Genomic DNA, 60948 nt, shown 5'->3' on the forward strand with positions numbered 1-60948 from the left:
CCCAAGGAAGTGATGACATTTCCTTCCCTGGAAATAGTGGAGGACAGTAGAAGTCTCTACGTTTCTCAAAGCCAGCTTTTGTTATTTGCTTATGTGATGCCATCCGGGGTCTGTCATTGCGTTTGGAATTAGGTATTTGGACTTAATGTGTAATTCCCCTCCTCTGTCCACCTCTGGACATGTCCTTCTCAAACCTGCATACCAGCGATCCCCTGATGAGCTGCGCTCTTTCTTGTCTCCAAGTTTTGCTGTGTTTCTTTTTTTGCTGTGTTTTGCCTAGATTATGGTTTCCTCTCCTTCCAAGTCTCTGCCTGTACCATATGCTTTGTTTATTGTCTTCATCCTCTAGGTCTCAGATTAAAAGTCGCTTTCTCTGGGAAGCCCTTACCCACGCGCATTCCCTACATGTCACTTTCCACACTGTCCTGTTTTGCTTGACTTATTGTCCATCCTGGCTAAATAGACCATGAGCTCTGAGGAGGCAGGAACTCTGTACCTGCTTTCCTGTCTGTATCCCTCCTACCTAATGCCTGGCACTTAGAAGGTGTCTGTGAGCCCAGAGGAAGGGAAGGAGCATGTTTACCCCAGGGGACTTTGGCACCCAGCTCACGATGAATCATTGGGGTTTTCCACTACACTGAAGGCTGAATGTTCCATTCTCCACTATGGGGACAGCGTGCGCCTCTGAGATCCAGCTTTCCTGAAGCCCGGTACACTTCTAATGATTATCAAGTTTTACTGGAGGTGCTGAGTTTACCCTCCAGCCGGCAGGACCCTCTGTGAACTGTGAAACAATTGATTCTTCTCCAATGCACTAAGTGCATCTAAATGTCTATAATTACAGTTGCATATTCTGGAAGGACACTAATTATCTTTAATTCATGGCTTATTCTGATTGCCTGGGAGCAAGAAACTAAAAAGCATATTGTACTGGTGGGGAGATATTCTGCTTCTTTGCTTCGAAGTGGGTCTTGTGGGAGTTCTTTCCATTTGCCCTGCATGATCCAGCTCCTATCCTGCTCTGCTTTGGCAGGTCACTGGCCCTGCTCTTGAGGGTCTGGAGGGGGAGAGGAAAACAGGAGACTATTCCAGGTTAGTCTCTGAGACTCTCAGTGTCTTGACTTAGTGTCTACTTTTGTAGGTTCAGAAACTTCATTTGTCACTGCATGCATGGTTAGACGTGCCACTGAGTCACGCTAATCAGACTCATAAGAGACTGAATCATAACCAGAAAGCAAACTCTTCTCACTTGGTGGGAGGAAGATGGATTGCTGGAACTTGGGATGTGGTGGTGGTAAGGCATTCCTGTCCTCATCTATCCCAGAAGGTCAAAGAATACGAGATATTCTTGAGGTATGTTTTATTCTAGCCATACCTCTTTCAAACAGAGAGAGCATGGATTATTATTCCTACTTTTCAAAGGGACTGAGGTTCAGAGGGATTTCACCCAAACATCAGGATTTGCTGAGTCTTTGATGTCATTAATTACAAGTTCAAGAGGTTGGAGGAGATCAGGATCGTGAACTGTGATCCTGGTCACCAGAAATCTATATGGGTGTATCACATGAGAATTTTTAAAAATTGAACACAGCAGTAACTTTAGTCAGCACAGCCCTAACTTGCTAATGGTGGTGGGGATGGTTTAGTCCACTAAGTCATGTCTGACTCTTTGTGATCCCATGGACTGTAGCCCACCAGTCTCCTCTGTCCATGGGATTTCCCAGGCAAGAATACTGGAGTGGGTTGCCATTTCCTTCTCCAGGGGGATCTTCGCAACCCAGGGATGGGACCCATGTCTCCTACGTCTCCTGCATTGGCAAGTGGATTCTTTACTGACTGAGCCACCAGGAAAACCCAGCTTGCTAACAGATGGGGCTCAAATTTAAACCAAGCACGTCTAGAGATTTCGGTCTCAAACATTTCCCTTTGGTGCTGTCTTAATTCAAGCAGAACCCCCCTCTCCCCACCTCACCCTCACCCTCAGGAGGCAAGAGGAGCCACCTTTGGAATCCTTGTATTGGCCGTTCACTGGCTGTGGCCACCCCGGGCTGCGGGAGGGGGTAGGGGCGGGTAATTTCCCAGATGAGGTGCCTCCAGTCAGCTAAGAGCGAGTCCCCTAGGAAGGGGCAGCTGAGCCCATAACAGCTGACACCGCAGTAGCAGGATTAGGGGTGCTGTCCTGCAGAAGAGGATCTGGGTACCCCAAGACAGCATCTGCCCCAGTCTCTAATCCTGTGTCTTGTCCCTTTCACCTCCAGGCATTTCATCCTGGAGGCTCTTTCATCAGAGGCTTCTCTCTGTCCAGAACTTGTTTCTCTCCTTTTTGCTCAAATAAATCTGACTTCTCCTTTAAGCCTTATGGTAGGTATCACTTCCTCCGGGAAGCCTTTGCCAACTCTTCAACATTAGTCCAGACTCTGCTGTGTTTTCCCACTTACATCACATTATGCTTCAAAGCTGACCTACTGCTTGGCCATGCCTACCTCAACTGTAAGTTCAGGAGGCCAGGGAACATCTCTGTCTTATGTTCTTCTCTATCCAGTATTATTCCTGGCACTCAATAAATGCCTTCATTGCATGGAATTAATAATGCTCTTCTAGAGGATTTAAACTCGAAAGTCACTAGCTGAGCTAGATGTACCATAGTAGAGACAGGTAGTGGGGAGTGATACTTACACCATCCCCCTGTTGTCATGACCTGCAGGAGAGTTTTCACAGCCTGAAAAAGTTGCACTTATGCTAAACAACTGCTGGTCTATTTTGAATTTATAAACACAGTGAACCTTGTAATGGATATTTCCCCTCTTTGCTTTGGGTGCCAGGAAGCTCAGAGCACAAAGAGTGAATTTCCTAACTCTAAATACAAGGCAGCAAATTCCCTTTTAAGGAGAACATCTTGAAAACTAGAGGGAAGTGAAGCTCCCGGGGGGTGGGGTGGAGGGAATCTGGACTTGAAAAAGCAAGCAAAGGAAGAGATGGGTCAGGTGTTTGGGAAGGGAGGCAAGAAGCCAATGAGGAGAGGGCTGGAGACTGGAAAGGGAGGGGAGACAGAAGGACGGCATGATGAGGAGACCACAGGAGAAAGTGAGTCCCTGAGAAACCCTCCTAAGTTTATAAGCACGCATACTGAGGGGCTTCCCCGGTGGTCCAGTGGTTAAGGCGCCTCACTTCCAACACGGGGGCACAGGTTCAATCCTGGACAAAGAACTAGGATCCCATGTGCCCCTCCCCCCCACCAAAAAAAGCAAAGATGCCAAATATCTTAAGTTGCTGCAGTCCCAGGGCATGAACCACTTCCATTGTCTTGAAGCTTCCCCTACTCACATATTTTAGGGCCAGTGGGATTTCAGAGAAGGAGAGGATCAAAAAGATTCTGACCAAGGGTTGTGTGATACAGAAAAGGATCAGAATATTCTTGAAGTGAGATGACTCACAAACTGCTACTCAATGCCAACAGGAGCTCAGATCCAGGGATCACCAGGGGAAATATAGGACCCTGCCCCTCCAAATTCCCTGATATATTAGAGGAAGCATGGGTTGTGTAAAGGACAGAGGTTTGAGCCAGTTTCACTTAAAAGGGACTAACTCAGGGGACACCTATATTAAAATTCCATTTTAGCAACTATTGTTCTTTAATTCAGAAGCCAACTCTTTGCCCTCATGGCCACCTGATTCAACCTCTCGTCTCACAACAGAGACAGAGGCACGGAAAAGGGAAGTTTCTTGTCCCCTATCGCTGTCTCAGTTTCTTCACCTATAAAATAGGAGGTTTTGACTTTTAATTTTGTAAAGTTTAACTCACAAGTAAGATCATAAATTCTGCAAGGGCAAGGGTCCCATCTGATAATTGGGATTTCCATGGTATTTAATGAATAGAGGAAGATGGGAAAAGGGGATAGAAACTGACCGTTGAGAAGAAAGGGAGTGATAAACTAACAGCTTACCCTCCTCCTCTAGAAGCATCTTCCCCCTCTTGTTGAACATGGAGTGCTTGAACTGCTCTTAAGGAGAACACCAGTCAATTGGGTGGTAGGTTGAGGATAAGTGAGTTGTTCCTGCTATTACTGATCTTTCTGAAGAGCAATCTAACTAGTGTTTATGATTCTTTAACTCCTTTTCTGTTTTAATGTTCAAGAGCTTTTTTCTGGGATGAGAGAGACAGTAACCTACCAGCAAAGAACTAGTCCTCAACACAGGTTGGAACAAAAGCAATATTAACTCATAATTATATGGGAAGATTTGATATTCAACCCCAACCCTTCCCCAATTCTTCAGATGCTATTAAAATAAAAATTAAAGTTTTTAGTATCATGATTTGGCCAGGAAGGAAGACTTCTTCATTTTTAAATATTAAAAAGCTGGGTTTACAAAAAGCACAAAAACTTCTTTATCCTTCTTTGAATAAATAGGAAATAGAAGGTGATGGTGAGTTTACCTTATAATCTAATATTTAACATTTCTTATGCTAATCTGGCCAAGAGCCTCTGAGTGGTTTATTAAAATTTGCATTTTGTGTATAGACTTAAAAGGGAAAATTTTAATGTATGTATCTATAAAAATAATTATACATATTTTTGTTAAAGAAAATAGGCTGAATTCATCTTCCTGTTTCTCTAGCAATCTCATAAGTGGAGTGTACAAAAGGCAATACTGGGGAGAAGCTTCTTGTTTGGAAGGTTTGACTCAATTTAAATTCCTTGCTGTATAAATGGGCCTTTACTAGAATGGTCTCCAACAAGAGCCAAGTGCGCCCTCTGCTGGCGATCAGAGGACGAAGGAAAGCATTTCCAACTCCAGCGATTCAGGGCAGAAGTTTTGCCTACAAGAAGAGAGAAAGGAGAACTCAGAAATGTTACATCACTGCGTCCACTAGAAAACAGGAACACAGCATAGTGGGGTTTTTCTTTGTAGTAATCTTCCTTAAAAACCTTATCCATAGCTTAAAACACTTGAGCACTGCTGATCTATAAATGGACAGGTATAGCTCTAAGAAAAGATGGTTTGTCTCAAGTTGGTGGGCTCTATCAGAAAGGACAGAGCTCCTGACTGGAGGACCTGAAAATCAGAAAATCAAGAGCTTATTCTAAGGTTCCTTACAAATGCATTCCTTTCTGGTCTCCTTAGGGATATAAGTTCCCCGAGGCTAGGGGCTGTGTCACCTTCAGCATAGCATCCCCAGCCTACCTAAGCCTCATGCCTGGCCCAGAACAGGGGCATAAAAAAATATCTGCCAAATGACTGAATAGCTGTGAAGAAGACTCTGGATTCAAGGTGCTTGTGCTGCTGACTTAGATATTGAGCACATGCAAGACTGGTTTCCCTAGACGTGGCTGGAACCTCCCCATGACATGGTTGAGAGCTTTTGAAGAGCTCTTTTTAAAAATTAATTAGTTTTGGCTGCACTGGGTCTTCATTGCTGTGCAAGGACTTTCTCTAGTTGTGGCAATTGGAGACTCATCTTCCTTGTGGAGCTCCGGCTTCCCATTTCTTGTAAAGCATGGACTCAGTAATTGAGGCATACGGGTTTAGTTGCTTCAAGGAACGTGGGATCCTCCTGGACCAGGGCTTGAACCTGTGTCCTACATTGGCAGGCAGATTCTTAACCACTGGACCACCAGGGAAGTCCCTGAAGAGCTCTTTAAAGAGCTTCCAAAGGCCACACAGCACCATGTGGATCAGCAGCTGCCCTAGAAGGTGTTAATAATACCCAAGTCATCTAAAAGCTGTGAATCACTACACAGGTTACACTACCCCTTCACAAGAATCTTATTTGATATCAATAGTCCTTCAAAATGGTCATCCCCCCTCTTTTATGGAAGGAGCCCTGAGCCTGACAAAGGTGGACTGGTAGTTTCATGGTTTCAATTAAGTCACAGGATGGAAGTTCACACGTGGCCTCTGTCCCCTAACCCAGAGCTTTCCCCACCTCCTCCTAGTCTCTGTAATATTTAATGATCCCCTCACGTTCTACGAGTTGGCTGAGGCCAAAATTAGAGGAGGCAGTCCCAACTTTTAAACATCAGCCATATCATGGACATCTCCTCTTATTACTGGTGACAGCCAGGTGATGGGAATGACGAAGGCTGGCGGGCCGGGCCACTGGCACCAACTGGGTGAACAGCCTTGTAAGTGGCTTCCTCTTCCCTAGTCATCACCCAGGACGTTACATGCCAGCTGGCATCATCCTGCGTCATCCAGGTTTACTCATGGCAAGACTGTGGAACACCTCCCCAAAAAGTAGACGGGAAAACACCTGTGCTGGGTCAGCGGTCAAAGAGATTTGTATAACGAGGGACGAGAGTGACCCCCAGCCAGTGTTTGCTAGTGACTCAGTTGGTCTGTTTGATTTCAGGGAAAGCAAACATACGGCCAAGCAGGCAAATGTTTGCTTAGATCCCAGCTTCACTAGGAGAACAAACCCCAGAGGGGTGTGAGAGCAGGAGGGCTTGCTTCACACATTTATACAAGATGTTCCTCATGTCCAGCAGACACACCCCTACGCAGCCGGCAAGACCCAAAGCCAATGCCAGCTTTCAAAGCACAGGCTCACTCATCTCAGAGCCTTTATCATTCTGAAGTTTAACTGTTTACTGTCAACTCCCCCTAGTGACTCAATTCTTTAAGAGCAGAGGCCATGGGAGACCTCCCTGGTGGTCCAGGGCTAAGAATCCATGCTCCCAATGAGGGGCCTGGGTTTGACCCCTGGTCAGGGAAATAGATTCTGCATGCTGCAACTGAAAACCCTGCATGCTGCAGATGAAGAACAAAGATCCCACATGCCACAACTGCGGCCTGGTGCAGCCAAATAAATAAATAGGTTAATTAACTAATTAATCAATCTAAAAGAACGGACGCCATGACCTTCATCTCTGTATGAAAGAAAAATGTTGTCTCTCAAAGATGAGTTAGAACACAACCCAGAGGCTTTCAAAGTTTTTGATGACAACCTACAGAAATAAATACATTTTACATCGTGATCCAGGAGGAAATATATGTGTGTGTGTGTGTGTGTGTGTGTGAGTTTATATATATATATAAACAGTTCCACAATGGCTCAGCGGTAAATAATCCACCTGCAACGAAGGCATCAAAGGAGATGCAGGTTTGATTTCTGGGTGGGGAAAATTCCCTGGAGGAGGGCATGGCAACCCACTCCAGTATTCTTGCCTGGAGAATCCCATGAACAGATGAACCTGGTGAACTTTGGTCCATGGGGCCGCAAAGAGTCAAACGCAAATGAAGCTACTTAGCACGCATGTGCCATATATATAAACATGAATTTCTGTATCTATTGATATACATGTAGCTTTTAAAAAACTAACACAGAAAAGATCAGGGTGGTATGGCCGTAGACTAAAAAACTAAAACAAACCTTCACAAAATAAGACTATACAAAGTGATGCTACCTGGAGTTTTGTTTTCTAGTTTATTCTGTATTGTTTTTCCAAATGTTTGTTGTGATGCACTAAGTTGATTTTATGATACACGAATGAAAATTGGAATACATTATTTTGAGACAAAGAGAATTGCAGTAAGAGGGACCTATAAGAAACATAAAATTCCCACAAAAGTAGGTCTTGAGACTTATTGATGGCTGGGATGTAGTGACTGATGGAAGACAAAAACTTCCTAAAGAAAAACTTAAAAAGCTGGATTAAATAAGAAAAAAAAGATATCTGTAAAACGATATCAGAGACCTGCAGAATTCTCTTGAACTAATTAGAATTAATGGCCTTCCCTGGTGGCCCAGACAGTAAAGAATCAGCCTGGGTTCGATCCAGTATTCCGTCCACTACCCAGTATTCTTCCCTGGACAATTCAATGGACAGAGGAGCCTGGGGGACTCCAGTCCATGGGGTCGCAAAGAGTCGGACACGACTGACTAACACAGTGGATGCTGACTTGCAGTTTGAGAACTGGAAGTGTAGTTTGATTTCATCTGCCCTGCCTGCCACCCTCCCCCCCTCCATTTTCTGTCTTCTGTATGGAATGCGCCCCCCAGGGGAGAAGGAAGGAATTCTGACTGCGGGATGTATCAAGGAGAGGCAGAGCACGGATAGTGCAAGAAGGAAACAGTGTTGCGCGTATTTCCCTTCCAGCCCCTTGGACTGGGTTTGAGCTCCTATATGCAGAATGGAGTATACAAAATTAACTAGAGAAACCTTATAAAACTTTGAGCACAAGCTAGGCTGCTTCAGGGTTTAGATGAGGAATCTGTACACTACAACCTTTGGGCCAAATCCACCTGTCCACCTGCTTTTGTAAATAAAGTGTTTTTTTGGTTTTTTGACTGCCTCGGGTCTTAGTTGCTCCACCGCATGTGGGATCTTAATTCTCTCACCACTGAGGGAAACTCTCCTCCCATGAATTGCAAGGGGAATTCTTAACTGGACCGCCAGGGAAGTCTCTGTGAATAGAGTTTTATTGGAACACAGCCACATACATTAATTTGCTTATTGTCTCAGGCTGCTTTCTCTATAATTGTAGACTCAGAGTAGTTGTGATCAAGATTCTATGACCTATAAAGTCAAAAGTATCTACTATCTGGCCCTTTGCAGGGGACGTTTGCTGACCCTTGGCATAGATGAGAGAGTTTTCTACCTCTCCTGGAGGAAGCCCGTATGTCTCTGAGGCATCCAGGGCAGAACCCTGGACATGGGCAGGGTTATCTTGCTCAGGACAGCCATGTCATTCCTCCCCCAGGGTTTGCCGGCTACAGACATGGATCAGCAGCAGCACAATCTGAGCAGGAGAGGCTGATCCAGGCGGACTCTGGGTGGGGACCGCTGCTGCAGGCTGCAGTGTGGCCTTCAGAATGTACCTGGAAGCACTGGGGGTCTCACTATGACTACAAAGATGAGAACATGTGAGCCAATTGATGTTGGGTTGCATTTGCATTCTCAGTGCCTGGAGTAGGGGGGATACTAGGAGGGTGCTAAACAAATGTTGGCTGGATATTTTCTTTTTTCGGTTGCCCTGGGTCTTCATTGTGGTGCACAGGCTTCTCTTGTTGCAAATCACAGGCTCTAGAGCTCGGGCTCAGGAGTTGTGGTTCACGGGCTTAGTTAGTTACCTGTGATGTAGAGTCTTCCCAGATCAAGGATCAAATCTGCACTCCCTGCATTGGAAGGCAGATTCTTAACCACTGAACAGCCAGGGAAGTCCATTGAATATTTCTTGAATGAGAAAGGAATTAGTGGCATGCAGTGTAGAGACTGAGTTTTACCACAACGCCTCTGGAAGGCAATGCCAGTAAAGAGCCTGGATGCCAGCATCCCAGAACTGCCATCAATTCTCCTACTTAGAGCTGAAGACATCTTTTCTCAGATACCTTGGCAACTGATATCAAAGATAATAATGATTATAACTAACAATAAATAAATATTGTGTGCTTATCAAGTGCCAAGCATTTATTCCATGTCTTTTATATGTACCAGCTCACTTTTATTCTTTTGATAAGAAATTCTATTTTAATCTCATTTTACAGATAAAGAAACAGACACGGAGAGATTATGTAATTTGTTCAAGGAGAAACAGCTAATAGGTAGCAGAGCCAGAATTTGAAAATGGGATGATCTTTGTAGAAAAAGAAAAGAAAAAATTGGATGCTGAGAGTATCAGAGATGCTAGCTCATTCACTGAACCAGTGAGCTTTCTTCTTTCTTTTCTGCTGTCACCTAAGAATTATTCTCTCATTTAACAAGTCTTTAGGAGTGTGCTCTCTGTCTTCTCTGTTTTCTGTCATTGGTCTAGAGGTGGGCATGTTAGTCTGGTCAGTAAGATGTGGGAAGCCTGCTGGGGTTTCTGAAACAGATTCCCTCCCATGGAAACCCCACTCATAGGCACAGGCAAAGGAGAAAGAGATGTGATGGGATGCTTGACCATGCTGTAAAGCCACCGCTTTCTCTTGCAGGTACCTACCTCTGAGTTTCTTATTTGTGAGATTAATAACCCCTTGTTGTTGAAGCCATTTTTAGCCAGATGTTGTCACGGAGACAGTCTCCATTCCATTATCCTGTTGCAGGGCCTTCATAGCCCTTATCATTATCAGACAGTATCTCATTCGTTGATTAGTTTCCTTATCTTCCTGTCCCACAACTTCCTCTTCCAGAACACAAACTCCCAGAACAGAGTTCTTCCCTCTGCTGTTCACCACTCTGTACCTAGAGCCTAGATCATGTCTGGCCAAACAGCAAGGGAATCCACACATAAACCAAGAAAGAGGCTCACAGTTCAGTGGAAGAAACAGACAAGCATTACAATAAATGTCATCTTAGGGGTAGAGTCACAGAAGACCCATCTGTTCAGGGACTGGGCCTCACAGAGCCTTGGTGGCCAGGCAAGTCTCAGCGTTTCTTCCCCTGGACTTGCATAGATCAAAATAGAAAACCTGTCATTTCAAAACTCAAATTTCTAGGGACTTCCCTGGTGGTCCAGCAATAAGACTCCGTGCTCCCAGTGCAGGGGGCCTGGGTTCGATCAGGGAACAAAGGTCCCACATTCCACAATCAAGCCCACACCCTGCAATGAAGACCTGGTGCAGCCAAAATAAATGATAAAAGAAAGAAAGTGCTATTTTTAAAAAGAGATTGACACTAGGAAATCCTAGTTTCAATCAATTTAAATTTAAGTTAATTTAAATTTCAATCAATTTAAAGGTAGGCTTATGTTTTTGTTTGCAGTTATGCAGATTGAAGCAAGGGCCATCACTTTGCTTGGGGTAGAAGATAACCAGATGCAAATGTTTCAGGAGAAGGCTTGATGTCTATTCTGAGTGGAGGCAGATGGGACGCGTTTGGGAGAGCCCAGTATCCACAGATTTGGTCGTTTGTTTGGGGCCCGGGGTGACTGGTGCTGACTCCTGGGAGCTAAGCGTGTTGCCTTCTGGAAGTAGTTATGTGCAGAAAGGATGCGCAGGCCTGATCTCCCTTCATGCTTATAGGAACAGAGTTGGACTTGGCTTTCTAGATGCAGCCTGGACTGGCCTTCAGGAGGGAATCTCTGGAAGTCATAATCAGGTTAGAATGTGAATGTCCTATGCGATTGAACAATGGGAAATGTCCTGAAAGTGGACCCATTATTTACAACCAAGTAAATAAAAATGTTTTCTTGGACTTCCCTGGTGATTCAGACAGTAATGAATCTGCCTGCAGTGCAGGAGAGCTGGGTTCAATCCCTGGGTCAGGATGATCCCCTGGAGAAGGGCATGGCAACCCACTCCAGTTTTCTTGCCTAGAGAATCCCATGGACAGAGGAGCCTGGCGGGCTACAGTCCACGGGGTCGCAAAGAGTTGACATGACTGAGCAACTAACACACAAATGAAAATGTACGGGTGTTGGACTCCTGTGCCCTGATGTGATTGTCAGAGCACATGGGGCAGGGGGAAGAACTCTCCTTTGTGGGAAGCAGAAGTGTCCTCTGTCAGCAAGCCTAGCAACAGGGAAATCTTAGGGTGAGAAATGAAGATGAGAGAAAGGGGCCTCAGATTGGGGGAGGAAGAAACTCCTTCTCTCTCTCCCTTGGGTAGGAGAAGGCAAACTTTTTCTACAAAGATCCAAATAATAGATATTTTAGGCTTTGCAGACTATATCTGCAGCAGGTATATCCCAGCAGGAAAACAACCATAGACAGTATGTAAATGATGGCCATGGCTGTGTTCCAATAAATTTTACAAAATGGGCAGCAGGCTGGAATTGGCTCCTGCGCCATAATATGTCAACTCTGTTTTAAAGCCTCGGGGTGATGGCCATAGGACCTAGAGAGGATGAGCATGCCATAGGGAGATATGCTAACTCCAAATAGATGCTTGGCAAAAAGCTATGCCAACAGGCTACCTCTCAGGACCCTCTAACCACGTGGCTCTAAGACACTTGTTTCTAATTGTGGCTCTATGATAGTGCCTGTTATTTCTCTCTCTGATTCCTAAACTTCTCTTCAGGTAAAAGTTACAGTGTTGGCTTAGGGTTAATTAAGGGAATTAATGAAGGGTCTACCCCATTCTTGGGACCAAGAGGTGAAAGCGGCAGCTGTTCTCTGACCCTGGGTGGTGCTGACTCCAGTGGACCCTAGAGAAGGACAGGGTCCCCAGAGAAGGCAAGAACTGAAGAACAGAAGTCTATTCCCAGGAAAGAAGAAGGCATCAGGGAATGAAGAGTGAGTAACCGCAGACATTTCTCTGTAAGCAGGTGTGGACTTAAGCCATGATAACTGGGAAGATGAAGGAAAATGAGGTCTTCTTTTGTAACCACAGCAATGAAGCCTGGGCATGCCCATTGGCCAGGCTGGGTCCCCTTAACACCAACACACATGAGGAGCGCAGAGCAGGTGGTCAGCCAACGGTTGCCAGGGAGACTGACCTCTCCAGTCCTATCCGAGGTGAACCATTGGGCCTAAGCCATTAGCCTCTATGCAGCACAATGACTGTGGCAAAGACTGAAGTCAACTGGGCACATCAGAGGAATCGCTTTAACAGTGGTCACAAGGTATCATATCGATGTGCTCAGCTTCTGCCCCACCAAGAAGAAAAGCCCTTCGTTGTCAGCCATGGCAGAAGAGTAACTCTGGGAGATCACCTCAAAGTGTTGGATGGTGTAGCCGGCCTCCCTGACGGCAGTCGCCACTGCCTCCGGGCCCAGACAGAGGCTGGAGAACCCCTGCTCCCCGATCATACAGTAGCTGCTTCTCAGGATATCCACAAGCATCAGGAAGCCCCCCGGCTTCAGCAGGCTGCCGCGGTTCTTAAGGGCCGTGCGGTAGGCAGGGAGGTCTCAGCGTGCTGAGCAGGCAGTTGGCCGGGGGCAGGGGATGGTCCCCAGCGGCCAGCTCTGAGTCACGTCACACTTCAGGACCTGCTTGACTGTCCGCCTCAACTTCTCCTCCTTCTCTGGCCCCTTGACTCTGAAACACACAAACCAACATACATGGGTGACCACCCCACTTGTGGGGACTCCAGATCTCTCAAGTCAGGTACGAAAATGGCGATGCTATCCCAAATGTTATATCCTTAGGAGCACCCCTGTTGTAAAAACAGAGGAAGAAGACATTCTGGTGTCTGAATGTGACCATACTACCTTGTGGTGGGTTAGATCTTTTTAGGAAGTAAATAAGAATATAGAAATAATAATCAAAATACTTAGCTGCTTGCTTCTACAATGAATGAACTGTCCCCATGAAGTGGAAATTCTTCTTCCACTGCTTAGAATAATGCCTGGATCATTTTATCATCATCATCATCATCATTATTGCGTTTGTCCCCTCTGCCAAACTGTAAGGAGTGGCTGTTTGACCCGCACATATCAGATTGTTGTCATTTTTCAGTCACTCAGCCATGTCGGACTCTTTGAAACCCCATGGACTGCAGCACACCAGGCTTCCCTGTCCTTCACCATCTCTCGGAGCTTGCTCAAACTCACATCCATTGAGCCGGTGATGCCATCCAACCATCTCATCCTCTGTCATCCCCTTCTCTTCCCACCTTCAGTATTTCCCAGCATCAGGGTCTTTTCTAATGAGTCAGCTCTTTGCATCAGGTGGCCAAATTATAGGAGCTTCAGTTTCAGCACCAGTCCTTCCAATGAATATTCAGAACTGATTCCTTCAGGATTGACTGGTTTGACTTTCTTGCAGTTCAAGGGACTCTCAGGAGTCTTCTCTGACACCACAGTTTAAAAGCATCAATTCTCAGCCTTCTTTGTGATCCAACTCTCATCCATACATGACTACTGGAAAAACCATAGCTTTACCTATACACACCTTTGTTGACAAGTAATTGCTCTGCTTTTTAATATGCTGTGTAGGTTTCTCATAGCTTTTCTTCCAAGGAGCAAGTGTCTTTTAATTTCACAGCCGCAGTCAACACTTGCAGTGATTTTGGAGCCCAAGAAAATACGGTTTGTCACTGTTTCCATTATTTCCCCATCTATTTGCCATCAAGTGATGGGACTGGATGCCATGATCGTAGTCTTTTGAATGTTGAGTTTTAAGCCAGCTTTTTCACTCTCTTCTTTCACCTTCACCAAGAGGTTCTTTAGTTCTTCTTCACTTTCTGCCATAAGGGTGGTGTCATCTGCATATCTGAGGTTATTGATATTTCTCCTTGTAGTCATGATTTCAGCTTATGCTTCATCCAGCCTGGCATTTTGCATGATATACTCTGCATATTAATTAAACAAGCAGAATGACAAATATACAGCCTTGATGTACTCCTTTCCCAATTTTTAACCAGCCCATTGTCCATGTCCGGTTTTAACTGTTGCTTTTTGACCTGCCTACAGGTTTCACAGGAGGCAGGCAAAGTGGTCTGATATTCCCATCTCTTTAAGAATTTTCCACAATTTGTTGTGATCCACACAGTCAAAGGGTTTAGTATAGTCAATAAAGCAGAAGTAGATGTTTTTCTAGAATTTTCTTGCTTTTTCTATGATCCAATAGATGTTGGCAATTTGATCTCTGGTTCCTCTATCTTTTCTAAATCCAGTTTGAACACCCGGAAGTTCTCAGTTCACATACTGTTGAAGCCTAACTTGGAGAATATTGAGCATGACTTTGCTAGCGTGTGAGATGAGTACAATTGAGTGGTAGTTTAAACATTCTTTGGCATTGGCTTTCTTTGGGACTGGAGTGAAAGCTGACCTTTTCCAGTCCTGTGGCCACTGCTGAGTTTTCCAAATTTGTTGGCATATTGAGTGCAGCACTTTCACAGCATCATCTTTGAGGATTTGAAATAGCTCAACTGGAATTCCATCACCTCCACTAGCTTTGATCATAGTGGTGCTTCCTAAGGCCCACTTGACTTCACACTCCAAGATGTCTGGCTCTGGGTGAGTGATCACACCATCATGGTTATCTAGGTCATGAAGATCTTTTTTGTATAGTTCTTCTGTGTATTCTTGCCACCTCTTCTTAATATCTTCTGCTTCTGTGGGTCCATACCATTTCTGTCCTTTATTGTGCTCATCTTTGCATGAAATGTTCCCTTGGTATCTCTAATTTTCTTGAAGCAATCTCTAGTCTTTCCCATTCTATTGTCTTCCTCTATTTCTTTGCATTGTTCACTTAGGAAGGCTTTCTTTTCTCTCCTTGCTATTCTTTGGAACTCTGCATTCAGATGGGTATATCTTTCCTTTTCGCCTTTGTCTTTTACTTTTCTTCTTTCTTCAGCTATTTGTAAGGCCTTCTCAGACAGCCATTTTGCTTTTTTGTACTTCTTTTCTTGGGATGGTCTTGATCACTGCCTCCTGTACAGTGAACATTATGAACTTCCATCCATAGTTCTTCAGGCGTTCTGTCAACCAGATCTAATCCTTTGACTCTATTTGTCACTTCCACTGTATAATCGTAAGGGATTTGATTTAGGTCGTACCTGAATGGCCTAATGTTTTTCCCTACTTTCTTCAATTTAAGTCTGAATTTTGCAATAATGAATTCATGGTCTGAGCCAGTCAGCTGCCTGTCTCATTTTTGCTGACTGTATAGAGCTTCTCCATCTTTGGCTGCAAAGAATATAATCAATCTGATTTCGGTATTGACCATCTAGTGACGTCCACATGTAGAGTCTTCTCTTATGTTGTTGGAAGAGGGTGTTTGCTCTGACCAGTGCGTTCTCTTGGGAAAACTCTGTTAGCTTTTGCCCTGCTCCATTTTGTACTGCAAGGCCAACCTTGCCTGTTACTCCAGGTATCTCTTGACTTCCTACTTTTGCATTCCAGGAAATATTGGATTTAAATGCTGAAACAGTATCTTTGTAGTAGCTGCTGATCCACATGGGAGTCATCCATAACTATTTGTAGAAACTGTTGATCATACCACACAACTGTGACTGGGGCCCTTTTAGAGAGATGAGAATGCCTGGTTTCCATTCTCAGGCTCCAAAAAGTGCTGCAGATAGGGAGTATGTTTCCTGATGAAGATAGTTTTCTTAGCCTTGTGAGGAATCCTTCCTTTTCTGCCAAGTCAATGGGGTTTCTTGAGAGGAAATTCATTAATGAAAGGTGAGAATCAAGGGTAGGAGGTAGAATTGGTGCCTCAGATCCCTTTGGAATTTATTAGTGGAGGAATGAAGGAACAAACTAACCAATGAACAACATTAAATAACACAGATTGCACAAGAGAAACTCGAGAAAGGAAACCAACAAAGGAGGAAGAAGTAGCAGAAAATTAGAGGTAAGAGAAAGGAAAGAAACACTGAGGATGTCAAGTGCCCAGAAGGCCACTGAGCCTAAACAGTAGGAGTGATGACCAGGAATCCATCCCTCCGAGGAAGGTAATCAAGAAAGCACTGGGTGCAAATCCAGGCTTACAGGCAAAGAACACATGGCCACTGGCTCCAGGAGAAGCTGGCCACTGGGGCAACAAGACTTGATGGAGAGAACAGAGGATGGCCCAAGATAAGAGTAAGCGAGACAGAGATTTACAATGGGATCATTTTTCATGCGGAAAAGTTGATTGTTTAAATAAAACTTGGAGATTTACCTCCAGTGAGAATGATTTCAGATAATAGCAATTAGTTATGGACATTGTAGTTAAATATTTAGTTAAGATCCTAATCCCAGCATGTATAATCAGTTATTTACAAGCATCCTTTAATTGTGTTATAATTTTCCATTTAAGAAGATTAAATTTTCTTAAATTTTCCATTTAAGAAGATTAATAACAAGCATATGAAAAGATGCTCAATATTGTTGACATCAGAGAAACAAAAATCAAACCATTAGCTATCACTTCACACCCACTAGGATAGCTATAATAAGAAAGATCAATAATAACCAAGTGTTGGCAAGGTTATGGGGAAACTGAAATCTACGTACACTGCTGGTGAGATGGTAAAATGGTTCATTTTATATGTGACTGTTTTTACTTTGGAAAACAGTGGAATTTCCAAAATAATTGTCTTAACATAAAGATTTAACATGGCCCAGGAATTCTACTCATAGAATCATCCCCAAGAAAATGAAAACATGTGTCCACACAAAACCTTGTCCATTAGCAGCATTATTCATAATAGTCAAAGATGGAAACAACCCAGATGCCCATCAACTTACGAATAGATAAATAAAATGTGGTCTGTCTACACAATGCAGTATTATTTAGTGTGCTCAGCTATGTTCGACTCTTTGCAACCCCATACTGACTGTAGCCTGCCAGGCTTCTCTGTCCATGAGATTTCCAAGAATGCTTGCCATTTTGTCCTCCAGGGGATCTTCCTGACCCAGGAATCAAACCTGTGCTTCTTATGTCTCCTGAATTGGTAGGTGAATTCTTTACCCCTAGGGCCATCAGAGAAGCCATATATATACACACACACACACACACACACACACACACACACACACACTTACAATGGAATATTATTCAGTAATAAAAAGGAATGAACAGCTGACACAGGCTACAACATGGAAGAATGTTGAAAACATAATGCTCAGTGACAAAAGTCAGACACAAAAGGCCACCTGTCATACGATTCTTTTTATATGAAACATCTAGAAAAAGGGACTCTGTAGAGACTGAAAGCAGGCCAGGGGTTGCTAGGCACTGAGTGGACTCAAGGAAAAAGGGGAGTGATTGCTGATATGTAAAGGGTTTCTTTGGGGAGTTATGAAATGTTCCAAAATTTTGCTGAGGACTGTGCAATTCTGTGAACATACAAAGAACTATTGAATTGCACACTTTGCAAAAGTGAATTATATCTTATGTGAATTTCACCTCAATAAAGCTGTTCTATTAAAAGAGAGAGTGGAGAGGACTTCCCTGGTGGTCCAATGGTTGAGAATCTGCCTTCCAATGCAAGAGGTACTGATTCGATCCCTGGTCTGGGAACTGAGATTCCACATGCCGTGGGGCAACTAAGCCCACGTGCTATAACTACTGAGCCCACGTACCGTAGAGCCCAAGAGCCTCAACTAGAGAGAAGCCCATGAGCCTTTAGGAAGAGCTTGTGAGCTGCAGAAAAGATCCGACATGCCACCACTAAGACCCAGTACAACCAAATAAATAAATATTTTTAGAAAGAGAGAAGCTTAGCAAGATATTACTTTCAGGGAATTCCTACCAACCAACTAACTGAGATACACAAGGAATGATAAATACCTGTGATTGGGTCTACCAATGGGTAGAAATGATAGTAGGGTGACCAATTTGCCCCAACCAGTCTAGACTTATCTGTTTTTTTTTAACTGAAAATCCCACGTCCTGGGAACCTGTCTCAGTCCTGGGCAAACCAGGAAAGGTTTATCATTCTAAAACTAAGGAAACCAGTTACAAAGCTGTCACCCCACCTGATAAAATGTGGATGATTTGACAGAGCATTTTAAGAATAAAAAAAAAAATTCCAAAAGTATGGACATCTGTGTGAAACATGGCTTTGAAGAGGTAGATTAATCTAGAATATGAAAAATTCAAATAACCTACCTGCACCTACGGATAACTTAAGTGTATGCAAAAAGAAGTGACAACACAGTGTTCTTTTGAATGGGTCTAAAGATGATGCTGTCTATTAGAAATGATTTGGTAATTTGTATTTAAGTGATTATATCAGAGGCGGGTTGGACCTCTGGGCCCAGTTGTGTATGAAGCTATTTTAAAAACAAAAGTTGCCACAGAACTAGTACTTGCCAGTCAGATGATGATGGAAATTGTTCCCAAACTGTGAGACACACTGTGAAGTCTGGAAAACTCACAGAGAAGGTGCCAATTTGAGAGGGAAATTTGTTAGGAACACCCACTGTCGTGGATACCTGCTTGTCCTCGGATGTACTGCAAACACTGCTGAACTCAGTTGCCAAGGCAGTCAAGTAAAGATTACACCTCAGGGCTCCTCCGGGCCCGCGATCCACCTGCAGTGAAATGGACTCGCCTGGAGACGCAGGCAATTACCACTCAGCCTCATATTTAGCTCAAGGGGCAGGGAATAAACATACACCAGGAAAACGTGAGGCAGTTTTACAGAAAGCTAACAGCCATGTGACCATTTTTCTAGTTCTAAAGATCTAGTCTTTCAAAGGAATCAATATGCAAAGGAAAAAAAAAAAGCACCAATTTCCTCTGTAAGTATGCTGCCTATAAAAGCCTGAAGGAGTTGGGGAGGAAGCAGGGAGGAAAGGATAAATCGGGGACTCCTGGGAAGAACACTTTGCAAGAATGTCTTTCTAGACCCCAGGTAGTTATCCTGAGATTTAGAGCAGGTTCCTCCTGCCCTGACTCTGCAAGGCAAGAGGTGAATCAGAATGCCCTGGACAAACTGTTTTCGATTCCATTTACCTCTCCAAGCCCCATCCCCAGAGATTCCAGCAGGCCCTCCTAAGGGGAAGTCATCAAGGCGCATAAAGGAAATAAAAAGCTAAATCAGCTTAGATGTCAATGTGAGAATTTAAGAGCAGGGACTAAACCCTGGGAACCCTTCAGTACAGGCCATAGCTGCATGCGGCAGGAGGAAACCTCCAGAAAGCAAAATACATGCAGTCACTTCATTTATCAATATGTTTTGACCTCCTATTGTGTGCCAGGAAGAGCGCTGGGCAGAGGGGACCCAGGGTGGAATGAATGAGAAACAAATCCTATCCTCAGGAAGATTAGTCTGGAGGAAGAAGCATCCAGTGATCTTCCACAAAACTGAGAGTATCTGTGATAAGTGCTAGGGAGGAGGGACCCAAGGCAGTAAGAGAAGAAGGCTGGGGGCTTGACTCCATCTGGAGCATCAGGGAGAGCTCTGCCTGGAAGGAATCAGGTGAGCAGAGAAACAGAGGATAAATAAGTAAGAATGAAAGGGGCAAACGAGATGAGGATGGAGGAGGATATTCCAGGGAGGAAATAGCACATGTAAAGGCCCTGGGGTGGGAGGAGACACAGAAATGAAACCACCAGGTCCGGCTGAACCTCAGGTAACGAAGCAGAGCAGAGCAGACTGGGAGGCCAGACAGTGAGCTCCCAGGTGATACGGGAGCTGCTAGTCTGGGAATCACAAGGCACGCGCCCGACTTGACAAGGCCTCACGGACCATGTTAGCAATTTTGCTTTTTATCCTGAAAGCCATGGGGAGATGTTAAGGTGTGCTAAGGAGGGGAGAGATATGATCAGATTTACATTTTGAGGCAATCAATTTGAGACAAGAGTAGAGGTGGGTGTTCAGTTAGGAAGTAGAGAATGGTAGCACAGACCAAGAAAACAGCCTGTGCATTGCAAAATATTGGGGGTGGGGGAGGAAATGTACTGGTCTGAGAGGAACTCAGGCAGTGAAGTGGACAGAGCTTGGTGCTGGCCATGAAACATGACTGATGGGGAAAGGACAGGATTGGCCTCCAGGCTTCCGGCTTCTCCAATTAATTATATGATGGGGCCATTCATAGAGCTAATACGAGAGATGAAACAGATTTGGGGACAATCACAGCTCTATTCAGGCAGGCTGAGTTTGAGATATTTTGACATACATGAGTAGAAATAGTTTACCTTTGAAGGAAATGGCCAGTTGAAGGTTTTTCAACCTGTCCTGTTAATTTCCCCCAAGAGAGAATGCAGTGAGAGTCCTCATTTAAGACAAAGACATACCTATAAAAGGCAGAAGCTTGCCCTAGATATCCCTGAGACAATTGTCATGACCATCAAGACCTTGATTTTGAGAAGAATGTCAGTCTTTTATGAGATATTAAAATACAGAGATGCTTTGGGATAGAGGCAGTTTGGGTTTCCCCTGTGGCTCAGATGGTAAAGAATCTGCCTGTAGTGTGGGAGACCTGGGTTTGATCGCTGGGTTTGGGAAGATCCTCTAGAGAAGGAAATCGCAACCCACTCCAATATTCTTGCCTGGAGAACCCCATGGACAGAGGAGCCTGGTGAGCTACTGTCCATAGGGTTGCAAAGAGTTCACACAACTGAGTGACTTGCACACGCACACAGAGGCTGTTGACTAGTTCACAGAACAAATTTGGCACAGCTGTGTCTATTTGGGGCAACAGACAAACATCTTTTTCAATAGATATGAAAATCTTTGTATGCAGAGCATTTATTTCAGAGAACCACCGCCTCTACAGTTGCTCAAGCTTTCTCCCGTCCGGTACAAGGAGGTGAGTGAAGGAGCTGCTCCCTGCGGAGGCACCTAGCCAGGGCTCCAGCCTGCAGACCACTCCCAGCTGCCCCAAATGCTGAGGAGGGCTGAGGGCTGGTTTCCAGAGCGTTCCTAGAAATCATCACCACCCACCAGCATGTCCTGACATACCTGCTGGGAAGTTCTGTTCTAGACATCAGTGCTTCTCAGGCTGTAAGATGCATGCAGTCCCCCTACAGATCTTGTTGAAATACAGATTCTAATTCTGTAGGTAAGCCTGAGAATCTGCATTCCTAGTAAGTTCCCAAATGATATGGAAGCTACTAGTCTGGGGACCACAAAGCCACATGTTCCAAGCGCCAGGAACCAGAGGTTAATTAATGGTTGTTTCTAGGTCTTCTTAAGGTAAAAGCTCATTTTCCTTGGTTCATGCTTGAGTAGTTAGTATTTGACTTTCTGACTTGATAAATGAATAGTGTGAGGCAAGAATTTGATACCAATGTCTTACAAGTTTTAGGATAATTGTAAAAATGAGTGGCATCTAAGTGTCTCAGTCACACTGTAAAGGCAGAGAAACAGGAGACAGCTCAAATTGTCTTCAGCATCAGTCAGCACAAGAAATAGCTTCAGATAAAGGAGAAATAATCTCGGGGGAAATAGGCTGTGGGTTGATAGAGGGACTTGGAGATGCAAGAAAGACGTAAGTCGAATGGGATCACTATCATTCTCAAAATGGTTGAAGCCTAGGATCTAGCAAAAGGATAAGGGTGCGAATGCGGAATTTTACTGCCAAAAATACAGTTCCTTAGTCTAACAGAGTAATTGGGAAGGGACTATGTCTCAGGAGCAATTGTTACAAGCTGATGATTCTGGTCTGAGATAAGTAATGCTTTTAGTAACCTGCTAGATGTTAAGGATCCACTTCTGAATAAGATGGAAAGCCTTGTGATAACTAGGGAAATTGAGAACAAAGTTCTAAAAGCCTTCTTGACGCATGATTTGGACTTCGGAAAGGTGCACAGTCTGACAATGAATAAAAACTTTTTGATAAACTTTCCCTGAGATTCTATAAGTCCTGGGAAATTCCATATTTATTAATAATTTTGAATATCATTTAAGTCCTCATAGCTACAGTTTTCTTCTAGTTAATGTCCATTTCATTCTGTGAAATCACAGTGTCAATTTAAAAAATTTGAAATTACTTTTATTTTGAAGAACATATCTTTAGTTCAAGGGCTCTAGCCAGTATAAGTAATGCTTTTAGTATTTAATTCTAAGAAAAGGGTTTACAGGTTTAGATGGCACACGAAAATAGTTTCTCTTGATTTCTTATATAATGCCAAGAGAAAAACATGGAGCAATATTTAAGTATTGTTAAATAATTTTACAATGTTGCTCATGAGTATGGACAACAGAAGTACCTTCCCAATATTCCTGGGCTTAGAAAATGTATCACTTTTTACTACAACATCAGTGAACCTTGAAAACATTACGGCATTGAAAGAAGTCAGACACAAAAGGCCAGATAGTGAATGATTCCATTTCCAGAATAGGCAAATTCAAAGAGATAGAAAGTAGATTAGGGATTGTCTAGGGTTGAGAAGGGGGTTTAGGATTTCTTTCAGGGGTGTTGAAAATGTTCTAAGATTGTGGTAATGGCTGCACAGCTCTTTAAATATACTAAACCCCACCAAACTATACACTTTTAAATGAGTGAACTGTGTGATATATACATTCATTACGTCTCAATAAAACTGTTATATACATGAAAAAAAAGGTAACATGTCACTTTTCTGTTCTTGAAAAAGGTCCAAAGACCTGTTCAGTTGACTGAGAGATGAATCAGAATTTTAAAAGTCAACAACTAAAAAAATCATATATAATGAGCATAAAATACATCCACATAATTGCGAATATGATTCCAAGCTGAGAGCATATGATCTTGAAAGAAAATATAAAAATAATACTTTCAATGACAACATTTGGATTTAAAATCTCAAGAGTTTCACAATAAACACCAAGAAGGAAGATGCCAGAAGGACTTGGGGGCGTCAAAAAGTGTTGAATTCCGCATAATATGAGAAAGGAAAGAATTGCTTATTCTTACCTGATGTTGATAAGCTGAGCAAAGTTATCTCCAACAGAAATGCTATAAAAAACACTAAAGGAAATTCTCCAGGTGAAGGGAGATGATGGCAGATAGAAGCCTAGATCTTCAGAAGTAAGTGAAGGATGCTAGACAGGACAGATCTGTGGATAAACATAGGAGACTTTATATTTGTTGAAATTACTGCTGACTGATGTGAATATACTTAAAACTACTAACCTGTACATTTAAAAAGTTAAGGTGATAAATTTTATGATATGTGTTTTTTAACCACAATTAAAAATAAAGCAATAAAAACAAACAAAAGCACTGCTGATGGCTTAAAGCAAAAGTAGTAACAATATGTGTGCGTGCATGTGTGCTCAGTCATATCCGACTCCTTGCCACCCCGTGGACTGTAGCACGCCAAGCTCCTCTGTTCATGGAATTTCCCAGGCAGGATCACTGGAGTAGGTTGCCATTTCCTTTTCCAAGGGATCTTCCTGACCCAGGGATTGAACCCAAGTCTCTTGCATTGGCAGGCGGAATCTTTACCCCTGCACCACCTGGGAAGCCCCAGTAACAATATATTATAGTGTTATAGTATATATAGAATAAACTTACAACAATTGTATAAGGGGCAGGAGAGCGGGTTAAAGGAATTAAACTGTTGTAATATCTTACATTGCTCATGAGACATTACAAATATATAATTTCTAGAAAAATCACACATGTGTAAACATACACATAAAACACAAGTCAATAGAGGAGATAAAAGTCAATGGAGGAGATAAAAAAGAACACTAAAAATATGTATTATTATACTAGATGGAAAAACAAATATTATTTCATTCACCAACAAGAAGCAGAAAGAAAGGCACAAATGAACACCAAACAGATGGGACGAATAGAAAATATATATCAAGATGGTATATTTAGACTCAACCGTACATTATCAGTAACTACATTAAGTGTAAATTGACTAAACAATTCAGTTAAAAGGCAGAAATTGTTAGGTTGGATTGAAAAGCAAGATTTACAACATGCTATTTGAATAAAAAAAAGTTACTTTAAATACAAAAACACAGGTTGAAAACATAAGGGTAGAAGAAGATTTATCTTGTATATTATTTATCTATTGCTACATGATAAATTACCTCCAAACATAGCAATCTAAAATGATAAACATTTATCTCACAGTTTCTATAGGTCAGATAGCTGGGTACAGATTAGCTGAATGTCTCTGATGAAAGGTCCCTCATGAGATTGCAGTGCTGGCCACTCTCAGAATTGTCTAGTCTCATCTGAAGGCCCACCTGGGGGTAAATTTGGTTCCAAGCTGACTCCTCAGGACAAGCGAGTGAATGTAAGAGAGAGTGCCCAATAGTCTCTTTGCAAACTAATCCCAGAATTGATGTCCCGTCACTCCACTGCACTGCATTTCTTAGACTCCAGTCACTGAATCTAGTGGACACTCAGTTCAGTTCAATTCAGTCACTCATCGTGTCCGACTCTTGAGACCCCGTGAATCACAGCATGCCTACCCATCACCAACCCCCGGAGTCCACCCAAACCCAAGTCCATTGAGTCAATGATGCCATCCAGGCATCTCATCCTCTGTTGTCCCCTTCTCCTCCTGCCCTCAATCTTTACAAGCATCAGGGTCTTTTCAAATGAGTCAGCTCTTCACATCAGGTGGCCAAAGTATTTGAGTTTCAGCTTCAACATCAGTCCTTCCAATGAACACCCAGGACTGATCTCCTTTAGGATGGACTGGTTGGATCTCTTCGCAGTCCAAGGGACTCTCAAGAGTCTTCTCCAACACCACAGTTCAAAGGCATCAATTCTTTGGCACTCAGCTTTCTTTATAGTCCAATTCTCACTGGGAAACTGGAAAAACCATAGCCTTGACTAGACAGATCTTTGTTGACAAAGTAATGTCTCTGCTTTTTAATATGCTGTTTAGGTTGTCTAGGTTACTTTCCTTTCAAGGAGTAAGCGTCTTTTAATTTCATGGCTGCAATCACATCTGCAGTGATTTTGGAGCCCCGAAAAATAAAGTCAGCCACTGTTTCACTGTTTCCCCATCTATTTGCCATGAAGTGATGGGACCGAATGCCATGATCTTAGTTTTCTGAATGTTGAGCTTTAAGCCAACTTTTTCACTCTCCTCTTTCACTTTCATCAAGAGGCTCTTTAGTTCTCCACTTTCTGCCATAAGGGTGGTGTCATCTGCATATCTGAGGTTATTGATATTTCTCCCGGCAATCTTGATTTCAGCTTGTGCTTCCTCCAGCCCAGCGTTTCTCATGATGTACTCTGCATATAAGTTAAATAAGCAGGGTGACAATATACAGCCTTGACGTACTCCTTTTCCTATTTGGAACCAGTCTGTTGTTCCATGTCCACTTCTAACTGTTGCTTCCTGACCTGCATATAGGTTTCTCAAGAGGCAGTAGTTTCAGCATTCTTTGGCATTGCCTTTCTTTGGGATTGAAATGAAAACTGACCTTTTCCAGTTCTGTGGCCACTGCTGAGTTTTCCAAATTTGCTGGCATATTGCACACAGCACTTTCACGGCATCATCTTTTAAGATTTGAAATAGCTCAACTGGAATTCCATCACCTCCACTAGCTTTGTTCATGGTGATGCTTCCTAAGGCCCACTTGACATTCCAGGATGTCTGGCTCTAGGTGAGTGATCACACCATCATGATTATCTGGGTCGTGAAGATCTTTTTTGTATGGTTCTTCTGTGTATTCTTGCCACCACTTCTTAATATCTTCTGCTTCTGTTAGGTCCCTACCATTTCTGTCCTTTACTGGGCCCATCTTTGCATGAAATGTTCCCTTGGTATCTCTAATTTTCTTGAAGAGATCTCTAGTCTTTCTCATTCTACTGTTTTCCTCTATTTCTTTGCATTGATCGCAGAGGAAGGCTTTCTGATCTCTCCTTGCTATTCTTTGGAACTCTGCATTCCGATGGGAGTATCTTTCCTTTTCTCCTTTGCTTTTTACTTCCCTTCTTTTCACAGCTATATGTAAGGCCTCCTCAGGCAGCCATTTTGCCTTTTTGCATTTCTTTTTCTTGGGGATGTTCTTGAATCCTGTCTCCTGTACAATGTCATGAACCTCCGCCCATAGTTCATCAGGCACTCTGTCTATCAGATCTAGTCCCTTAAATCTATTTCTCACTTCCACTGTATAATCGTTAGGGATTTGATTTAGTTTATACCTAAATGGTCTAGTCGTTTTCTCCACTTTCTTCAATTTCAGTCTGAATGTGGCAATAAGGAGTTCATGATCTGAGCCATAGTCAGCTCCCAGTCTTGTTTTTGCTGACTGTATAGAGCTTCTCCATCTTTGGCTGCAAAGAATATAATTAATCTGATTTCAGTGTCAACCATCTGGTGATGTCCATGTGTAGAGTCTTCTCTTGTGTGGGGAGAGAATTAAGCAGCAGCATGAATACTTGAAGTGAGGATTAGTGGAGACCATCTTAGTGGTCCCTACCACCTTATGCCAACTTCAAGAATAAGAAGGCTGGTGTGGTCATGTTAATATCAAAGACTTCAAGACAAGTGTATTACTGGAGGTAAAGGGAGATATTTCTTAATGATAAAATGGTCAATTCATCAAAAAGACATGTATGCCACTAGTAACAAAGCATCAAAATGCATAAAGCAAATGTTGACAGAGTTATGAGGAGCAAGAAATGGATCCACAATCATAGTTTGAGATTTTCACACCTCTCTCTCCCAGTAATATACAACAAGTAAAGCAAAACTCATGTAGAATGTTTGAACAGTATTATCGATCTACCTGACTGAAATAACATCTATGGAAACTACACCATCAACTGGACAATATACATTCTATTCAATGTAGAAAGCACATAGAATGTTCACCAAATAGACCATATGCTGGGCCACAAAATAAATCTCTGATTACAATGAAATTTAATTAGAAATCATAACAACATCTAGGAAAAATTCCAACAATCTTGGAAATTAACCAAAAAAAATTTGCAAGTAATTTATAGTCAAAGAAGAAATCACAAAGAAAATTATAAAATATGCTGAATTGGAAAATAAAAATACGACATATCAAATATCATGGGATGAAGCTAAAGCAATGCTGAAGAGTGAAGTTAAATGATCTAAGCTTCCACCTTAAGAAGCTAAAAAGAGAGGAGAATATTAACACTAAGTGAGGATGTCCCTTGTGGTCCAGTGGTTAAGACTCCACCTTCCAATGAGGTGGTTGAAGGTTTGATCCCTGACTGGGGAACTAAGATCCCACATATGCCAAAATAATCTTGAAAAAGAACAAAGTTGGAATACTCACACTATCTGATTTCCATACTATCTGATAGCTATCTGATTTCAGACTTACTATCCCTGGTAAATGGAATAAAAGGCTAGCTTAAACCCAGTGGAACTTTAGAGACTCTGCATGACACCAGAAAGGTTAATTGGGAACAAAATGTAAAACTCCTGTGTGTGCTAAGTCACTTCAGTCGTGTCCGACTCTTTGGGATTCTAGGGACTGTAGCCCACCAGGCTCCTCCGTCCATGGGATTCTCCAGGCAAGAACACTGGAGCGGGTTGCCACGCTCTCCTCTGGGAGGTCTTTACCTCATGCTCTCGTGGCTCACAGGCTCTAGAGCATGGGCTCAAGAGTTGGGGTGCAGGAGCTTGGTCTGTGGTATGTGGGATTTTCCTGGACCAGGGATCGAACCTGTGTCCTCTGCACTGGCAGGCAGATTCTTTACCACTGAGCCATCAGAGAAGCCCAACTTCTGAGACTCAGTTTTGGTGTGTAAAATGGGAATAGTAGGGAAAGAAAAAGTTCTCCTCTCTCCTCTTAGGGCCTCTGTCTGGACCTAAGAATTAAATGGACATAAGACAGATTAACAGGAAAAAATATACACATTTAATTAATTTTTTAATGTATACAAGGGTGTCTTCACAACAGAAGGAAGACCTGAAGATGTGACTGGAGGAGGAAGCTTTTAGACCTTTTAGATGAAGAAATAATAAAATTGTGAAGAATTGTCAAGACAAAGGGATTTGGGGCAGGGATACTAAATGGTAAAGAAGTAACTAGGAAGATTGGGATTGGTTCAACAAGGTTCATACAAATTTTTTAGCCCCAAATTCCCTGTCTCCGGTGATTGAAATGTCTTCTTTCCTCCTGGGACAGAGAGGGTATCTTTCAATATGAGATTTTTATCTCCTGTTTTCAGGAAGAAAAAAAAGGGTCAGAGTACCCCTGTACCTGCTGTTTCTTAAGTGCCTCTAATTCACAATAATGAATATGCCAAAGTGGCAGATTATAGGGGTGATGTATTTTGGTTTACTTTGATAGTATCTGTTCTATTCAAAGTTCTCTGTTCAAGGTATTGAGAAATTTGAATCATAGTTTCCCTTACATTGCATCCTTTACCTTGGGAAATGCACACTATTCCCGCTGATGGATCAATTTACCAGGGAACTTTAAAAATAGTGCTTACATGTGGCCTTGATACTGTCGTACTCCTTTTCTCTTCACCTCATAATTCATTTTTCCCACCCTTTTCAGAAGCCATCAAGATTGACAGTCAGAGTAAGATATCATTATAGATAGGCTTCCCTGGTAGCTCAGATGGTAAAGAATCTGCCTGCAATGCAGGAGACCAGGGTTCGATCCCTGGGTCGGGAAGATCCCCTGGAGAAGAGAATGGCAACCCACTCCAGTATTCTTGCCTGGTGAATTCCATGGGCAGAGGAGCCTGGTGGTCTACAGTCTATGGAGTTGCAAAGAGTCAGGCATAATGAGCAACTAACACACACACAGGAGTACAGACTGAAGGCAAAAGGAAAAGAGGGTGGCAGAGGATGAGATGGTTAGGTAGCATCACTCAGTGGACATAAATCTGAGCAAACTCTGGGAGATAGTGGAGGACAGAGGAGCCTGGTGGGCTACAGTCCACTCGGTCACAAAGAGCCAGACACAGCTGAGCAACAGAGATAAAAATCTGCTTCCTCATAATGGCCCCCGACCCATTCTTACATAGCAAAGGACAATTATGTTTGTAGAATCCAGCTCTTACATCACATAATACAGAAGGGTGGGCTAGAGCTGTGAGGCAATGAATAACAGGTACGGATATCATACACACAAATAATAATAGGTAACATTTATGGAATACTCACACTATGCAGCTACTGCTCCATGGACTTTATAAATATTAACTCATTTAATCCGTGTAATGATGCTATGAAGAACCATGTTTAGAAGTCCAGTGACTCCCAAGCAAGATATGTAAAAGCCACCTACCACTAGACATTTTATTGCTAAAACCACCGAACACCAAAGACTATGAGAAGATTCTGAGAACATCCAGAGAAAACCCACAGATTATCTTCAAAGAGTGATAGTTACACTGAGAACTGACTTTGCAGGGCACACAAGAAGGCTGAAAACAGGAGAACAGTATTGTCAACGCGGCTGAAAAGAGTCCCTGTCAGATTAGAATCTTTAACAAGAAAAAGTCTTTCAAGAGTTCAAACAAAATAAAAACATTTTCAGACAAAAAAGGAAGTTTGCCACTAGTAGGCCCTATCAAATGGAAATCCTAAATAATATCCTTCAGATAGAAGGAATGTGAACCCAGAGGGAAGGTCTGAGATGCAATAAAGAATGAAGAATGATAATTTGTGTGTAATTCTAACAAACATATAAAAAAATAATGTCATTTGTGGTTATAAATAAGCAATGAAAAAGAGAACGTCAAGACAGATGCTACATACCTTTCAAAGATAATAACTAGATATTATGAAAAATCTTATTTTAAAAATTTATATTTGCCTAAGTAAATATACCCTTAAGTAAGTATACAATACCCACTCCAGTGCTCTTGCCTGGAAAATCCCGTGGACGGAGGAGCCTGGGAGGCTGCAGTCCATGGGGTCGCAAAGAGTCGGACACGACTGAGCAGCTTCACTTTCACTTTCAAGTATACAACACATACAAAACTTGAATGGACTTATAACCAACAATGAACTTAAAAAATTTTCCCACGCAAGACCTTCAGGGCAGATGGCTTCACAAATGAGTTCTAGCATATATTCAAGGAACATTGTAATCTCACACAAACTCAGAAAACACAAAAAGAACAAAGCACTCCTCAAGTAATTTGATAACCTTAGCAAAACCATGATACCAAGGTTATTTATGAGAAAAATGACAAGCTAAAATCACTCATGAAGACAAGTACAAAAATCCTACACAATTATTGTCTGGCCAATAAAACAACAAATATTTAGAGGATGCATACTATGTTCCAAGCACTGGTTTAAGCATTTGGAACATATCACTAAACTTTACAATAGTTCTGTGCGTCAGGTACTATTATTATCCCCATTTCACATATGAGGAGATAGAGACACAGAGATGTTAAATAACTTGCCGGCACTCCCAGATAATGGTACAGCCAGGCTTCAGAGCTAAGCCTGAAACGTGCATTCTTTTAGGAGTTATACGGTAAACAGAGTGGGCTTATCCCCCAAATACAAGTTAATTTAACATTCAAAAAATAAATTTATGTAGATAATTATATTTACATATCAAAGGGAAATATAACTTCTGATCCAAGTCAATAGCAAGGGAGAAAAGCTTAAATTCAACATCCATTCACAATAAAAACAGCTCTTGGCAAACTGGGAATAAAATGCAACTTCCTTAATGTGATAAGGATTATCTACAAAAACTTCAACAAACATCATAGTTAATCATGACAATTTAAAATCTTTCCCTTTGACTTGAGAACAGAGACAAGATTGCTAACAATTATCAATTTTATTCAAGATTCTACTAGGGGATCTTAGCACAGTAGGTAAGAAAAATGTGTACAAGGATTAGAAATAAGATAAGCAGATGATGTTATATATAGAAAGTGGAAAATAATCTATGAATAAATTACTATGATTAATACAACAGTTTAGCAAAGTTTCTGGATACCAAATCAATGTAAAAAAATTAAATTAATTTCTAACCAGCAGCAGTTATAAAATGAAATTTAAAACAGACTTCATTCACAATGGCATTAAAAAATGTGAAGTACTGAGGAATAAATCCAACAAAACATGTACAAGATATTAATGGAGAAAATTATAAAATTTTACTGAGAGACATAAAAGAAGACCTAAATAAATGGAGAAATATACCAGTTCATGGATTGGAGGACTCAACATTGTAAAGATGTCATTTCTCTCCAAATTGATTTATAGACTTGGTAAAATTGCAATTAAGATCCCAATAGGTTTTTGTTGGAACTTGACAAGCCAGCTCTAAAATTTATATGACAGCACCAAGGGCCAAGAGTGGCTACTCTTGAAGAAGAAGGATAAAGTAGGAGGACTTGCTCGACCAGATGTAATACTTATTATAAAGCTGTAGTAATTAAGACGGCGTGGTATTGGGACGAGGATTGACAAATAGACCAGTGAGGCAGAGTAAAGAACCCATAAAGGGACCTACGCCCCTACGAACATTTGATGAATGACAGAGGTGACATCCAGGTCAAAAGCAAAAAGATAGACTTTTCAGTAAATAATACTGACATAAACGAGTATTCAAAGGGGAGGAAATGGAATTAGAACCTCTCTTGACAATATAATACAGAGAAATTAACTCAGGTGGATTAAAAAACTATATATAAAGAATATACATGGGCTTCCCTGGTGGCTCAGTGGTAAAGAATCCACCTGCCTATGCAGGAGACACAGGTTCGATCCCTGGGTTGGGAAGATCCCCTGGAGAAGGGAACGGTTTCCCAGTCCAGTATTCTCGCTTGGGAAATCCCATAGACAGAGGAGCCTGCTACAATCTATGGGATCACAAAAGAGTCAGACAGGACTAAACAACTAAACAACAAAATATATATATCTACAGCTACAGGTATCAACAATGATGCTTCTTCAAATGCTACAGAGTGAAAGATGCAAGTCATAAAAAAGGACTGATGTTTTTTATCAGATTTATACAAAGTTCAAAATAGGCTAGAGTAAACAATATCATTTAGTGATGCCTAAAAGCATGAAAAACAGCGAAATGATTGCTTTAGATGTCAGGATAGTGGCTCCCTCTGGAGGGAAAGGAAGGGACTGTGCTGAGGTGAAGGAAGATTCTTCAGTCTTCTACTTCTTGACTCACGGTGATCACCTGGTGTTTGTTTTATATGAATCTTTACACTGTTTGTAAATGTTTTGTGAACATTTTTCTACATATATTGTATACCACAATTTAAAAAAAATCCTGCATTTCTAGATGCAGAGCCACTTTTAAAACAAGCACAGCTTGAGAGACCAAGGGTACTTGATCACGTAGATTTTCCCAAGTTTCCTCTGTAAGGTAGGTCCTCAGTGACAATTTTATCCAGTGGGGTTAAATCACTCAAGGGCACTAAAGGATAAAGAACTATCTCAACAAAAATAGGGCAAGGATGGCAGGCAACATTATAGAAGCTGCCATTCAAATTTCCTTCCAAGCTTCTCTTTCCAATTCTGGAAGAAGTCCCTCTGTGCTTCAGACATCAAGGCTTACTTTAGATCAGCGGCCCGATATGCTCCAGAGATGATCAGACCCCAGTCAGCAGTGATCTCTCCTATTATACTCCGTGGCTTCTGCTGATATCCAAGAAAGCAATGGTCGCCCAGGCATGCCGCAGCAATTAGGAGCCTGCTCCCATCACCTCTGTCTGCTGCAGGGGTGTGTGTCGGTGGGGGCAGGGTGGGGGTGGCTCATTAATAGGGCAGAGAAGTGGGTCTACTGAGCCTCTTTCCGGGTTCTTTGCTCAAACCACACCTGAGGCCAGCTGTGAGCCCCCAGATCAGAGTCCCAGGCAGAGCCAAATGAAGCAACTCCTACAGTCAGAGGAACCGGCAATCTGGGGGCCTTTCAAGTTCTTGATAATTAACAAGAAATAAACAAAATTACAAGCAAAATGATAACTCATCAAATTTGATGTTGTCCCACAGGGCCTGCTTGAGAGTTTAATGAATGCATATGGTAAGTCCAGGGATGATTAATCTGAGCCTTAATTGCAGGGGAGTGGGGAGGTTTTTCTTAAAGTCCACAACCTTTCAGCTTCCCTCTTTGGTTGAGAGTCCTGCCTACCTGTGGGGAAGAAAGGACAGCTGTCCCCTCAGACCACGAGAAGGGCAGTGTGAGTGCAGAGAGCTACCTTTTGTTCCCTGCGCCTCTAACAATGCGTCCTCCCACAGAGCCTTGAGCTGAAAACCCACCGCCGCGCTGACACTGGTTCAGCCAGAAACTGTGCTTATCTAGTTATCTCTCTGGTTATCTACACTCACGAGTCTCCACACTTTAACCTGGCCACTGAACCCATTGCCCAGATTGCAGAAAGTTTTTAGAAGGGTGTCAAGGACAAGAAGTAGTGGAAGACGTGAGCGGTGAGCTGCTTGGCCACAGGAAGAAGGGTGAGGGAAGACCAAAGATATTGGTGGGGTGGGGGAGGGCTGCTCAGGAAAGAATAAAGTGTTTGAGCCCCAGCCTCAGTCAATGTCATCATCCAGCCAAAAGGTGTCCAGCCCCTGCCCAACCCCATTGCACGTGAGGTATTTGAACTTCAGGGAGATGGCATTCTGGGCTTCTATGCTGTGGCAGGAGGGCCTGCTTGTTGGAGATCAGCATGTACCCAGCAGAGGTCATGCTGATCAAAGTGCAGTGAGGCTGGAGATGAGGGTGCTGCTCTCACAACACCCACCTGGCAAAGGCTGACACCTTTAGTGGCTTCTGTGCTCTTTGGGTTATTTCACTTTGCTTCCTTTCCTCCTTGGGTATGTCCCTACTTGCAATAGTTATGTGCGTGCATGCTCAGTCGCTTCAGCCGTGTCCAGTTCTTTGTGATCCTATGGACCAGAGCCTGCCAGGCTCCTCTGTCCATGGGATTCTCCAGGCAAGAATACTGGAGTGGGTTGTCATGCCCTCTTGCAGGGGATCTTCCCAACCCAGTGATTGAACCCGCATCTTCTGTGTTGCAGACAGCTTCTTTACCTTTGAGCCAGTGGGGAAGAAGTTATATTACTTACCAAGACCTAACTAGAGCTATCTTCTCTTTTCCACTGATTTTTTTTTCTTGTTTCCTACTAATTACTGTAATGTTACAGTATATTAAGGACACCTGTCCTATCACTAATAATGCTTTACAAATACAAGCAAGATGTATTTCATTCTTTTCTCCCTCTGTTTATTACATATGTAAAAAACAGATCGTTTCATGTTCTGAATAAAAGCTCTTTGGACTGTGATTCTGTTTCTCTTTGTTTAGTTTTAGAAAACACATGAGGTCAGGTGATAAAAAGAGAATGCTTGTGAAATTGGAAAAAGCACCGCAGAGGCTCAGTCTGGGCTTTTTTAAAAAATTGAAGAAGTCTGCAATAGCTTCATGAAAATCAGATTCCGTAAAGGAAGCCAAGTCTCAGAAGCAAAAGGCTGTGATTGTCAGTCTTCAATCTCTTGTCAGAAAGCTTTTGAAAGGAAGAATCTGTGTGGTTCAAGTGAATTCACCCATTCAATTCTATTCTCTTTTCTCCCTCTCGTTTTCCAACTATTCCCAAGTGTTTATTATATATTTTTATGTGTATTTTTGTAAAATACCTACTGTTGCTCCATTATTGTTGTTAACTCTCTAAGTTATGTTCAACTCTGCACAACCCCATGGACTGTAGCCCACCAGGCTCCTGTTCATGGGATTCTCCAGGCAAGAATACTGGAGTGGGTTGCCATGCCCTTCTCCAGGGGATCTTCCCAACCCAGAGATCATGTCTCCTGCACTGGCAGGCAGGTTCTTTACCACTGCGCCACCAGGGACTGCACACATGGTTTTTGAAATACCGATTTACAGCTGTGTCAGGTCTGTTGTGGAGCCTGGGATCTTCATTGCACATGGCCTTCACCGTGGCCTGCAGGATCTTCTGTGTCAGCTCTCAGGCTCAGTAGCTGCAGGGCCCAGGCTTAGTTGCCTGGCGGCATATGGAATCTTAGTTCCTCAACCAGGGATTGAACCTGAGTCCCCTGCATGGAAGGTGGGTTCATAACCACTGGATCACTGGGAAAGTCTCTGCGTAAATTTTTATTTACACCATTTCCACTCTGCTCTGAAGGCCCATTCTTATTGCTGCGTGCACGTGTGGCCTGTTACTTCTGACCATTGCTCTCTCATTGACTTGTATCCTCTCATTTGTTATCTAGTCCCCCAGTGATGGACACCCAAGTTGCCGCTAACTCCCAGCACAACATTCTGTAGATATCTAGGTCTGTCTATGGACCCATGTGAGCCTTTCCACGGGGTATATCCCCAGGAGTAGAAACGCTGAGTCATAAGGTAACCACATATCTAATTTTACCAAGAATCATCAGATTGCCCCCAGGAGGCTGCCCCCGTCTACATCTCCACCATCAGTACACGGCTGCTGCTGTATTACTAGACTCACATGCATATCTCCAACCCCTACCGCACTTCTTGGAAGGACTGATCTACTCTACCAATGTTTGCCAGTCTCGTAGGAATAAGTGAAGAGGTATATATATATATATTTGCCTTTCTCTGGCAAGCTTGAGTACATCTAAACATGTGTATGAGTAAGTAACCTAACATAACAAACCCCAGATCTCAATGGCTTAACAAAACCATTGACAAAAATGGTTTATTAACAAAAATGCTTATTTTTTGTTTACATCACAGTGCAGTGTAGCAAGGGTCAGGGGCAGAGTACTACTCCAGGTGGTCAGGCTTCTAATGCATAGCTCTGTCATCTTCTAGGGCCTCAGGGTCCTATGCTGGATTCTCCACACAGTTAACAGAGGTGGGAAGAGAGAGCCCTCAGAGAATGGAACACAAAATGTGTTATGCCACGCACAGATGCAGTCACATTCCTTGGGCCAGAACTCAGCCACAGGAAATGGCCTAGGAAATACAATGCATTGTGTGCCAAAGAAGGGAAGACAAGGAAATTGGTGAAGAATTAAGACAATCTCCGTCATAAGATGTTTATTACTTTGGGCTTTCCTCATCTGTAAGTTCTCTCATCACATCCCTGTCCTTTTTCCCCTTGGACTTCTTCTTGTCATTGTTGTTCATCTGTATATTCTAGAAGGTATCAGTTTCTGGTTGGTTTTACCATTGCCAAAATTTCTTCCAATCTGTCTGCCTGATCACCTTGGCTATCGGGGTCTTTCACCACTCAGGAATCTAATTTTTATATAGCCTAGTTAACCAATATTTAGCCTTACAGTTTTCATGTTTGCAATTGTGTTTGTTATTTATTTAGTCAAGATCTGGATTCCCCTCTTTTTTTTTAAATAATTTTATTTATTTTTGGATGTGCTGGATCTTCGTTGCTGTGCAGGTTTTTCCTCTAGTAGCAGGGAGAAGGGTAGGGGCGGTGGTGTGTGGCTTCTCTTGCTGCAGGAAGCATGGGCTCTGGGGTGTGAGGGCCTCTGTAGTTTCAGCACATGGGCTCACTAGCTGCAGCTCCCGAGCTCTAGAGCACAGGCTCAATAGTTGTGGCACATGAGCTGAGCTGCTCTGCGGCATGTGGGATCTTCCCAGACCAGGGATCGAACCCTTGTCTCCTGCACTGGCAAGCAGAATCTTTACCACCAAGCCCCTTGAAAGCCCAGGTTCCTCTTGAAAGCACTTTGTCACTATTTCCTTTGTCAGGTTTCCCCCTCAGCCCCCAATTTGCAGGAGGGTCACCTGTTAAGAATAGGGACATGGAAGGTCCCCAAGGGAAAGGCTCACCCAGAGGCTTATTTCCGAGCCACCTCGTCTCTTTCCAGCATTCAGTTTTCCCTAACCCTGCAGGCTCTGACCTAGAAAACCTCAGTTCCCCAAAGCACCTGTGGAAATGTACTAAACAGTTCAGGAAGCCGTTTCGACTGGCGGGAGAGGTAGGCAAGAGGCAGGTCTGGAGCCTGAGCCTGCTGAGATGGTTGCAGCGTTAAAGGGTGTGAAGTTGGGACGCTCTCAGACACACCGGAACTTCTTTTAACCTCCCTTCCATGTCATTTTTTTTCTTTTAATATTTATTCATCTTTGTCTGCACTGGGTCTTCGTTGCTGAGTGTGGGCTTTGTCTAGTTGTGGCAAGTGGGGCTAGTCTCCTGGTGTGGCACAGGCTCTATAGTTATGGCTCACGGGCTTAGCTGCTCCAAGACGTGTGGCTCGCCCCAGAACCAGGCATGGATCCCGTGTCGTGTCCCCTGCACCGGCCAACACTCCACCACCGAGCCACCAGGGGAGCCTCCCGTGTGGTTTCTTGACTGTGGTCTCCTGCTCACCCTTTTCCCTTGCCTGAAAAGCCCTCTCCACCTTTGCTTGGTTAAACCTTCTTATCCTGAACCTGGGCATTACTTCCAGGAAGCCATCTCTGGAAGGCTCCACCCCACCCCCAGGTCTAGGTGAATGCACTTCTGAGTCTTGCACAACGGTCACTCAACTTACCACGCTATGTTACAATGGCCATTTGCCTACACGATCGTGAACTTTTGGGAAGAATCTGAATCCAATTCTGTGTCCAATTTCCCTTTGTACTCCGAGCACTAGAGCAAGGCCTAACACATGCAATAATAGCTGTTGGATGGATCCGACTGGCTTACTATGTCCTGTCCACTGAACTTGGCTCTCTTACCCCAGCTTCGTGGGCTTCAGGGAGGTTTTCATTACCGCAGAGAAGCCCCAGAATTCCCTTCCAGAGGCCAGCTGGGGTTCCCCTCCTTTGGTGTGTCATCCTGGCTACTTATGCGCTGTCTCTAGTCGGGCTCTGATGCAGCAGATCTAATCAGCTCTCCTGCACCTTAGCCTCGGCTCTGGGTGAGGTGGGGCAGTGGGGTAGGGGTGGAGGGGGAGGGCCATCATAACTATATACGGTTAAGTGAAGGCGGTGAAAGTCAGGGTGCTGTCTTGGGAGCGGCCTCCTCTTCCTGACTCCCCCATGCAGCGGTCAGGTTGGACAGGAGAGCAGGCTCAGACAGTGCGCGGGCGGTGAACAAGCAAGAGTGAACTAAAAGTCCTCCAGCCCCACTGGCCCTGCTGCCTGCCAAGCTCAAGTCTCGGCTGCCCCCTTGTGTCCACAGAGTGAAGGACAAGGGAAACCGTCCAAAGCTGGGCTAGGACTGGTCCCCCACCTCCTTCTCCCCAAGGGCACCCCCCACTCAGGGGCTCCCATTCAGCAGGACCGCCTGCCCTGTCCCCCCCAACACCCTCTGCCCCAGTTACTCTCCACAGCATCGTCCTGTTTATTTCCTTCTCGGGGCTTCTCACACCACTGTTTTGGCCCACTCTTGTTGCCTGCCTTCCCGGTGGCTCAGAGGGTAAACTGTCTGCCCGCAATGCGGGCAACCCGGGTTCAATCCCTGGAACGGGAAGCTCCCCTGGAGAAGGAAATGGCAACCAGGTAGGCTACAGTCCACGGGGTGGCAAAGAGTTGGACACAACTGAGAGACTTCACTTTTACTTCCCCACCCCCCTCGCCGCAAGGAGATTGAGGGCAGGGCCTTGTTGGACTCAATCACTGCATCCCTAGATACAGAACAGGCCCAGCAGGGAGCAACCATGCAACATGCATTTCCTGATCAAGTTTCCCCCAAGATGCCTGATGTCTGCCCACAGTTCCCATCAGGGACGAGCTGCTTCCTCCTCCTGAAACGCGTTCAACACCCCAGCCCACCGCCCCTTCCACCTCACTGTCTGCTTGGCAACCTGGTCCTTATGGTTAGTCCAAGGCTCAGTTTAAACATTGCCTCTTTGGGACAAACATATGAACCCCAAGGGGGAAGGTGGGGAGGGTGGGATGAATTGGGAGACTGGGATTGATGTATACGCACTATTGATTCTATATGTAAAATAGGTAACTAATGAGAACCTACTATGTAGCTCGGGGAACCCGACTCATGCTCTGTGGTGACCTAAACGGGAAGGAAATCCAAAAAATCGGGGCTATATGTATACGTATGGGCTTCCCTGAGAGCTCAGCTGGTAAAGAATCTGCCTGCAATGCAGGAGTCCCTGGTTCAATTCCTGGGTTAGGAAGATTCCCCGGAGAAGGGAAAGGCTACCCACTCCAAAATTCTGGCCTGGAGAATCCCTTGGACTGTATAGTCCATGGGGCTGCAAAGAGTCGGACATGACTGAGAGACTTCCTCTTTCATGTTCATTTCCTGGGCTTCCCAGGTGGTGCTAGTGGTAAAGAACTCACTTGTCAATGCAGGAAATATAAGAACCGCCGGTTCGATCCCTGGGTCGGGAAGATCCCGTGGAAGAGAAAATGGCAACCTACTCCAGTATTTTCGCCTGGAGAATCCCACAGACAGAGAAGCCTGCCAGGCTACAGCCTATAGGGTTGCAAAGAGTCGGACACATCTGAAGCAACTTAGCATGCACACATGTGTACATGTAGCTGACTCACTTTGCCGTGCAGCAGAAACTAACACAACATTGTAAGGCAACTATACTCCAATACATTTTTTAAAATATTTATTTATTTATTTGGCTGTGTTGGGTCTAAGTTGCAGCATGTGGGATCTAGTTCCCTGACCAGGGATCGAGCCTGAGCCTCCTGAATTGGGAGCACAGAGTCTTCGTCACTGGACGACCGTAAAAATAGTTTTTAAAAATAAACATTACCTCTTCATGATGCTTCCCTAGTCTCCCCTAAACTGGGCATTTCCTTCTCTGTGCCTTCACCTTCTGTAATGGGGTCATAACTATCTGTGAGCCCCACAAGGGCAAGAATTGTATCAAATTTGTTCTCACATTCTCAGTGCCTGGCAGACGGCAGATGCTAAATAAGTATTTACTGATGAACTCTGATTAGCCCTGGAGAGACTCACAGAGCCCAAGGCCAGGAACTGCCCTCCTGGCTTTGCAGGAGAGAGCCCACCCTGTAGGCAGCACAAACGTCACCACTGGAGAAGGTGATGCATCTTCCCAAGGCCAGGTTTTGTAACAGGATTGTTTCCTCCAGGGGAAATGCCTTTCCAACCGTCATGCTCCTTTATAATGCATCTTGTCTGCACTTCCTCCTGAAACCTTCCTTGGTTCCAAAGCAGGAACTAATCCTTCCTTTATCTCTGCTTCTCATCACTATTCCTCTTCCCAGTTAGTGCTGCCTTGTCCTAGGGCCCTGTGTCAGCTCAATGGGTGCTTAACAGAAGTGTGAAGCCTGTTGTCTCAGCGAATTGTAAACCCTCCCCAGTCACTAGTCATGTCTCACACACATTAAGTAAAAAGCATTAGTCACTCAGTCATGTTTGACTCTTAGCCACCCCATGGACTGTAGCCCACCTGATTCCTCCGTCCATGGAATTCTCCATGCAAGAATTCAGGAGTGGGATGCCATTCCCTTCTTCAGGGGATCTTCCTGATCCAGGGATGGAACCAGGTCTCCTGTTTTGCAGACAGATTCTTTACCATAGGAGCCACCAGGGAAGTCATGGAGCCACTCAAATGCCCACTCACAGGCAGCCCATGAAGCTACTTAGTAACTGACACCAGGGCCCCAGAAGAATGTTGCCCAGGTACATGTCCACACTTCCTACAGGGAGGCAGAGACTGGGCACCTCAGTCCCGCCGAGAACACCCATCCCAGACACTTGCCCTGTATGCCCACCCACCTGCTCTTTGCCTGATGCTTTCCCAACCCAGCTCAGATTTCAGGCCACACACTCCAGTGGATACTTGGAGCTCACCCTGCATGGGGTGTCAGCACTCAGCCTCTGGGTCCATCGACTTGCCGGCAAGTCCTGGGAGCTAGTCTTGACTAGCCTCTGGGAGTCAACCTCACTGACCACTCTTGTGGTGGTTCCATGGATAGATGTGACCCACCTCTACTACCATGATTGGCACACAAACACATACATGCACACACACACACACACACACGTGCACATGCCCACATACACAAAAAAATATACTCCAGATACACACTTAGGGTAGAACGTGATCAAGGGCTTCGATGTTGCAACCATGCTTAGTGTGAGGACCAGCCCCAGGCAAAGGTTCTGACACTTTACATGGTGTCCAGCTGGATGCAGGCACTCAACAAATATTTGTTGAATGACTAAATTGCTTGCTTGCCCACCTCCAACGCCACCCATCGTCACTGATTTGACACTCCTTCCCCCACTCTGAGCACTGGCCTGTTCTACCATACCATGTAGTATCAGCAGTCCCTCAAGGGACAGAGCCCCACCTTGGGACCCAAGTGTCTTCAATTTTTCTTTTTTTAATTAATTAATTAATTTGGCTGCCCGAGGTCTTAGTTGCAGGATGTGGGATCTTAAATATTCATTGCAACATGCAGGATCTTCAGGTGGGGCATGTGGGATCTCGTTCCCTAACCAGGGATCGAACCCGGACCCTCTGCTTTGGGAGTGCAGAGTCTTAGCCACTGGACCACCAGGGAAGTCCCTGTCTTCAGTTTTTCTTGAAGTTCACCCAGCACAGTATGTTGTCTCCCCTCTGGGTCTCAGTACGTGTACCAGAAGTTCCTGCCCTTCACCCTGACTCCTTCACCTGGCTTACTCTTGGTCACCTTTACACCGATTTGCTCCCTACTTCCCTCAAAAAGTCTTTCCCATGCGTGCCATCCCTGCCCCAGACGGGGTTAGGTGGGGTTCACTGGACATCGAAAGAAAACAACTTCTCTTCTCTTTAGAACTCTTTATGCCATCTTATCACATCCTGTGACAAGGTCTCTACAAGGTCAGCCAAGCTTAAAAAACACACAAGCTTGCTCACATGGTTATTTACCAAAAGTATTCACGTTATACCTTTTGCGTGTCACGGAAACTCTGGGGAGAGGTGTGATGCTTTCCATTTCAGAGATGGGGAAACTGAGGTTCTGAGATATTAGGTGCCCACCTAAAGTCACAAGAGCAAGTGAATCAGAGAGCCAAGGATCAAAATCCACGCGTGTGCTTTCCATTTCAAGGGGCAGGGCTGCAGGATTAGCAGGCATGGGGATGGAGGTGGAGAGGGAGCTCAGAAGGCGTGCAGTCCGAATTGCTTAAAATCAGAGAGCAGGAAGGGACCGTCCCACTTCATTCCACACCACCCTGAAGGAGCCCTCAAAAGGAAGGAGACGCAGCTTTACTTCTCCGGTCCAGTTCTTTTCCCCAGCCCAGGGCCATTAGTGGAATGAATACATTATAAACCTCTCTGGGAGAAGCATCACGATGGAGCTGGCGACCATTTACCAGCAAGCGTTAGAAGTGAAGCCGGCGAAATGGAGAGGAAGGAGGTGGCAGAGGGATGGCCCCAAGCCCGCCCCCCGCCCATCCGCTCCTCCAGGCCGCCCCTCTAGTCCCCTCTCTGGGCCACCAGGAAGATCAGCCCTGTATAGTCACTGCGGTTACCGAAGTGGGTCTCAGCCGCCAGAGCGACCTTCTCCAACTTCTTGATGATGAGGCCGGCCTCCTGCAGGGCCGCCCGCAGGAATTTCTCGTTCAGGGGCAGAGCCGGAACCTCTTGTCCCCCACCATGAAGAAGGTGGTCTTGAAGCTCCCGCTCAGATGGCCCCCGGGCCGGAGCAGGGTCCTGAGGTGGCGCAGGGCATGGCGGCAGGCCTGGGGGGGTGGGGCAGGCAGCCTCGAGACACAGGGAGGAGACGAGGCCGTCGGCGGGCGGCAGGACCGCGGGCTCCAGGGGCCGCTCTTTCAGGACGTCACACTTGAGTACCCGCGATGGCTCTCCTTACGCGCTCCTCCTCGGCCAAGAGAGAGGCCGGCTGGGTCACGCTCATCACGCGGACCACTCCCGCCACTCCCCGCCATTCTCTGCCTGCCGGCCGGGCCCCCAGAGCAGCCGGCTGCCAGTTCTAGAGATGAGAAAACGGAGTCCCGTAGAGAGACCAGCTGGGGACAAAGCGAAGCCCAGTGCCTGCCCACCCTGGGGTCACGGGTCAGGGGCCCCCTTCCGGCCCTGCGCCCCTGGCGGTTAGCCCGTTCTCTCTCTGCTAGGCCGTATGTCACATGACCCGGCAAGTGCCCCAGAAACAGAACGTCTGCCTGGAATCAGCAGAGCAAAACTACAGTGTGAGCTTGGGGGACATTGCGGAGGGGGCCCTGGCCACTCCCTTCAACCTCCTCGACTCACACATCCCCTTCTTACCTATACCCGTTCTCAGGATGTGGGCCACATGCATCCTGCAGTATGAATAAGTGCTAGCACTTAAAGGCCTACTACTCTTTCCAGCTCTCTATTTTTTAAAAAACGTAGTCTTAATATATACACGCTACTGTACATAAAATAGGTAAACAACAAGGACCTACTTAGAGCACAGGGAACTATACTCAATATATTTTAATAACTTAAATAACCCGTAATAGAAAAGAATCTGAAAAAGAATATATATATGTGTGTATGTACATATAAGTATATGTGTGTGGAATCATATTTTTGTTCAGTCACTAAGTCGTGTCTGACTCTTTGTGACCTCATGAACTGCTGCACGCCAGGCCTCCCTGTCCTTCACTATCTCCCGGAGTTTGCTCAACCTCATGTCTGTTGAGTCGGTGTTGCCATCCAATCATCTTACCCTCTGTTGCCCCCTCTCCTTCTGCCTTCAATCTTTCCCAGCATCAGGGTCTTTTCCAATGAGTCGGCTCTTTGCATGGGGTGGCCAAAGTGTTGGAGTTTCAGCTTCAGCATCAGTCCTTTGTTATATACTTGAAACTAACACAACACTGTAAATTAACTATACCTCAATGTTTAAAAAGTAAAAAAGAAATCACAGTTTTAAGCCGAAGGAATAAGAAACTAATGTGCAACCTCAACCGTCTTAACTAGGGAGGGTGATATTTGTGGAGTGGAAGGACTATGGTGGACCTTCCTGGTGACTTGAAATTAAATGAAAATATACAAGGTAAGTAAATTCTGTTCCACTTGCCATGCAAGATTGTCTCAATTCTAACCCTTATCTTCTGGGATCCACAAAAAGATTCCACAAGTTTAGAGCTCCCTGGAGGTTGTAACTGGAACAAACCAGCCAATCAGAAAGCAGGCAGCAGAGAGGGTTCTCCTGCTTGGGCTCAGACCTTAGCTTCCTTGTGGAGCTTGGTGATATTTCTTCCTGGCTCCAGGTTTGTCTCTAGCTGGCTCTTCCTGTTCCCTCTTTTGGTCTTTATAGGATTCATATCTCACTCTTCCTCCTTTCTTCTTGGGGTTCCACTGACTTCCTTCCTGCTTAGTCTCCATCTGCCTTGCCATTTGTACACGAACTCCATGGAAAATTCTTGGTTAGGAGCTAAGTGAAGATCATGCAGATCTGACAACAAGCAACAACCCCGTTACCTGTTCCCCTCAAGCTCACACACGTATTTCACCACTGGAGACCAGTCAAACACCCCTGGCATCTTCTTCAGCCACTTCTCCAGCTCCTGGAGGTTCTTGTCTGTGTAGTCAGTGGCGATGATCTCTTGGAAAGACTCACAGGCAGAGAGGAACTGGTAGATGGTGGGCCCAGAGCCGATGTTAATCAGAAGTTTTCCTTCCAGCCCACCTGTTTTAGAATAGGAGTATTTTTCTGAATCATTAGTACCTGGGTAGGGCTCCAAGGTCCACACTTCCCAAAAAGGTCCACTCCTCTTGCTCCATTGGGAGAAGCTACAGGGAGTTGACCATCTGGGCATGTAAACTCTAGGACTGGGAACTTTGCTGCGCTAAGAGCTCCAGCGCACTGAGAATGGAGAGTTTTTGCAGGAGGGGAGTGTTAGGAGCAAGGGAGCTTCTTTGAGGGTAGGGTGTTAAAGAACCAGCTTTGACATTTCACCTACCAGTTTACCACTGTAAAGTGTCCAGGACGTCCCTGGTGGTCCAGTAGTTAAGAATCTATCTGCCAATGCAGGGGATACAGTTTGATCCCTGGTCCCAGAAAATTTCACATATTATGGGGCAACTAAGCCCGCAAGCCGCAATTATAGAGCCTGTGTGCCCTAGAGCCTGTGCGCCGCAACGAGAGGTCCACACACAATAATTAGAGAGTACCCCTGCTCTCTGCAACTAAGACGGTTGAAGTTGTACATTAGCTTCTTATTCTGCTTAAAACTATGATTTCTTTTTTACTTTTTAAAAATTGAGGTATAGTTAATTTACAATGTTGTGTTAGTTTCAAGTGTATAACAAAGGACTGATGCTAAAGCTGAAACTCCAATGTGGGATGCCACATTCATCCCACACGTGGTAATGAAATAAATAAATTAACTAAATATTTAAAAAGTGTCCAAAGGAGAAATCTGATTCAATTTTGGAGTATACTGGTTTCCCTGTTCCAAGAGTTCTTTGTTGATGTGCCCTATGGCCCCACTTAGACCATCCATAACATTCCAAAGATCAATCAGCAAACATTTATTGAGTAACAACTGTATTCCCAGAAACTTGCTTGGTAGTTTGGGGACTAAAAGGAGAAAACAGGACCTGTGAAGACCCCTTGGCTTCCCCTTCCTGTCTTGTTTCTCTCCATCCACAAGAGACTGGTTGACACAAAATATCTGTAGTGTTTGGACTTTGGCAAGGGGCTACCAGGTGGCACTAGTGGTAAAAAAGAAAAAAAACCCACCTGCCAATACAGATAGATATAAGAGATGTGGATTTGATCCCTGGGTCAGAAAAATGCCCTGGAGAAGGGCATGGCAACCCATTCCAGTATTCTTGCCTGGCGAATCCCATGGACAGAGGAGCCTGGTGGGCTACAGTCCGTGGGGTCGCACAGAGTTGGACCTGACTGAGCAACGGAGCATGCACGCAAGGGGCTTCCAAGATAAACAACAAGGCCAAGAGGAGAGAAAACTAGCTGGTCCTGACTGACTGCTGAGGTTAGCCAGCTAATCTGCTGCTACGTTTGTTTATCTGTATGTTGTTGTATCTGTAGGGTACAGTAGCAAATAAATTGAAGTAGGCATCAAAGGCTTAAGAAAATTTGATGGCAGAAAATTTTAATTGGAGAAATTCTGTCTACTGAGTTATGTTTTCTTTTCATGTGAATGATGAAGAGATACCAGTATTTGATTTTAGTGGTCCAGCCAGCCTAGCAGTATACTTCCCCGGGGCGGTGCGGTGGTGAGCGGGGTGGGGAGGGGAGTGAAAATCTGAGAGCCAACCACCCACGATGTTTGCATGGGCCACAGTGATGATCAGGTAGAAGGGCAAAGCCCACCCCAAACGAGAAGCAAAGCTTCCCTACACTTTCAGATGCCCTTCAGGTTTCCCTTGCAAGGGATAGGGAGAAGACAGGCCTACTCAGGATCGTCAAAGACCACAGCTCTCAGGCTTTATGGGAAGAGAAAATCTGACCTCAGAAACTTTGAGAGGATGCCACCATGTACCATACATCAAGTGTATCTAAACTCTTCCTAACTTCTTTGGTAGTCCAGTTGTTAAGAATCCGCCTGCCAATGCAGGGGACACAGGTTCAATCTATGACCGGGGAAGATTCCACATGCTGTGGGGCATCTAAACCCTTGAGCTGCAACTGCTGAGCCCACGTGCCTAGACCCCATGCTCTGCAACAAGAGTAGCTGCCGCAGTGAGAAGCCTGTGCACCTCATTGAAGAGTAGCCCCAGCTCCTTGCAATTAGAGGGAGCCCGCATGCCAGTAAGGAAGAACCAGTGCAGCCAAAAATAAATAATACATAAATAAATTTTCTTAAAAACTAAAATCTTCCTGTAGGGCAGAGCCACACCCTCCGAAGATCCCAAGTTGCTATTAATGGTCTGGCCATCCTTTCCCACTCCCACTCGAAGACTGCCCTACAATGAAAGAAAACCAGCATCTGATTTAAAATTTGCATGGCCACCCTTCCTCCCACAAGCCTCCCCCAGGGCTAAGGAAGACCAGCACCTGGTTTAAAAGTAGCGTTGTAGTGTTTTAGCAGGAAATGGAGGACTTCGTCACCAATGGGATCCTGGTTCATCTTGTAATAGTCCAGGTAGGATGTGGGCTCAAAATTCTCCTGGTAGACATCAGGCCCCTTGGGTTCCTGATGAGCCATGGAGAGCAGTGAGTTTTGTCCAAGAAGGAGCAGCAGGCAATCTGATTCCCTGGGCCCTTCTTCATGAGGCTCAGACTTTGTCCTCCCCGCAGCCCTCAGAACAAAGACTGGGATGAAGACCAGAGCAGCCAACAAAGGATGTTTCCTGAACCTGCCTCCCTTTGGCCATTCACCTCTCCAGTTCCCTTCCCCAGCCCCCAGGCTTTTCAGCGGTTTTGGCTTGTTTGGAAGTATTAGTCTCTTTTGCTCCATTTATTGCATCCTCTTCTACAATGATTTTTCAAACTATTTTAAAAAGCACGCCTAATTTTTAAATGCAATCTCCAGCGAAGCCCCAGTATAGATGAGTGATCCTAGGATGAGATGTCTTTGCTTGGTCGCTCAGTCATGTCCAACTCTTTGCGATCCCATAGACTGTAGCCTGCCAAGCTGCTCTCTGTCCATGGGGATTCTCCAGGCAGGAATACTGGAATGGGTTGCCATGCCCTCCTCCAGGGGATCTTCCCAACGCAGGGATCGAACCCAGGTCTTACATTGCAGGCAGATTTTTTATCTTCTGAGCCACTAAGGAAGCCCTGGATGAGATGTCTTAGTTAGCTTTTAATTTTTAGTGTTTCCTGAACTGCATCCCCCAGCACAGCACCCTGGTTTCTGTCCTAGACAACTGAATAAACATTGATAGAGTTTAGTAAAACAGGGAAGACGAGAATAAGAATAGGTTTTAGTTGGGGAGTGAGGAGGGTAAGATGAAGTGAGGAGATGGGTTTTGTTTTGAGCATACTCAACTTGAAACTGAAAAATCTAATCTAACCTGGATAAAGTTCTAGAACTCATAGAGAGATCTCAGCGGGAGATATAGATGTTGTGGGACAAGTGTACAAAATTGTTCTATGACTGAACTAAATTTCTTCTCAAAGTCCATGCAAATGGGTGGTAGACATTATATCTCAATTATGTGGCCTTCCTTTACCAGGGGTGGGGGTGGGGAACATGCTTGGTGCCAGGCACGGGAGCTGGCACTTTTTTTCGTCCATGCTGTTGGCATCAAATGAGATCTTGTTGCATAATGTGGTCCCAGCTCACTGATTAACAAGGGTTGCAACATCTTTTCCCAACCTCCATGCCTGTACATCTCTCTCTCTCTGCCCCGTTTCCATTGCCCACTCAGGAGCAAGGGAAATCACTCTTCTGCTCCTCAGGATGTTCTGGGCTGTGAAGCCATCACATCTGTGTGGGCTTGGTAGTTGGGGCACACAGGCTTAATTACTCCAAGGCATGTAGCATCCTCCTGTGTCCCCTACATTGGCAGGCAGAGTCTTTACCACTGAACCACCAGGGAAGCCCCAGAAAATTTAGACCCTTCTGTGTGGTAGAGTCTCTTGTTTTCTGGTTTTATAATTGGGGGTATCTATGTTATGGCGTTTTGAAAAGAGTATATTACTTTATATTATTTCTACTTTGGGGAAGTTTTATAATTCTCTGGTACAACCAAGCTCGTGTGCCATAGCTATTGAGCCCGCACACTCTAGGGCTGGGGGTGGGGGTCACAACTACTGAACCCCCAAGCTCCTAGAGCCCATGGTCCACAATAAGAGAAGCCCGTGCACTGCATCTAGACAGTAGCCCAGCTTGCCACATTAGAGAAAAGCCCACGCAGCAACAAAGATCCAGCACAGCCAAAAACAAATACATAAAATTATTAAAAAATTTTTTTTAATTTTATGATAAACACTTTTGGATCAATGAGAAAACCAAAACAAAAATTTTAAACTCTATAGAAAAAAAAAACTATTTAGGAAGGAATTCTGCAGATAAGTATAAGACACAGATAAAGTGGGAAATTTCGTGATCCTAAATATTCATATTAATAAACAGAACAAATAATGAATGAAGCATTCAAATCAAGGAATGAGAAAAGATTAAACACATTTAAAGAAAGCAAAAGAGTGAAACTGATAAAAATAAACCTGACATTAATAAATGAATGAAGTTATACGTACAGCCACCAGATTGAGCTGGGTGAAAGGAAGATGAGGAAATGTAGACAGAGGGTGTAAACAACACTTGCAAAGCTTGGCTGTGAAGGGGAAGGAAGATGTAGGGCAGCAGCTAAAAGTGGATAAGCCTTAGACAGGCAGAGAAACACTAAATATTTGGACAGTAGAGGAAAAGGCAAGAATGGGTGCCAGTACAAGTCAGGTTGATAGGAATGAGTAAGAGACAGTTCACGGCTGGAAATTGTGTTTTTCTTGAAAATAACAAGTACAGAGGTACAGATGTTTGAAACCGGAGGTGAAAATAAGCAGAAAATGGAGGGCAAACACTAGGGACACATAGAATTATTAGGTATTTTCAAAGCCCTGGGTAACTAGATAAGAGTTTATTCTTCAGAAAAGTCTATTGTTCCGAGAAGTATGTCCCCCCACCCCCACCCCCCGCAGCATTCTTAAAAGTCTGGTTCCAGAAAAAGTGAAGATACTGGGCTGATGTAATGTTGGAATTTTCCTAAACAGGTGGGACAGAAAGCAAGTGGATAAAAGGTGGAAGAAACAGCTATCTATTCACTTGTTCAAAATAGGTGCACTCACTGAGCACCTATTATGTGAGGTAATAGGCTGATGTTTAAGGGACTTGGCAGCTGAACTGCCTAGATTGAGAATCTAGCTCCACCACTTATAAGGTATACTCTTGGACAAGTTATTTAATCTTTTCTCTTTTTGCCTCTCTCTCTCTTTTTTTTAATCTAGAACTCATGAGGACAGTAACTTACTCCCACAGAGTTGTTGAGAAGATTAAAAGAATGGATTCAAAGAACTTAGAACAGAAATTTCACTTCTGGCCAGTAACAAATATTGTAGCTGCCTTTCACCATAAACAGCTGCAAAACTAGACAAAATGCACAACTGTTTTCAGGCATTGGACCATAGGCACTGCACAACTGCAGTTCCTCAGAGAAGGAAAACACATAAAGTGAGCCCAGCTCTCCCGAGCTGTCTGCCTGGGGACAAATGTCTTGACTGCAACACAAAAGAGTGGGAACTAGGAAGAGTCCGGGTGTCCTGCTGAGCTGAAGAAGCCAAGAGCAGAGTTTGGAGCTGCCAGAGCAAATGGAACTTGTGGGGTTAGGGGCCAGTGGGGAGGGAGTCCCATAAAGGGGGGCTCCCAAAGTCTGTGTGGGCACATATTCATTTGCTGGGGCTGCCTTAACAAAGGACCACTAACTGGATGGCTTAAATAACAGAAATTCACCCTCTCATCATTCTGGAGGCTGGAAGCCTGAAATCAAGGTGTCATCAGGGTTGGTGGCTTCTGAGAGTTGCGAGGGAGAATCTCTTATGCCTCCCACTGATCACTGTTTGACATCCATTGGCTTCAAGCTCTCTTCTTTGATCTCTTCCTTCATCCTTCATGTGGCTTTCTCACTGTGCACATGTCTCTCTGTCTGATATCCTTTTTGAAAAATATTTGATTGATTGATTGATTTTTGGCTGTGCCGGGTCTTCGTTGCTCTGCGGCGTTTTCTCTGGCTGTGGTGAGGGGGCTCCTCTCCGCTGCGGTGCGCTGGCTTCTCACTGTGGTGCCTTCTCTCGTTGCGGAACACGGGCTCTAGAGCACGGGCTCAACAGTTGCGGCACACAGGCTCCGTTGCTCGAAGGCATGTGGGATCTTCCTAGACCAGGGATCAAACCCATGTCCCCCACACTGGCAAGTGGATTCTTTACCACTGCTCCAACAAGGAAGCCCCCAATATCCTTTTTCATAAGGGGCACTAGTTCTATTGGATTAGGACCCACTCTGATGACCTCCTTTTAGCTTAATTACCTTTATGAAGGGTGAAATGATTGGATAGCATCACCAAGTCAAAGGACATGAACTTGGGTGCACTCCAGGAGACAGTGAGGGACAGGGAGGCCTGGCAAGCTGCAGTCCATAGGGCTGGAAAGACATGACTTAGCAGCTGAAGAACAACAACCACCTCTATGAAAACCTCATCTCCAAAACTTATTTGGAGATAAGTCACATTTTAAAGGATTAGGGGCTAAGACTTCAGTGTATCTTTTGCGGAGAGCACAATTTCACCCGTAACAGGGGTTCCCTGTCAGTTTTGGTCAAGAACTGGGCTGCCCATGCACAAGCTGAGACTGTAACAAGCTGGCTGCTATGGAGTTGAGAGCTGAATGAAAATACTAGAGCTCATGATATAGGAGACAGACGGGCCCCTGGGCCAGACAGCTGTTATTTATCAAGTGGAGTAGAATTCAAGCTTTATTCTCACCCAGACACTCCAAGGACAAAGCTAGCCGCGAAAGCTGAGCTCTGCTAAAGCAAAGAGATAAGGTGCCTTCTCCCGAGGTCAAGAAAGACTTTCCTGTCTACACATGAGTAGAAGGGCATCTTGGTGGTCAAAACAGGAGGGGCCCACCCCATAATAAGTGTGGCTATGCACTCACAGGCCTCTGTGGTGAGACCCATCTTAGAAAAAAGTTGCACGCATATCTTGAGGAGTGTCCAAGGGGCAGTCAGATGTGAAGAAAGAAACAAGATAATTAGCCAAAGGGAAGCAAAGACCTGGAAAGACTGTCTTATATAAGTGTAAATCACTTATATAAGATATTTCATTACCTCTTTATTAGAGGACACCCTTACCCTTTCTCTCCAGATGTGTATCTCTGCCTAACTTCTGACTTACTACGCCTCTCCTCATTACAGAGGATATCCATACCCTTTCTCTCTGGGTGTGTGTCTCTGCCCTGTTTCCAACTTAAATAAACTGTCTTTCTGTGTGCTCTCCCATACATTGTGCTGTGCCCTCTAATAATAAATTCTGTACCTGTTTATACAGTTTTTTGCCTCCTTGAAACATTCTTTCTTTCAAACAGGGATGAGAGACAGAGTCACTTTGCTTCTAGCCTCTAGCCCCTTATGGTCTAGTGGCTAGGATTCTTGGTTTTCATCCAGGCTACCCAGGTCCAGTTCCTGGGCAGGGAACTAAGATCTCTCTTCAGGACCACTCACTGCTCTCACTCAGATCAGTCACACAGTGCTGGGAGTCCGTGTTCCAGCCAGAGTGGAGAGGTCTTCTTGTTACAGGATGTACTATCTCAGCATCCAGTTGAGATACCAGAAAGTTATGCTTTGGGAAGAAGGATTATGCCCTGGAATAAAGACTACTTTAGATGCACCCTAACAAAGCCTAAAACCAAGCCTTGACAGGGTCAAGGAAAGCCTCTGATAAATTAGTTACCTGTCAAAACAAAACACAACACTCTTTAAAGGAGAACAACATAATCCAGGCTCCTTCTGATTGATTACCCACAAAATCCTGCCTACAATAAAAAATCACCAGATGGTGAATCACCAAAAAGCAAAAAAATGTTATCAATAAAAATCAACGCTATCGATGGAAACAGACTCTGAAATGGTCTAGCAATTGAAATTAGCAGACCATGACATTTTAAAGCAGTTATAATTGTTAGGGAAATTAAAATGGAGGAAGTCTTGTTCAGGCTTCAGAAGCCTCTGATCTGCTTCTGATCTGCTTGGATACTGTTCAGATTCCTTGCCTGCCTGCAAGCACAGCAAGTCAGGCAGCACTTTAGACAAGACTAAAAGGAGTGTGTCTTGGAATTCTTGAGCCCCTAAGGGTCTGGCCAACCCCTGGGGTCTAACTAAACCCTATAACTTACACGGTGAAACAAACGGCATTGTAAAATGGTCAAAGTAAAACCAGAGTTGCATTTTTGCACATGAATTGATGAGTGGCTTGGGATTATAAGCTGGATCCCCAAAACTGCAATTTGAAGTCTGAGTCACGAGGTGGAAGTAGTGCCCGGGACACTTTCCCAACTGGGACCCCAGACTGCTTTTAGCAAAGGATTTCCCAGCCCACTGTCTAAGTCTGGATTTAGCTTGGCCCAATTTGGTGATGTATCCACTGTTACTTCTCTCTATTGTTTCTATTTCTTTTCTTTTAATGGCTATATGAAATAGAGTCAGGTAATCAGGTAATCTGATAGTCAGGTAATCTTCTATAAAAAATGGAAATTATTTATGTGTGTACTGACTAGTTTCTTTTGTTAATGAATCCTTCAAGGCTAAAACAAAAGTAAAACTTTCAGCAAAACAGTAATAAATTTATTCAAGGAGATAAAGGAAAACACAGTCTTGATGAATAGCAAACAAGGAATCTCAAAGAGAAGACTTTTTTTAAAAAAAATTCTAAACTGAAAATATAATATCTAAAGTGAAGAATTCACTGAATTGTTTTAACAGCAGATTGAACTTGGCAGGAATAAGAGCCCTGAATTTGGAGAAGGAGCTGTAAAAATGACCCAACTCAAAGAAAAGAGAGAAAAAAAAAGGTTGAAACAAAATGAACAGAGCCTCAATAACCTGTTGGAAAATATAAAGTGAACATTTACATAATTAGAATCCCTGAAGGAAAAGAGGGAGGGATAGGAAAAGATATAAGAATAAAAATGATAAAGCTTCCCTAAATTTGATATAATATATCAACCTACAGATCCAAAAGTTCAGCAAACTCCTAAGTCACAAAAGGCATATCATAGTTGCTTGCTTGCCTCCTTCTTTAGTTGCTAAGTCATGTCTGACTCTTTGCAACCCCATGAACTACAGTGTGCCAGGCTTCCCTGTCCTTCACCATCTCCTAGAGTTTGCTCAAACTCATGTCCATTGAGTCAGTGATGCCATTCAACCATTTCATCCTCTGTTGCCCTCTTCTCCTCTTGCCCTCAATCTTTCCCAGCATCAGAGTCTTTTCCAATGAGCTGAGTCTTCACATGGGAGGGCCAAAGTATTAGAGCTTCAGCATCAGCCTTTCCAATGAATATTCAGGGTGGGTGTCCTTTAGGATTGACTGGTTTGATCACCTTGCTGTCCAAGGGACTCTTAAGAGTCTTCTCCAGTACCACAGTTCAAAAGCATCAATTCTTCTAGCCTGGAAGAATATAGTCCATGGCGTTGCAAAAGAGCCAGAAACAACTTAGTAACTAAACCACCATCTTGGTTAAATGAAACAGAAATATCATAGTTAGACTTGTGCAAATTGTGAAACCATCCAAAGGAAAATGACATATTACACACAGGAGAACAAGGACACAATAAATGGCTGAGTTCTTATCAGAAACAGTGGAGGTCAGAGATAAAGGATAATGTCCTTAAAGTCTGAAACAAACAAATAAAATAATTGTCATCACAGAATTCCATTTCCAGCAAAAATATCCTTCAACAATGAGGGTGAAATAAAGGTATTTTCATATAAATGAAAGCTGAGAGAATTTGTTACCAATAAACCTGTAGTAGAAGAAATGCTGAAGGAATATTTTCAGGCTAATGGAAAATGATACTGATAGAATCTTAGATCCACAGGAAGGAAGGAGGAGCTCTAGAAATGGCAAATTCTAGTCTTCCTTACCCCAATGTACCTTCTTTTTCGTCTAGACTTTTAATCACCTTTTCTCCTTCTTTAGGTTTAGGTACATCCATTAGGAAATTTTTGTGTCCTGAGCCCCCTCAGATCCAAGAGGTGACAGGAGGAATTGAAGATTTGGGTCCAATTAAACCTGGAGAGTTGACATAATTTTTTTGCCTGCTCAGCAACTAATTTGGAAAGGTTCCATGGTTGAACAGTACAGGAAAAACAAAAAAATCAACCAAGGTGAACCAGACACACTTCTTCCCAAGCAGGATTCAAGGTTATGTCAAGGACTGTTATAGAAAAGAGGAGCTTTTCAATGATGTCTGGAAGCTCATCAAATGGGCCCTTTGGAGGAAGACTCGGGCAAATGAAAACTGGCTGAAAATATCCCAGAGCAGTGGTTCACAGATGAACAGGCATCGAAGAAAAACCACTGGGCTTTGAGAAGCAAATATCAGAATTTCTATTTACTTGCTAAACCTTAAAAAATCCTTTTTTTACTTTAGTGTGTTTTATATTTAATATGGTAGTACAGTATATAACTTATGTTAGTTGCTCAGTTTATCTGACTTTTTGCAACCCCATGGACTGTAGTCTGCCATGGAATTCTCCAGGCAAGAATACTGGAGTGGGTGACCATTTCCTTCTCCAGGGTATCTTCCTGAACCAGAGATTGAACCCAGTCTCCTGCATTGCAGACAGATTCTTTACCATCTGAGCCAAATATTGACATAGATGATCAAAATTTAAATGAAAAATTTCATTTTGTTTTTTAACAAAAAATGTGGGAGATGATTGACCCCAGAGGAATTTTGACTTTGCTGGCAGAAACTGCCTTACGGATTCCATCTTAGGACTCACATAATTGGCATATTCTATAAAGTTTCTGATCCAGGTCTATAAATTAATTACATCATGGTCATCCAGAAAGTGGTTTTAAAACACATATTACTAGATACCATGGCCACAGGTGCTCATTCCAATGGCCTGGGATAGGTAATCAGATATTTGAGTATAATTTTACAGAAGCAGAAGAAACTCCATCAGTTTTGGTGCAGTTGGTGTGAGAACCACAGTAAGTACAGTGTGTGGGGACTGACCCTTTTCCCAACAAGCTTCAGAGGCTGCAAGATAAAGAGGGAATTTTGTAAAGAAGTGGGAGGATTGCACGGATGTTCTGTTCAGCTGGGAGAGGCTGAGCAAGGGACTAAAACAAGAGATACAGTTAGCTGATCTGAGGGGTCCCTTCATCGGTCACATCAGGGACCCTCTAAGGGGGAGCAAGGCGAGTGTTGTTCTCATAGCTCCTGAGTACTTCCAAGTGGGCAGTGATGTCTCCACTCTATGGACCCAAGTCAGGGTCAGCCAGATGACCCTACTCCACATGGTTTCGTCAGAACATTTCCTTCTTTTCATCCCTATTACCCAGCCCCATTTCCAGCCCTTGTCATCTCATAGCCGAAAAGCTCATAATAACCACTTTCTTCAACAAGTCAGCAGTATGGGAGATAGGGAGAAAGAGATTTAGGAGAAATAACAAATGGATGCAATGTGTGGACCTAGCTTTGTTCCTAGTTCAAACAGGTCAACATTAAAAACCTATTTTTGAGGCAATCAAGGAAATATGAATAGGGACTGAGCGATGATACTAAGAAATCATTTCTAATTTTTTTGAGGTGTATGAATGGCATTGAAATTCTATAAGAAAAATTAACTTTCTAAAAAATGAAGGATACAGTGGGATGGGGGAGGAGGGACATAATGCCTGGGATTTTCTATAGAATATTTCAACAGAAGCAAAGAGAAGGAAAGAGAAATGAAGGAAGGAGGAAAGAGAAATGAAGGAAGGAAAGAAAGAAGGACAAATAAAGCAAGGGTTTTCTTGATAAGGTTGAATGATTGGTTGATAAGGGCTTTGTGAGGTGCATCATATTATTCTACTTGTGTGTATATTGAAATTTTTTATTAAAAATGTTTTCAATAAAAAACTAAACCAGTGTCTGGCACACATGGTATATTAATATGGGCATTTGTCATCACAACAGCCGTGTAGCAAGCCCAGTTCTTAACACCAGCAGTAGCAAACACAGCCAACAGGATCCTGGTTTTCACATAGCCCATTCTCAAGAAGAGTGGGGCCTGGACCATGATGAGTAAGCAAATAAAGAAGATAATATTGGATGGTGGTAAAGGCTGTGAAGAAACACACTTAAATGGGATGGTCAGGGAAGACTCCACCAAGAAGCCATGTCTGAGCTGAGACCTCAATTATATGTGCAGGAGGCAGCCTGGCAAAGGCTTAGACAGAGGGACCAGCATAAACAAAAGCCTCCTCTGTCTGGGAAGAGATGGAAGGCAGTGAGGCAGGGAACACTGGTAAAGGATAGTGGGAAAGATGGGACAGGGAAATAGACAGTGGCCAACAAGGAGAGAGGTATGGCTGGCTAGATAGATGGAGTCCCAAGGCAGGCAGAAAAAATAAAGTTAGGAAAACGCTTGCCTGACAACTTGAAAGACAGACCAAATATGTATTAAGTCTACAGCTCTAAGAGAAACTCTGGGGGAAGGACCAGAATGTATGTTAGTGTTTGTTCTCTAGTGTTTACAGCAAAATATGATTATTGACAACTTTCCAAGAAGAAATACAAGAAAATAGGGTGTATCTAGATATTTGTGTGTTTTTGGATGTAGGTAAGCTCTTTCTATGACCTATGTAATTACAGGAAATAAGACTGAAGAAGGCCTCGAGCAATAAAGGTCCATTATTTAAAATTCTCTTACAAAGGGATTCGGCTTCGTGGCAAACATCAAATTAAGAGCGTTATGATTCCACCCAAGCCAACTCTCTCAGGTAGCTACCAGGAAGTTCACAGGGAGGCTTGGATTTGAGGAAGAAAAATAACTACTAATAGCAATAACAATATCAATGATAAAAGCAGTTTTGACAACTATGTGTAGGAAAGAAGTTTGGGTGTGTCTATTAGCATGAGGAATGGACTAGAAGCAAATAGATCTAAAGGTTGTTTTTCAAGAAACTGAATTGCCAAAAAAATCCATGAAGCTAGCCTAATAAAGGCCTTGGAAGTTTCGACCTTAAAATCACACTCAGTCCCCCTGACCTTGTACTGCTGCTGGTGGTGGTGAAAGCGGTGCTGTCCTAAGCGAGGCCCACCTCCCAGGACCACTTGAGATGGGCCAGGACAGATAACAGTCAAGAAATGATTCCTCAGAGGCTGGAGCCAGGGCTTTCTGAGAACATTGGACAAGGCAACCCCTCCCAGACTAGAGATTCAGAACATTGCCCACTGCTGGGGCTGGGGTCCTTCACAGGTACCTGTGTACAGGGCCTCCACCATCTCTGTGGTCTTCAGACTTGGATGAGCCTCTTGCTTTCCATTGCAGAAGGGGATTTTTATTATAAAGCAGCTGTAGTGGATTGGATGGTTTCTTCTCAAAATTCATGTCCACTGTAACCTCAGCATATGACTTTACTTGGAAATGTGGTCTTAAATGTGGTTAAGATAAGGATGGTGATGAGTTTATATTGGATTTGGGGTGGTAGTTCAGCTGGGAAAGAATCCACCTATAATGCAGGAGACCCCAGTTTGATTCCGGGGTCAGAAAGATCTCCTGGCCACTCCAGCATTCTTCGGCTTCCTTGGTGGCTCAGCTGGTAAAGAATCCACCTGCAATGCAGGAGACCTGGGTTTCATCTCTGGGTTGGGACGATCCCCTAGAGAAGGGAATGGCAACTCACTCCAGTATTCTGGCCTGGAGAATTCCATGGACTGTATAGTCCATGGGGTCACAAAGAGTCGGACATGACTGAGTGACTTTCACTTTCCAAATCCAATGAGAGTGTCCTTAAAAGAGACAGAAACAAAACAGACACACAGGGAAAAGGTCATGTACAGATGGGTCAGGGATGCTGCCACAAGCCAGGGAATGTCAGGCACCTCAGGAGCTACAATAGACCGAAAAAAAAAAAAAAAAAAATTCTTTCCTGGAGTCTTAAGAGGGAATGTGGTCATCTGACACCTTGGTCTTGGATTTCTCTCTTCCACAACTGTGGGAAAAGTAGTTTCTCTTGGTTAGTTGTGGTGATATGTCATGAGAGCTTTAGGAAACTTCAACAGGGGATATTGCCTTTAAAATCCTCTTCCCGACAGTAATACAAATAACTCCTACCCACATGATTGTTAGACATCAGTCATCTGGCCACACCTAACTGCAGGGGAACTATAACCTTAATTTAAACCAAGAAGGGGAGAAAAGCAATTATTGCACAGCATGGGCATTTGTCATTTATTTTAGTCATGTACCTGTGGATGTGGGTGGGATACACGTAACTTGCTCTTAGTTCACAGAGCTGATGGTGAAGACTGAACATCAAGCAGAGACCCCACATTTTGAAATGGGTACAATGATAGGACAGAATTCGGGGTTATTTCTCTTTGGGAATGTCTTACGTGTGGGAAGAAGAGTATAAACAGACTAGAAGGGCAATTGCAGAAGCAATCTCTAGCTTTTCACCAAAACTCACTCTCCTCCCTCTGAACGTAGCTGAAAGGCATTTTTCCTGTTCCCCTTGCCCTTAGATGTAGCCATGTGACAGAATACAATCCAATGGAACGACATTACTGGGCCAAGGTGTTTAAAAAGCAGGAAAACTCCCTTCCAACTCTGTCTTCCCTTCTTCTAGAAGATGAAGATGATGACAAGACCTCCAGGGATGGCAGAACCACAGGAATGTAGAGAAGAGCCACCTGCCAACCACAATCATCCGCCTTCAGATAGCTAAAGGAGTGAGAAATAAACATATTGGAGGCCCCTGGAGTAGGAAACCGCACCCTACTCCAGCATTCTTGCCTGGAAAATTCCATGGGCAGAGGAGCCTAGCAGTCTACAGTCCATGGGGCCACAAAGAGTCAGACATGACTGACTGAGCACACGAAGACGTATTGGAAGCATCATGTGTTTTGGATCTACTTGTTATTGCAGCTAGTGTTATCCTATTTAATATATACTCAATGGAAGAAACAGGCATGGATGTGTATGGACAGGCTTTCTGATAAGGACATGGTAAGTCTGAGATGCCTGTTTGATATTAAAATGTTTGTGTCAATTAAGTAACTGAGTCTGGAACTCAGTGGAAAATTAAAGACAAGAGAGAAAGATTTGGGAGTCATTAGCAAGTATAAAAGTGACAGAAGTGGCCACAGAGGAAAGTCGATAGTTAAGGTAAGAGGGTCAGGGGAGCAGGAAGAGATAGTCTAGTATAATATCCAAAATTACAGAAGAGGAAGATGAAGGAGTCAGCCAATGAGATTGAGAAGCAGCAGACTGTGGGGTAGAGGCTAAAGCCAGGAGAGTAAGTATTTCCAAAAGGATTCAGGGACGTAGAAAGCTGCTGAGAGATCAAGCAAGATGAAGACAGCAAAGTAGCCTTAGTCTCTTGGAAGCCACTGATGACCTTGACCAGACAATTTCAATGAAGTAAAACTGAGATAAAACCCAGGTCAGAAAAGGTTGTAAAAAAAAAAAATGACAGAAGGCAACGTGTATAGGCAAAATTCTCTCTAGAATTTTGCTGTTCAAAGGAGGAGGATTCAGGTGGTAACTAAAGAGGGACTTTGGGTCAGGGGAAGTTTTGATAAAATAGCATATATTTGTAATGCTTATGGGAATAATCTGGTTAAAAGGGGGAAATGGGTGCAGCAGAGAGAAAAGTACAAAAGCAAAGGGTTTGGAAAAAATAGGGAGGATGAGACCCAGAGCCCAGGAGGAGGGGCTGACCTTCAGTAGGATGGACACATAATCCATTAGACACCTCTCTCTGGGTCTCACTTTATTAGGTTTCTTGGTCCTAGGGTTTAAAGATGGCATGGTCTCATGAAGGCAGGCAGGCAGAGAGCTGGGCTAATGTTATGTTGTTCTTGGTGCTTATTTTCTGTTGTTGTCCTTGAGACTTCAGAGAAATCTAATTTAAATGTTACAGGCTGGTCTCAGCTGTGCTTTGGGGAGTTAAGGGAAAGGTCAAGTGCAGCCACTTGGGACAACTGGTGTTAAGGAGGAATGCTAAATGGCAAGAGATTTCTGAGAATAAGGTGGATATCAGTCAAATCTAACTTGCGTGGTCCAACCCCCACCCGGTTGCTGCTCCCCTCATTTTGACTTCCTCCCTTCCCTGTTCCTTTCTCTGCCCATCAGACCAACCATCAAACATACATTTCCCCCTTCTCACCACCTGGTGTCACTAGATGCTCGCTCTAAACAGAGGCTCACCCGATCCAGGTGGAGGGAGAAACACGTGCTAACAGGTGAGGTGGGGCCA

General features: G+C 44.0%; 2 protein-coding genes across 2 annotated transcripts; both read right to left on the reverse strand.

Moving 5' to 3' along the window:
- Nucleotides 1–12102: 12102 nt before the first annotated feature.
- On the reverse strand, nucleotides 12103–41024 carry LOC110124297 (nicotinamide N-methyltransferase-like). Its single transcript, XM_070472807.1, is given in 3 exon segments — nucleotides 12103–12898; nucleotides 23143–23270; nucleotides 41013–41024. Coding segments are annotated over 3 exon segments (552 nt in total). The 3' UTR covers nucleotides 12103–12486.
- A 907-nt stretch (nucleotides 41025–41931) lies between these two features.
- Nucleotides 41932–47301, reverse strand: LOC110124296 (nicotinamide N-methyltransferase). Its single transcript, XM_070473558.1, has 3 exons — nucleotides 47026–47301; nucleotides 44481–44688; nucleotides 41932–42776 (listed from the first exon to the last, which is right to left on the reverse strand). The coding sequence occupies exons 1-3, from the start codon at nucleotides 47174–47176 to the stop codon at nucleotides 42635–42637; spliced, it is 501 nt and encodes a 166-aa protein (XP_070329659.1). The 5' UTR covers nucleotides 47177–47301; the 3' UTR covers nucleotides 41932–42634.
- Between the last annotated feature and the right edge of the window lie 13647 nt (nucleotides 47302–60948).

The sequence above is a fragment of the Odocoileus virginianus genome, chromosome 10, assembly GCF_023699985.2.
Source record: "Odocoileus virginianus isolate 20LAN1187 ecotype Illinois chromosome 10, Ovbor_1.2, whole genome shotgun sequence".
Taxonomy (NCBI): Eukaryota; Metazoa; Chordata; class Mammalia; order Artiodactyla; family Cervidae; genus Odocoileus; species Odocoileus virginianus.

Excerpts from the sequence above, each read along its gene's own strand:
- LOC110124296 (XM_070473558.1), bottom strand. The coding sequence starts at position 47,176 with ATGGCTCATCAGGAACCCAAGGGGCCTGATGTCTACCAGGAGAATTTT. Across the intron at positions 44,689-47,025 it reads CAACGCTACTTTTAAACCAG|GTGGGCTGGAAGGAAAACTT; the intron begins GTGCTGGTCTTC and ends ATTCTAAAACAG. Across the intron at positions 42,777-44,480 it reads TGTGAGCTTGAGGGGAACAG|GCTGCCTGCCCCACCCCCCC; the intron begins GTAACGGGGTTG and ends CTGTGTCTCGAG.